Below are 72,089 nucleotides of genomic sequence, written 5' to 3'. Positions count from 1 at the left end.
ATAACATTGTTTTGCTAATTTGGAGCAATTAGGAGAAAATAGTAAAGTAATCCATGCACATAGAATGTAAGTATTTAACAATAATTTTTTAGAATTTTTTTTTTTGATAATTTACTGTAACAAAATGTAATCATAAAATGTAATCATATAAATGGTGTGGAAATTACATTAAAAGATAGAGAATTTGAATATGGCATTAAATGATAGGTATTAGATATGTGAAGAATAAATAGATGATTTAATGAGAATTTATTTTGTATTAGAAAATATATTTAGATGGGATAAGAATATAAAATATTTAATATTTTTTTTGTTTTTAAAGTAATTTTTATATGTAAAATATATTTTATTAAAAAAAAATTATTTTTCATATATTTAAAATTTAAATTCAAATTTAAATTTATTTTTCTTTTCAAAAATATCAATAAACATATATCATTTATCATTTATAATATTTATTATGTTTTAATAAATGGGGTTCAAGAGGCCTAATAATATCCACAAGTAAGGATGGGGCGTTGTCTTTCATTCACTCGAATTTGCTGCAGTTTTATTTATATATATATATATATATATATATATATATATATATATAGATATAGATATAGATATAGTGTAGAAACGTTATGAAAGTAACCATTTAGATAGATGAAAATACTAATTTTAATTTAATGATGGATTAAGAACCTTTGGAAAGTAAGATTTAATCCACAATAATTCAGCACCTATAACAGGAGAAAAATTAAATCCAATGCTTGGATAAACGGAAAAGAAACACTTTGCTCCTGGATATGAATAATTCATTTACTCATCCCTTGGATATCGATAGGCACAAGCCATCTTATTAGAGCTAAGAATGAGATTCTTCGCAAGTTTATAGCAGTGCGGAGGCATCTTTTAAATAACTTTTTTAGCCATGTGATTCTCTTATAGATTTTTGTGGCCAATTTCGATCTTTTGTGACCAATTTTGTTTCAGCCATAATTGTATGGAAAATCGTATGCGCGTTCATATATATATATATATATAAATTAGTTTCATATTCATATATATATATATATATGAAACTAGTTAGTGTAAAACATTCATTTATATTATTTTTAAATAATATTATTTTTTATTTATTTTATATGTTTTTCTAAAAAATCAATATATTTTTTTATTAAAATTATAGAAATATAAAAATTAATGGATAAGTGAATCGATTTATATTAAAATTATAGAAATATTGAAAGTTTTATGTATAAAAAATGGTGGAAAACTATTTATATGGCATGGCATTCTTTTATGTAAAGCTAAGACACTTTCCCAATTTTTTTTTTAAATATAATTTTTATATCTCATAATTCAATACAAAACCACATGAAAAAGATATGAGCAATTAGAAAACAAATAAAAATTATATTTTAAAGAATTCAAACTTCTGTTTCTCAAAAACCACACGACAAAAACAATATGATCCATCTTAGTGCGTAATAGGTTTGTGATTAATATTGGTCTAATATAAGAGAGACCTTGCCATTTTAATAAATGAAAATTGACTCATTTCATACAAAATTGACTTTAAAAAATGAAAATTTAGAATTATGGAAACTATTTGTAATGCTTCAATCATAGTAATATATATTTTTAAATGATTTATATAATATATACATGATTGATATTAAAATATTTTACTTGACATGAGTATTGAAATATCTTATTTCTGGACTAATTTATTTACATTAATTTTTTTTACTCATATGTTTTTAAATGCATGACAATATGACTTAATTCTGTATATTAAAATATTTTATTTATACTCCACCTTAACTATTTATATTATTATTAATATTGGTCTAAATGTCACATATTGATTTAATATTGATAAGGAAATTAATTATATATTTCTCTTTTATTAACAATTAAAATTTTAAATTTTAGTTTACTCTAATTAACTTTAAAAAATTTGATTTTTGTTTTCAAGTTTATATTATATATATATATATATATATATATATATATATATATATATATGAAGTTAATATTGAAATAAATTAATTAACATGGATATTCAAATAATTTATTTAAGTCTTAGGTTGAAATACTTTTAAAAAGTATAAGAATATACATCTTCTCTATATTGAAAATGAAAATATAAGTTATTTTATTTTATTTTCCTTTTAATTATATTATTTCTCTAAAGCTTATATAAAATTATTTTACTTTACATTGGCATTATCATATTTTATTTTTGGTTAAAAATGAAAATGAAATATTTTTACATTATCGCTTTCATAATGAGCTATAATATGAATAACTAACCAAGTGAGCATACTAAGAGTGAGATTGTCGATATTTATAATGATTTTAATCAAAACTAACCAAAATTGTTTATTTTTAGATTCTCATCATAACTAGCATTGTTATTTTATTTAGACAATATTTTATTATTATTTTAGAAAGGACACATGTCATCTCGGAAGTCAAGAAGAAATTACACCTCCCTCATATTGGATTTAGCCTCTGAAGGCAATCATAGGAGATTAAAGAATAAGGTTAATATGATATATAAATGATAATGTGAATCTATGATATTATTGATAAATAAAGAATGTTAACCTATGTGGGAGAGGGAAGGCATGCAAAAGTGGTATATTGATATTAGGTATTCATTAAATCATTGGTTGAAAAATAAGGTTACTATACTATTTTCTTTAGCATAATAATAATAATAATAATAATAATAATAATAATAATTATTATTATTATTATTATTATTATTATTATATCTAAGTTTTTCGAGAAATTAGAGTCTGATAATGTTAGAGGGTGAATGAAAATTTAGATAAATGAAAATGGTCAACCAAAAAGTCCACCAAAATAATGAAAATAATCAATATTAATATTATAAAAATATTAAAAAGTCATAGTTCCAGAAAAATTCCTGGTATCTATAAATGCTAATACAATTAAAGATAGAAAAAATGAAATTCACTTTCCTTTAAATTGATTAGATACACATTAAATCATAATTTTAAAATAATTTTTACACAGCTGAACTTATCAAACCTTTTACTCATCGGTAATCACATAATGTCGTTCTCAAAAACTTTTAGAATATAAAAACAAAGCAAACCAATAAATCTCATTTTTTGAAATATCAAATTAATAAATTTAATTTCAATAAATGTTAATCATAAATTTCAAATAACTCTATAAACTTAAAAACTCATATTATATTATTTTTATCTTTTTAAAATTCCATAAAATTATACGCTTCAACTTATTAAAAGACAAAATCAAGGACGAAAGCTCATAGATAGATACATCATATTATAGAAAAATAAAAGAAAAACATCGAAACTCCGATATCAACAATTTCATATATATATATATATATGCCAAGTTGCATCGTAAAGGTGCAAACCGTGTTTCAAGGCGGTTTAACTTACAAAACAATCTGGTTTTCGCTCGAAAATCATGGAATTTTCAAGCAACTTTTGGCCCCTTGAAAAGGGTCGATTATCATGGTCTTCACAATGATGATCGGAGTTATGGTCATAATTAATTTGTAAGACGCAAATCTTTTGGTTTTTGGAAAATACAATTTCAAGCCAATGTTGATATGGGTCAAACCTTTTGATCCTGTTGGCTTTTGGCAGCGTAGTTTCATGGAAAATCGCTGTTATAAGGGTGTTTCAAGAAAAGTTAAATTTAGAAAATATTCGTTATAAGCGCGTTACGGAGATGTACTAAAGGCAGCTGTAAGCCGGATTGTTATGCTGGGTGAGTGGTATTGACTCCCCTCATGGTGGAATTAGGCGGTAATTACGAAGAAACAGATCAGCCAGGGGTGGAATTAAGGGAATGCCAACCATAATCTTGGTGGTCTTGTCCAAACGGAGATACGTTGGCGTAGTTGTAGTGGTGTTTATTTTGAGGGCATATGCTAGATTTGAACCTTTATATACACCCACTATTTCTTTGTCTACATGTAGTTTCTGTCGTCAAAAATAGCGGAGACAACTTTATGTCCTCCTCTAACATTGACGGCTACAATCAGGATTCGAATTACCCCTTCTCCTGCGATTTTCCTTCAACGAAGAATGGCGATCGCTGATACGATTCGGTTGGTAGTTGGAATCATAGGTTCGTTTTCGCTCAACAGTAGCAATATGTTATTTTCTTCGTCCGCTTTTGAGTTTACCTGAACTGATCTCTCACAAACTTTAAATAATTATTTCTCTGCAGGAAACATTATTTCGGTCTTTATGTTCCTTTGGCCCCTGTAAGATTTCATAGTATTGAGTTTTACATTTGTTGATATTGCTGTTCAAGCTGTCTGCTTAGATTAGGGTTAAGAGTTAAGTAAAATATAAATGGGTTATTTGGTTGGTGATGATGCAGGCCAACATTTTTCAAGTTGTGGAAATGGAAATCGACTCGAGGGTTTTCTGGATTTCCTTACTCCGTCACTCTACTCAACTGCGTCTTGATGTTGTACGGGATGCCTTTTGTTCATCCCAACAGCATTCTTGTAGTTACAGTTAATGGAGCTGGTGTGATCTTTGAAACAGTGTACACTATTGTGTTCCTAGTTTTCTCTAAGAATAAAAAAGAGAAGGTAAGTTTCATGTATCAGTTTACAATTTTACTAGCACCCAAATTGTCATGGCCCTACACTAGCCGTAATCTTCCAACCACTTATAGCGAGGTGCAGCACCACCGAACACTTTCTTTTCATCAATACTTATGTTCATGCACTACACCTTAACATTCAATACTTAGTTTATTTTTTGTTACCAAGTATGATCATTAGCATTTATACAAATGAACAGCCATACATATTCATGATCCACAACAATTAACACATATACACAATTGCAATAGTATAAAGGGAGGGGAAACTCCCTGATATGAGTATGCCCGATATCAATATATAATTTCCACTTTCATAAAAATACAAGCTAAACCTTGGAAACCCCAAGTTTACACTTAGCCAAACCCTGTCGTTTGCCCAACTCACGCGCTCCTCGTCGTAACCGTGTCGCCACACTCGGGTGCCCTCCACACGAGTCACACCGTCGTTTTGTCAAACCGGCATACCATCATCTCGTCGTGCACGGTGTGCCCTCACCCGAATCGCCTCACCACACAAGTCATCGTTTCACCGTTCGGGCGTGCACGTCGTGCCCACCCGGTGGCCTGTTCACCCACCTTCGTTCAGGCGTGAACAACATGCCCACCCAGTCGCTCGTTCACCGGGCTTCGTGCACGACTCCCACCGCACAGCCATTCACCATTCACCCTTCATTTGTTGGTCGGGCACACCCACCGTGCCGCCTCACCCAACTCACCAAGCGCCAACCAACTCCCGTTCAAACTCCTGATCGTCACACCTTTCACCCGTCTGCACGACGGTCATGCATGGCGCGCCCACCCCGGGTCACCCATTCAACCGCACGAACCTCCACCGTGTAGGCCTACACGATGCACCCACAACGTGCCCGAACTCTATTCACTGGTGTGAAATCCGCTCGAAGTGTAGACACATAGACCTGTGCCCACGCCTCCCTTAGACCTACGCCTAACTCGCACCTCTTCGTAGCTCGTATGATGATTGGACTCGTTGTGACTTGAATGCCTTAGCTCATCCAGCCATCCGCCTTGTATATGGGCGGTGCCAAGGTCAGCGTGCCTGGCGGACCTACATTCAGCTCACCTAGCTGACTCACCTAACTCGTCTAGCTCACCCAAAGGTAGGGTCGGCCCGCCCAACTCGTGGGACCGCCCACCTTAGCTTGTGCAACATCGCAAGTTCTTCGTGTCGGCCCATGGGCAGCTCGCCCATGCACATAAACATGCGACCGCACTTCCTCCACGTGCATTTACACATCACACTTCGCTCTTTTGGCCGCAGCTCGTCTCGTGGAGTTCACCTCGCCTGTCGCACAGACCATAGGTCCTTACATCCTCCTCCACTTGAAGTCATTGTCGTCATCGACAATATACCATCTCGATAACCATCCGCCACCAAGATCATCATCTCATCCTTGGTCCATGATATCAACCAGCCCATACACTGCAACATCCCTGCAACATATGTAAAACAACTGCCTCCACCATGTGTCGTCCGATCCTATGAACTGTCGTCAAGATACTCCAACATAATGCCAACATCTCTCTGCACACTTCCGGACCTCATGATTCAAACTAGTCGGGTGATCAATCCAACTGTCATGCTCAAACCATAAGAATGCATATCCTTATGCCTACACCAGTCTTTTCTCAGACTTTGCCACATCCTAGACTCACCAAGAATCTATCCCATGCCCAGGTCCATGGAAACACCATCCCATATGCAACATGTCATGATGCTAATGCCAAACCATTCTTGCATCACCTGTCATACCTGCTGAACCTGTTTTAAGGACTCACTGTCATGAACAGCTAACAATGAGCCCCATCCTCTCTATCATCTAAGAAGATGTGGAAGGAGTACAACCTGAAGGCTCAACCTCACTAATAAGGTCAATCCATCTGTCAAGATCCTCTATCTCCATTCTCTGGAGATATGCAATCTGATCCTCCCCCTGGACATTCGACCTCACGTAAACATCGTCATCATCATCCTCAACCTCCTCTAGCCTTCTTGACAAATCCAAGATACTATCAAACAATGTCCTAATAACCAATGACTATTCAGTAAGCTTTTCTTCAGCAATAGACAACCGCTTACACACACATCCATGCGCGTCTCATCCTCCATCTACATCATTGCTAGTTTACAATCAGGCCTTGTCATACCAATGGTTGGAACACCAATGGGTACATCTTCCCTTCCATCATAAATGTACAGCTTCTTCAAATGTGGAACAATCATCACATCATATTGTTTCAAGAATTCCATTCCCAGCACAGCTTCATAGTCATCAATCTACACTATAGTGAAGTCGACTTTCCTAGTCCACTCACCTAGTGTTGTGTCCACTCTTTCAACTACACCAAGCACAGAATCAAGAGGAGAATTCATTGTCTTCATTTGTGCCTTCATTGGTACAAACTTCAGCCTAATCCTTCTCACAACATCCTCACTCATGAAGTTGTGACTAGCCCCACTATCCACCATAGTGAGCACATCAGCACCCCCAATCTTCATTCGAACATACTCCAAGTTGTTCCTTTCCGAATTTCTTCAAGAGACCACTTCCATAGCAGCTGCAGCTCCAAGTATCTACATCATCCCCACAGAAGCTTCTTTTTTCTTCATATTAAACTGTGCAATAGCAGCCACTTTTGGTCTTGAAGGACAGTTCTTCACCCTATGTGGTTCAACACATATCCAACACTTCAATGATTTCTTTGCCTTCATCTTCTCATCCGATTTCGAAGCATCATCTTTCTTCTTCTCTTTTGGCTTATTGAACTTCTTCTTTTTCTCATTAGAAGCTTCGTCATAATGCTCCACCAGTCAATCCACAGCAGTAAAAGCTTCCTCAAGTGTCTTATCTTTTGCCTCTTCACTTCATTACGTGCCCAAGGTTTCAGCCTAATGATAAAGTTGAACACCTTGTCCCTCTCCACCATGTCGGAAAGTTCTAGAACTGCACTTGCAAACTCTCGCTGATATGTCTGTAGCTTCCCTGTCTGCTTAATAAACTTAATCTTCATCCCTGCTTTCCATGTTTCATCCTGAGGACTGAAGTGGGTCTGCAAAGCCTTCTTCATGTCATCCCACAAAGTTATGTCATTAGCACTACCATTAGCAATTTGATCCATCCTCCTTCGCCACCACATCTTAGCATCCTTCGTCAAGAATTGAGCAACTACTTTCACTTTTGTCTCATCATCCAATAGACCCAAGCATTCCAAGTATTTCTCCATATCCCATAGAAAGTTACCAAGAGTCTTCACACTTCTTGTACCATCATAAGATTCTGGTTCCTTGATCTTCACATGAGACACTCCTCCACCTGAGTTATGCCTCACGGCCTTCTTCAACACCGCTATCTCATCTTTTGCTTCATCAAGAGATTTCTACAAGTTCAAGATTTCTGCCAAACCTCGGTCTCTTGCCTCCCCAATCTCCTTGACTTCATCTTCAAGTTGTGTACACTTAAGATCAGTGTACTCATATTGAGTCTGAATTTCATCGAGTTCTTCTCTCATCTTCGCATTGGCTTTTTGATCTTGAAGGATCCCAACCACCCTCGAAGTCCAGAAAGAATCCAATTCCTCCATTCTTTCCAATATCATGTTTATGAAAGCCTTGGTTGCATCGTGGCTAGATTCACCCGTTACAACATGATTTTCACCTGCCATCTGTACCATCAGCTTCCTTCTTTGTGATCTAGTATAGACCATCCACCAGCTTCACCAACCATGAACCTGCTCTTCGGAAAATTCCCTTTTGTACTTCACCAAGTCCCCTGCAAAACCGAACCAGTCCTTGATTCCACTTATATGTGAAACCAACTTCCTTCACCTACAAGTCACTTTCACCAGCTCAACCGTGAGCTCTCTGATACCACTGCATGATACCAGCTTCAAGACTTCAACATGAGCACCATATTTCCACTGTCAACCCAGTCAGCTTCCTAATCAGCTCTGATACCACTTGTTACACCCCTACACTAGCGAGGTGCGGCACCACCGAACACTTTCTTTTCACCAATACTTATGTTCATGGACTACGCCTTAACATTCCATACAGTTTATTTTTCGTTACCAAGTATTTTGATTAGCCTTTATACAAATGAACACCCATACACATTCATTATCCACAGCGATTAACACATATACACAATTGCAACACTATAAAGGGAGGGGAAACTCCCTGATATGAGTCTGCCCGATATCAATATATAATTTCCACTTTCATAAAAATACAAGTTAAACCTTGGAGACCCCAAGTTTACACTTAGCCAAATTTCAACTGTGTCGTTTGCCCAACTCGGACGCTCCTCGTCGTAACCATGTCGCCACACCTGAGCGCCCTCCGCACGAGTCACACCTTCGTTTTGTTAAACCGCCATACCACTGTCTCATAGTGTATGGCGTGCCCTCACCTGAGTCGCCTCACTGCATGAGTCACCGTTTCACCGTTCGAGCGTGCACAGCGTGCCCACCCGGTCGCCCGTTCACCCACCTTCGTTCAGGTCTGCACGATGCACCCACCCGGTCCCCCATTCACCCGCCTTTCTGTGTGGCCACCCACCACACACCCGTTCACCATTCACCCTTCATTCATTGGTACTTCACAGCCGATGCAAATTCTATCTGGCAGCGGACATGCCGATAATGTCGACAAGAGTGGAATTCTTGAGATCTAGCTGTCCATTACATTGCATGTGCCACGTGTGTATTGTAGTTATGACAGAAAAACAGACACAATGCTTGATTTTTCTCGTCACTCTATTCTCTTTCTTTGCCAAGTTGCTGTCGGGATGCACTCTCGTTATAACACTGCTATTCACATCTAATTTTGGGGTTGTTGGTGGATATCTATTCTTGGTCCTGGAAATTGAAATGTAGCTTAATTTTTTTTCCTATTTCAAAAAATAGATGGAAAGTCTAGTTTATTGTGGAAAATCAGATGAAAATTAGTTTATTTTTAAAAGGATTTGAAATTATGCCTCTAAAACGGATAGTCTTTTAAGTTGCCTTTCACGCCCAGTCTGCTATTTGTGGAATTATTACTTACGAGTTTATATCTATCTAGAGTAGATATGATAACATATGTCTTAACCTTTAATGAAAATTTAATTTAAATCACCAGATTTAGGAGTACAGATAAGTTTTGGCTTAAGTTATAGTTTTGATAATTCAAAATTTATATGGTATTTATATAGAACCAAACCTCAACTCTAAACAATTGTTATATGGTAATAATTTTGATATGATAATAGAATCAAATCTCAATTCTAAACCCTAGTAATATGTAAAATTGTTGCTTAGTATTTATCCAAAAAATAATTGATAATTAAATTAATAATTAATAGCTAAATAAAAATAAAAATAATAAGATGGAATTTTTTTATTTAAATCATTATTTAAATATGATAATTCCAATAATTGAAATTATGAGAGATTATTAAACTTAAAGATTTGAATCATGATAAGTTTTAAGCTCTCTATTTTTGGATGGAGTAATACAATGATTAATTTATATAATTTTAAGTGTTCAACTTTTATTATTTAAATTATTGTTCTTAATTTATTGTATTTAAATTATGGTAGAGTGAAATAGTTTTATTTATGATTTAAAAAATATTGATTAAAATAGTAATTTTTTTAATATATTTAGTTTCATAAAATCAATATTAATATTAGAATTTGTAATATTAATCATATGGTTTATCCCCATTGCGAGTGATAATTCATGCCACTTGGGTCAATCATGTGCAATACCCTTGGATTTGGTAGCTATGTGGGTCTCACAAATCCCACTAGTTGACATACATAGCTTCAATACATAGCAATCGAGGCTCTCTTGGTACAATCTCTCCCTCTTAACTTACAAAGTAATCATGGTGGTTCATTTTTATTTGGATAAGCATTCAAGGAGGTGGTGTATAGGTAGATTTTTGACTAGCCCTCTCACTTGTTTCATTCTATTTGCAAGCCAAGAGTGTGATTAGGAAGATTAAACTCTCCACTCTATAATATCCACGTATTCCTTCTACCATGCCTACATTCATGTTCATTTACCTTCATATGATGGATATTCCTTTCTTTTGTTTACACTGGTCATCACAATAGTGGATTATCAACATTGCATTTATCCTCTATGTTGAAGAGAGTGTAAATAGGTTCATTTTTCATAAATTTACTTTTGATGTTTGTATTTATAAAAGAAAACAAATATTATTTTTGTTATATTTATCAATGACTTTCTTGCTCATTGAAATACATCTAGCACATGTCAAAGTGCTATAGGTAAGTCAAAAAGTCAAAAGAAATGTTGAAGACCCTTAAGGGCATGTTACACTATGTATATCTTTGAATAAGAGTCAAATATATCTCTCCAACCAAAGTCACAAGTCCTCTCCAAGCAACGAAATCACTAGAGAAGAAAATATGAAGAAGAAAGTTGAAGTCCACCTACAGTCCTCAAGTTGGATTAAAGAAGGGACATACCACTCTATATATAGGTTGTCCACTCCTCCAACGACAAACAATCTACCTCTAAAATTAGTGAATAAGATAGCTAAGAAAAGGGTGAAGGAAGTTGAGTTTAAGGAGCCTCTAGTGCTACGAAGAAGGAGAGACCTAAACAGAAGTTTAGAAGGTTGTTCTAAGGAAGAAATACAGTCACACATGCAAGAAAATGAGGACAGCTTGTGGTCACCATAACATCAATATTCGTAGTCACATATATCTCATTGTTTGGGCTAGTAACTTAGGCCTATAATGCCTCCTATTTAAGCGAAGAAGAGGGTCTCTCAAGCGAAGGAGAAAGGAGCCAAGAGCATAAGGAAAACCTCCCACACATGCGAGAAACTAGGGCTCTAGTGTTGCCATATCAAGTCTGCAACTACACATCAAGAGGAATCTCGGTTGGGTCAAGAGAAGGAAGGTATCCTCATTGGTGAAGGATCTCACTAAGGATCAAGGGGTGGAGTCTCTTCTAGAGCTATTATACCAAGCACTATCAATAGTTTAATGAAGAACAAAGTGCTGGAAGGAGGAGGATGAAGTGTCGGGAAATGAAGTGCAAGAAGGAGGAAGGACATGGCTTGTGCTTGGAGGATATTATTTTCAAGGGTTTAGGGTTTGGAATAGATCAATAGAAACTTCAATAAGAAAGGGTTTTCCTCTCCAAGAAAAAGAGGTTTTTCCCCTGGCAGAGAGCTAATATCTTGTGTTCTTGTTTCTTGTGTTTTGGTAGCAGTTTGATGAAGTAAATATACTAATAATAATAATAACATAAGAAGATCAAGCTAACAAAGTAAATTGTAAAAGTGCTTCACAAATTGTTATCAAGTCTAGAATAATCCTACTATACATAATTTCCCTATATTCTTCAACATGTTATCAGAGCTAAAGTGACACATCAAGGAAAGGGGATCTCAAAAACACTCAAAAGGTGACTCATCAAGAAAGGACATCTCAACAACATCTAAAAGGTTGAAGCATCGAGCCAAGAAGTCTCAATCACATCAAGGATAAGAAAGTCTACCATCTACTACCGATCAAAGATAACTACAAAGCAAGAAGAAAATCCTTGTATAAAGGCACTTGCAAGAAGAGAAAATCAAAGAGGGACCTACAACGAGCTACACCATCTTCAAAGGTAAAAGCACTATAACTCAAGTCATCAATAAAATCTCATCATCAAGCAAGTCCATTTGGAGAAAGCAACTTGAAGAGCATCAAGAAGACAAGACATCAAGTCTTCAAGAAGCATGCCCACTACATCTCAAACTCTATCAAGTAAATGTATATGTCCCCTCATGAACATACATCAATTTCTTTTTGCAAGGGAAGCAACAAATTGGTTGGGACCACTAACATCCTTGCATGGAAGAAGAGGACCGATTTACTTCTCAACGAGAATGAACTTCTAGACCTCATCAAAGGGAATACCACTATCCCTGCTAAGGAATAAACTCAAGCCTAGCCAAGTACAATAAGGATGAGACAATATCTCAAAGGATTCTAATAGAATCTATTAAAGACTCTCTCATTCCTTATGTCTCCAAATTTAAAACATAAAAAAAAAATCTATGATAAACTAATAAAGCTATTCTCAGTAAACACATCTCGATAAGTGATATCTCCACAAAATGGTTTGAATGATGTACACTTTGAAACGGGAATTATAAACTCAAAACGGGAACTCTGGCCAAAAAACCCTGAAAAAATATCAAAAACAGTGCTAAAAACGAAAGGTGTGTATACTGGAACGACGATTTTATTTTTTAGGGGTCAATTTTGAACATTTTTTACAAATGGCAATGACTACGAAATTTACTACAAAATTTTCGTGCAAAATATAGCTTCAAAACGAAAAAGTGATGATACTGGAACAATTTTTCTTTTTTTTAGAGTCAATTTTCAAACTTTTAAAAAAAATGCTAGTAAAACCAAATTTTTATATGCCAAACAAAGTTGTTTATGAAGAAAAAAACACATTAATGTTTTTGGTAGAATATCATTTTTCTTTCCTAAGTATAAATTCAACATGTTCTCAACCATAACATCAACATCAATAGTGCTATGTTTTTTTTTGTTTCAATCCCACCATCTACTTCATGAGTAACATATTTCAATCTCTTCATGTCAAACACCATCCATTGAATTAATGGTCGGATCAATAATCCAAATCTATTGCACGTGATAAGCTCCTACAATCTCTTATATAGAATCTACTTTATTATCAATGTTGTGTCATGAGCTTTCAATTTGGCTATTCATTTCATGTTTACTGGTCTCTAAGTGAATTTACCAATTATTAACAAGTGATATAGAGGTAATTACATACTATAATTGGCTCAATTAAACTAGTCAACAGTTAATACTAATATGTACAATAGTTTAAAATCAATTTAACAATTAAAAATTCTTACAATGATAAAACTAGTTTTCTATGTCTGCAAAAATTCAATTCAACAAATATACTATTTGTAGAAAATAAATCTATTACTAGGGCTACAATGTTGCTATATAAATTTACTACAACTACTTTTTATGAAATAATTGCAAGGGCTATTGAAAGAAACAAGGCATAATGACCGGGAAGAAAATAAGGTACATCTAATAAAATACAGTATGAATATGTTTTATAAAATACAATATAGTGGATAAAATAGAGTATAGCTATTTTACAAAAAAAATTAAATAATTTACAAATATAAAAAAATGAAATATTTCCTAAGTTAGAAAATAACAATTTGAATTCAGTGAAATATATATGGATAGAAAGAAAACATATTTATATATTTACACAAAAAAATAACTTAAAATTAGCATTACCACTTCTTTAGAGTCACCCTTGCTCTAGAGTAGAATTGGTAATCACAAGCATACACACACTAACCAGCAAGATTGGAAGCAATTACTCCTTGAATTTCAAGAAAAAATTATTAAAAACCAAAACAATAAAATCCCTTAAAGTTAGTTCTCTTAATTTTTATACAAAAACTACTTAACTATAATAACTTCCTACTAAATTCTAGTGTTTTCTCCCTTAGTGTCCAGGAATACGACCATTTTTGAGTGTTTATACTTAGTACCAAGTAAACAAAACTAATTAAAACTTATTTCCTAGTATGAAGGAAGGCAACCACTTCTTAGTGAAAAAACATATAAGTATTTATATTTAGTATGAAGTACAACAAACTAGTTAACTAACTATTGCATCATGTGCTTATTTTAGCCTATAATTAAGCCAAAAGGCATGAGTGGAATGACATTAAATTAACTAACTATTGCATCATGTGCTTATTTTAGCCTATAATGAAGTCAAATGGCATGAATGGAATGGCATTAGTGGTCTAAAATAGTGGAATGAAAAATCTTACGCTAACTTACGATTACAAAATTTTGAAATTACTATCAAACAAATTCAGATCTAAAAATATATAGTAATGGTTTAATCTTTTATAAATTCTTCAACTACAGAAAAACTATGTTTTATATGGATGTTAAATTTTTAAATGGCTTATGGCTTATGCTACAAAACAATTCTTCAATGTAAACCTTCTCTAGCTCATGATTCCTCACTGAAAATTTTGCACTTATTCTTCTAATAAAAAACATAATAATCCAATCATGGATAATGAGGATAAAATGGAAACAAAATGGAGAAAAATGGATAAGTAGATTTAGGTTGTAGGTGGAGCTTAAAAATCTAGAAAATTGCCGACATTTTGAAAACTAATTAGGGGTTTTTGAATGTGTAACAGGCAGTGTAACATCCATGGAAGATTTCCTCGAGAAGTTTTTTCCACATGTCTAACGACGAAAGTAGCATCACCTGCGTGAAATAGAATCACCCCGCCACCACCATTATTTACATGAAAAATAATTTTATACTCTATAAAGAACTAGAAAAAATCTCTTGAAAAGTAATGATGAAAAAAGGCTCTTGAAAAGCAATGATGAATTCAAATATGAACCTGATTGTGAAAAGTTCAGAAAGTGCATCTACATTACCACACAAGTTAAAAATAATCTAAACTAATTATTCTTCACTTGAAAAATCCCAAACAATTCTCATTCTAAATATAACAAATAATTTTTTATTTCAATTTTCATTTACATGAAAAATAATTTTATGCTCTTCTATAGAGAGCCAATGAAGATCTTGAATAGCAATGATGAATTCAAATTTGAACCTAAGAAGATATTGAAGAGAAATGATGAATTCAAGATCTTGAAGAGCAATGATGAATTCAAATTTGAACCTGATTGTCACCAGTCCAGAAAGTGCGTCTACATTATAACAGATGAAATTATTTTGTCAACGTGAAAATCATGTGAATAAATGAAAAGACAACATAGCAGGCCCTCACCTCAAAACAAAATCCCTGCAATATTACCACACTTCGTCCATTACCCACAATAAAAAGTTCTTGGATCATACAGTCTCGATATGTGGTGCACAAAATAAACTGATATTTCCCTTCAAGTTGAATGATAAGGAGAAAGAGGCCAGCCACAGAGACAGTCATTGTGAGTGTATGTAGAAGCACGGAATGCATTGAACGGCTTGAACTGTGGAATCGTGCCACACAGATGGTTGAAGCTCACATTCAACTGCGCCAGATTCCTCATTTGGGCCATCTTCTACGGAATGCATCCCTCGAGTTCATTATGTGACAGATCAAGGAATTCCAGAATTAGCATATCACCCAACGAGTCAGGTATTTTACCACTAAGTTTATTGTTTGAAATGAAAACATAATTAAGGTTTGAAGTCCCATCGAAAAAACTGGGTAATTGGCCTGTGAAATTGTTGAATGATAACTGCAACGAGCAGAGTTTTGGCAGGTTGCCTAACCAGTCAGGGATCTCACCAGACAGGTTGTTTTGTACTAGATCTAGGGTTTCAAGTTGGGAGGAATTGGGAATAAGTGGGATATTCCCAGTGAGTTGGTTTTGGGCTAGATTAATGGTCAAAGGAAATGGTAACTTCATTAAGGACTCTGGGATAGATCCTATCAATAAATTCTGGTCCAAATACAATTCATAAAAATTAGCGCTCAACAAACCTAGTGAATCTGGAATGCTTCCGCTCAAACAATTGTTACTTGCCAACATCTCTGCAAGCAATGACATATCTCCTAGCGAGGAAGGAATCTTACCAGACAGCAAATTATTTGAAATATGCAGCGTCGTTAGCTGCTTTAGATCTCCCATGGAGTCCGGAATGGGACCCGAGAGCTTGTTGTCGTTCAGTGTCAAGATTGACCACTGAGTCAGATTTCCAATTCTTGAAGGAATGGACTTAGAGAGCTGATTTGAATCCAAGTTCAAAGAAGTTAAATTCTGCAAATTTCCAATGGATTCTAGAATAGGACTGGTGAGCAGGTTTGTGGAGAGAGACAGAGTGTGTAGCCTGAGCAGTCGCCCGATGTCAGAAGGAATGGAACCACTAATTTTGTTGCTGTTCATGGAAACAACTTTCAGGGATGAAAGATTAGAAATAGAAGATGGAGTTGCACCACTTATATTTTTCCACCAATTAAGAAGAAGGGTTTCCAAATATGAAAGATTCCCTATGGATCCTGATATGATTCAATTCAAGTAGGCAGTACTGTTGCCTAAGTCCAATGGATCCCCATCAAGAATAAGGTTGACTACTCGACCGCTGTCGCTATCACACGTCACACCATTCCACTTGCAGCAATCATTTCTCGTCCATGAATTGAAAGCTCCGCTCAGATCCTTCACGTAGTGGGTTTTGAAATCTATTAACGCAACACGGTCTTATCCTCCACATTCTGCTGCCGTATCTTCTCCATGACATGAGTTTAATAACATCAGCAATAATGCAGCAATGAATGCTAAGATTTCTGCCCTGTGTTTCTCCATTGCACAGGCAAAGAAATTATAGAGAGTAATAAGAAACTTAACTTTTGTAAAATGGGCTTGAAGTTTATGAAACCCACATTGTAGGAGAATCGAGTAGGTATTTAAAGTCATAAATGGTCTTTCTATTTTTGGGGTTTCATCTTATCTATTAAGCATTTTTTTTGGTGATTCTCAGAATCGCCAGGTGGTGGCGGGGCGGTGGCAGGGTGATTCTGAGAATTGCACCACCACCCAGCGATTCAGAGAATCGCCCCATCTGCTACAAATCGCCCCAAGAAGCATATTGAGATCAAGAACTATTATTGTCTCTGTCTTGCAAGATTTATGAACTATTTTCTCTTGTGAAATATCTTTATGATGCTCATATTTTCACTCCTATGAATCTCTATGATGCTTATTTTTTTTCTCTTGTGAATCTATCTATAATGATCAAATTTTCACTCTCCTACGGATTACAATCTTTAGACTTCTCGCTCTGGTCACAAGTCTTTCACATAGTCTTGTTATAGACATTTTTCTGCCTTACAACATTGAGCATGAAATGTCCATAATCCTAGGGATCCAAAGTCCCTAAACATGTTGTTCCTACCCCTAGAGGAACAAGGCTAAAAAACCACAGCAATTCACAGAAGTTCTCCACCAGAAACTGCTCAAAAACAAGTCAATTCACGATCAATTCAGAGGCTCCACTAGCTGTCTGCACTGAAATGCAAAGTCTACACTGGCTACCTGCACTGCAACGCAGGTAGAAGCACTACCAAGGTGCGCTGAGCGGGAATTGACAAATGGCAAGTTCATTCAACAAGGTGTCAAGACCCTGGAAGCTTCCAGAATCTTCCTCAATGACACTTGCCTCAGTGAATTCGACTAGTGATGAGTAAGAGGTTCTCAATCTCCAAGTGGAAGCAAGAACCTCCAAGTGGAAGCAAGAACTGACAGAGGGATAGGACACTAGTCAGATCTCAAGCTGACTCATCCTCTCTCCAAACATCTATATATGGATCTCTCCTCCATGAGATCTAGAGGCTGGAATTTTGTTATTGCAAAGAATTGTTGTTGGTTTGAGGTTGGAATCATTGGGTGCTTAATGCTTTGAAGGAAGGTGAAGATAGGAATTTCATTTGCTGGGAAGGAGATGCTGGATTGGAGCCCTCTGGGTTGTATCTCTTCCTAAACCTTGTTATTCATCAATAAAGCTATCTTGGTTTCTCCTATATGCTGATGTGTATTTGATGTATGATTGCATTAGTATGTTTAGTTTATTTCTAATCCTGAACTAGTTATGAATATGAATCTATGTCTTTGTGTAGTGTTCTCTTCTTGTGATCTTGCAGGAACCTGTTGAAGTTGGGTGAGCGAGAAGGCAAGTAGCTGGGAACTCTCAAATTGAAGAGAAACCGGATCGAGGGACAAATGGAAGACACCGCTTAGTCCATCCATCTCTCTTCATTCTTAATTCATAAAGGAAGAATACTAGAATAGCTGTCTATGTTTGTTGCTAAGGCACTGTCACACCTTAGGTGGATAGGATCATCCTGCATAGGCATTTTTCCCCACAACAAATTGGTCACTCCACTGGGGAGATCTGTTTAGTCATTTTATTTGTGTCTCTATCATTGTTTGTTTCATAGACTCAACAACAACAATCGAACTGCATCTGCTATTCTCAGATGCAAAGTAGACAGCTGCTGCTTTGATACAATCACTGGATTTGTCTATGATTTGAACAATGGACTCACAAATGATTTGATGATCCTTTGTGATAGATCTTAGCCCTCCCTCAAAGCATCCCTTTGATTGTACCTTGCTTGTTGCTTTTATTTGGCCTGAAACTGTAGATTAAATAGCAAACTGTGACCCAGAACCCAGTGAGGAACTCTCGTTTCTCCTTCAGCGCAGACCCTGTGAAGAGGTTCTGCATTTCAACGTAGGTCCCGTGAAGGCTACCTGCCCTGAATGTCAAAACCTCTGTGTTGAGGGTGCGTTGATCCAGTTAGGCCTTGTGTAGCTGGGGTTCTCTGCTCTGTTTTGCCCTGTTTTGATCTCTGATTTTTGCAGCCTGTAACCAGCATAGGTACCTGTCTGATAACTCCTTCTCTCTGCTTAAATTCCGCCTCCTTTTGTACAAAAAGACTGTGAGTGTTTTTATGTGTTTGTGGCGTCATTTACAGTTTTCCTTTGCAAGAGTGAAATAGTCATCCTGTAGCCCTTGATTCAGATCTGTTGATTGTGATCTTAGGAGAGAGTTCATTGGCTGTTTACAATTGATTATACATTTACTTTTGCTTTTGGTTTGAGTTTGTCTCTTTTGAGTGTCAAAACAAGTATTCATTTCGAAAATCATTAAGTGTTGTAATCTCTTCTACCCTTTCTGATTTCGAAAAAGTAAACTTGTTTGTTTTTGTCATTTAAAAGCAAATTCAATGTTGTACAAAAAACTTTCTTTTTAGGCATCAATATTAAGAAAACGGAAAACAAACACCTGCATTGTGCATTTGCATCTTGATAGTTTGCATGCTTGATTTAGGAAAAGTGCATTAGAGTGTGCTGATTGCTCTTTGAGAAAAGATGGTGTCTTTCTTTTCCCTTTGTAGCTAGGATTTTCACGGTTGAAAAGATATAAAAGCTTGCTTATCATCTTTAGACTGCATTCAGGAATTGTATCATACATCTCGTGGTGAACCTCAAAAGGCAAACTTCTAAAAAGATCAACCTAAAATAAATTGAATGAACTTAACAACGCTTTGTAACTTAACGCACAACATAGAGGTCTAGGCTAGAGACGTGTTCCGGCATCGTAAAGCCTGGTGACTGTCGATCTCGCTGATGGTGGGTGATTCTTCAGAGGCTCTATCTTCCAATGATACCATCACAGAAGAGAATAAAGACGACACCGTCCAAATTCTCTTCATCAACACACACTCCGACGAACAAGGGGGCAATTCGCCCATTCCTTTATCGCAGGAAGGAACTTCATCAGAGTCATACCCGACCATCTATTCGGTCCCACCACCAAGCAACCTAGTTGTCTAGTTCGACTGGAACCAACTAGGCAGACCCCGTTTGCCAGCAAGCATACCATTCAGGATTATCGTTCAAATATACAGAATGGTAATGGCTGGCACCATCATTGATGAGGGGGCATCTGTGAGTATCCTTTCCTCTATTGCTTGGAAAGCGCTTGGTTCGCCAGCGCTTTTGCCTGAAATGAGAAATCTGACAGGCTTTGATAAAGGAACCAGTCGACCTTTAGGGGTCGTCCCCAATGTGCCTATTACATTGAAAGGGAAGACCGTTCAAATGAACGTGATGGTCGTTCCAGGACCCTTGGATTATAACCTACTCCTTGGACGAGACTATATATATTGCATGGGAGCCATCGTCTCCTCACTCTTTAGAGTAATGTGTTTTCCGCACGAAGGAAGAGTGGTCAAGCTCGTAGACCAGCTTTCATTTCCTGGATCACGCATTGCAAATAGTCATATACCATCCCTAAATGGTCTCTTCACGCAAGAAATGTCTCAACCCACGGTCCATCCTCCCGATGAGTGCGAGTAATTCGGAAGGATATGACTGGAACCCAGGGGGCATGCGTCCTGGTCTGCTTCGGCAGGAAAACTTTGGGTATAGGGTAGGTTTCTGCGGGAGAATATGACTAGTCTGTACCCCGCCCATGCTGGAAGAGGGTTATTCTAGAATAAGATTCTTTTGTTAAAGTTATGTGAGTTGACAGATGGAGTCTCTCACCTTTGTCTATTTGGTAGATATCGCCGAAGAAGTGTTTTGTTTGAAAGATTAACGAGACAATCTTTGGGTAACCTGAAAGAGGTAGGCCTCTCCCGGTAAAACAAATGTTTTATTGGACTAAGAAGGGGTAACCTTGAAATCGTACTTTATGCCTGGGGGCATGCAAACCTTTTGGAGTGCAAGCAAGGGGCGGCTATTTATTTTTTAAATTTTTAGGTCCTCCCTTTAAACCTGTAGGTCTAACCCTTTAAACTCGTAGGATTAGTCGTTTCCAAACTTGCATAACGAAAGGATCCGGAGCAAAGCTTTGTAAGATGAAGCTCCATAAAAAATAGCATCTTCAATGAGACATTCTTATCATATGACTGGGTAATCGAGCAGTTTTAGCACACAGTTCATGCTCGTTAAAAAATAAACGCAAGATCTGAGCAGTTTTATCATATAGTTCATGCTCGTTAAAAAATAAACATAAGATCGAGCAAGTGTTTCAATCCACGTTTAAGCTCGTTAAAAAATGAACTACCCGGTAAATAACCACTGCGAACGTAAATTATCAGCCATTAAAGCCTTGGTCGTGTTTGCACCATCACCTCCACTTTTCCATTGGCCAATCGTTCACCTCCATATGATTGTTTACCCTTTTTGAGGAACAGCTGCGAAGAGTGATTTCACTAGCCATCCTTGTGACACTGCCGTGATTGGAAAATTCCAACCCGTACCTGGAATCAGCTGCTAACCCGTTTTATCACTCGTTCCTCAAAAGACGAGTCTTCTTTAAGCTCTTTTCATCTGACTCGTAAAATATGAAAAGATTGCCGAGTTTCGGCCTTCCAGCTCGTTAAAGTGACCGGAAGTGCTATCCCTCCTCTAGATTTTAATCTTTTTGGACCTGAGGGATTATTGCACAAAAAGATCGAGCGCTTGTTTTGTTCAACTCGTTAAAACTATCGAAAACTCATCCCTTTTGTATTGTTTTATACTTTTTCGGACTTAAGGGATTAGATGACGAAAAAGGACTTTCGGAGTTGACTTTACGTACCTTTTCAGACTCTCTAAAAATGAAAAGGACCGAGTTATCTTTGTCGTTAGACTCGTTAAAAGCATTAAATAGCGACAAACTTGTCTTTAGACGAGAACGAGTTTCACTATCGCTAGGCTTGTTAAAACATAGCGATGGGCTTGCCCGAAGGGAAAGTTATAGAACAAGCATATGTTATCCTCCTCAAGCTTGACAAAAATAAAGAGGTACTGGTCAGCAATGACTGGGGAAAATTGGGAGAAACTCAAGAAAACTTTGATGGTAGCAAGTCGCTCTTGAACATGACACTTTTACTCCGTACCACAATCGGGTTGGGTTGTTTCATTCACCGGTCACATCACCATGGTCTCGCCATACCATCCATATTTGGGGTAATGCTACCGATCCATTGCATAAGTGTCGCCATATGTTCAAGAGAAGTCGTTCAGAGAAGTCAACCGTGTCCCATCCACTGCCGTACATTATCCTTCATCCATTCATGACCGCCACCCTGAATCATATGTCATCAGATCATTTTCACCTCCATCAAAATCATTAGCTCCGTTCCGTGTCATTGATGTGGGATTCATTAAGGCCCTCCTTTGACGGATCGCTTCTTGTCGACATCAGCTCATGATCCAAGAAGTGGATCTAGGAACAACCCCTTCAGTACTTTGAAGCTTGCATGCCTCAATGGCAAGTTTCTCACTTCCGGCGACAGGTATACATCAATGACCTTCGACCGAAAGATTTTTCGTGGTGTTCAACGCCAAGTCCTTTATTCACACCACGTGAATTGTACTGCAGTACCTTGAGGGTCATTATCATTATCGGTGATTCCTCTCGCGCTTGTTAACGATTTACCTCATTGACCGGTAATCAAGCGATGTCTTTCCATGTTCGACTTCAGAACATTTCTCACATGGATCGACTTGTACTTAGAGTGAAGATCGAATGAGTTTGAAGACCCCGGATCTAGTTTCATCCATCCGGGCTGCGATATATATTCAGGAAAGATAAAGACATTGACATGTACATCATTGCAGCAGATAATCATCCTACCCAAAGGATGATAATTTCATCAAAATTATCAGTCTACCATCAGACGATTGTTTGTTCTATGTACAGAAAAATGAATTTATAAAGCTGAGCATGGGAATGCCCGCCTCAGCTAGATCATGAAAGCAGTATGAAAAATAATGTATTGTATTGTATTGTATTACAGGTCTCCTCCTAGCAATGAATGAACTTCGGATCCTCCTGATAAAGCATTTCACCCGATAAACGACCTCATACTTTAAGGGGTAACTGTTATAGACATTTTTGTGCCTTACATCATTGAGCATGAAATGTCCATAATCCAAGGGATCCAAAGTCCCTAAACATGTTGTTCCTACCCCTAGAGGAACAAGGCTAACAAACCACAACAATTCACAGAAGTTCTCCACCAGAAACTTCTCAAAAACAAGTCAATTCAGGATCAATTCAGAGGCTCCACTAGCTGTCTGCATTGAAATGCAAAGTCTGCACTGGCTACCTACACTGCAACGCAGGTAGAAGCACTACCAAGGTGCGCTGAGTGGGAATTGACAAATGGCAAGTTCATTCAACAAGGTGTCAAGACCCTGGAAGCTTCCAGAATCTTCCTCAATGACACTTGCGTCAGTGAATTCGACTAGTGATGAGTAAGAGGTTCTCAATCACCAAGTGGAAGCAAGAACCTCCAAGTGGAAGCAAGAACTGACAGAGGGAGAGGACACTAGTCAGATCTCAAGCTGACTCATCCTCTCTCCAAACATCTATATATGGATCTCTCCTCCATGAGATCTAGAGGCTGGAATTTTGTTATTGCAAAGAATTGTTGTTGGTTTGAGGTTGGAATCATTGGGTACTTAATGCTTTGAAGGAAGGTGAAGATAGGAATTTCATTTGCTGGGAAGGAGATGCTGGATTGGAGCCCTCTGGGTTGTATCTCTTCCTGAACCTTGTTATTCATCAATAAAGCTATCTTGGTTTCTCCTATATGCTGATGTGTCTTTGATGTATGATTGCATTAGTATGTTTAGTTTATTTCTAATCTTGAACTAGTTATGAATATGAATATATGTCTTTGTGTAGTGTTCTCTTCTTGTGATCTTACAGGAACCTGTTGAAGCTGGGCAAGCGAGAAGGAAAGTAGCTGGGAACTCTCAAAGAGAAGAGAAACCCGATTGAGGGACAAACGGAAGACACCGGTTAGTCCATCCATCTCTCTTCATTCTTAATTCATAAAGGAAGAATACTAGAATAGCTGTCTCTGTTTGTTGCTAAGGCACTGTCACACCTTAGGTGGATAGGATCGTCCTGCATAGGCATTTTTCCCCACAACAAGTCTCTCACTTTATCTCAAGATTTTCATATGACTACAATGGGATAGTCTCTTGTATAGATTTAATTCTCGCTCTTATGAATACGCTCACACATATTATTATGACACAATTTTTTTGACACAATCCTCGTGTATCATATGGCACAATTCTCTTGTCATAATCTTCACTCTTGTGTTGGTAACAGTTTATCACTCTGGGACAAGCCTCACTCATATGCTCGTCATTCAATCTACATGACTTCACATTCTTGTGCTCTCACTCATGTGACATGACTATTACTCAAGCTAAAAAGATGATGGGACAAATGAATGATGGAACTTGTAAGATACTTGAGTGGATTTCCATGTATTCATTGCATCGGTGACTCTGAGTAGTGGGTAACATAACCAATCGGCTACTCTGAGCATGGTCCCTACATCTTTAATCAACGGAGTATGCAGGAGCAGAATCATGACTAGACTCCCCCCATGAACGCAATCTTCAAATGCTTGGTCATTTTAAAAGTTGTCAATTGAGACCGTTGATATTAGTATAGTGTCTGAGGCGCGTAAGGTCCACTAATAAGAGACCGAGAAGACCTGGACTTGTTAACTGGACATTCTATTTTTCAAAATTTTGGAAAAATGGTTCAAATGGTAAATCTTAAAATTATAAATATAAGTGGTTGAGATTATCTCATGGTATTTTCAAAAGTGTGCAAATTTAAGAAAAAAAAGAGAAACAACTATTTTTTAAAATTTTGAAAAATTGGGTCAAATGGTAAATCTTAAAATTCAGAAATTCTCCACATTCTGTTGCCTTCTCATTTCCATGGCATGAGTTTAATGACATCAGCAGTAATGCAGCAATGAATGCTAAGATTTCTGCCCTGCGTTTCTCCATTGCACAGGTGAAGGAATTATAGAGAGTAATCAAAAGCCTAACTTCTGTACAATGAGCTTGAAGTTTATGAAACCAACATTGCAAGAGAATCGAGTAGGTATTTAAAGTCATAAATGGTCTTTCTATTTTTAGGGTTTCATCTTATCTATCAAGCATTGTTTGGGGTGATTCCTAGAATCCCCGGGTGGTGGGGCGCTTCTCAGAATCGCCCCGCCACCATGAGAATCGCCCCACCACCCGGCGATTCTGAGAATCGCCCCATCTACTACAAATCGCCCCAAGAAGCATATTGAGATCAAGAAATATTATTGTCTCTATCTTGCAAGATTTACGGACTATTTTCTCTTGTGAAATATCTTTATGATGCTCATATTTTCACTCCTATGATGCTTATTTTTTTTCTCTTGTGAATCTATCTATAATGATATAACTTTCACTCTCCTGTGGATTACAATCTTTAGACTTCTCGCTCTGGTCACAGGTCTTTCACATAGTCTCTCACTTTATCTCAAGATTTTAAGAGGACTACAATGGGATAGTCTCTTGTATAGATTTAAGTCTCACTCTTATGAATACGCTCACACATATTATTATGACACAAATATTTTGATACAATCCTCATGTATCATATGGCACAAGTCCCTTGTCATAATCTTCACTCTTGCTTTGGTCACAGTCTATCACTCTGGCACAAGCCTCACTTATATGCTCGTCATTCAATCTACATGACTTCACATTCTTGCTCTCTCACTCATGTGACATGACTATTACTCAAGCTAAAAAAATGATGGGACAAATGAATGATGGAACTTGTAAGATACTTGAGTGGATTTTGCTGTATTCATTGCATCGGCGACTCTGAGTATCGGGTAACATAATCAATCAGCTACTCTGAGCATGGTCCCTACGTCTTTAATCAACGGAGTATGCAGGAGCAGAATCATGACTGGACTCCCCCCATGAATGCAATCTTCAAACGCTTGGTCGTTTTAAAAGTTGTCAATTGAGACCGCCGATATTAGTACAGTGTCTGAGGCGCGTAAGGTCCACTAATAAGAGACCAAGAAGAACTGGACTTGTTAACTGGACATTCTATTTTTCAAAATTTTGGAAAAATGGTTCAAATGGTAAATCTTAAAATTATAAATATAAGTGGTTGATATTATCTCATGGTATTTTCAAAAGTGTGCAAAAAAAAAAAAAAAACAACTATTTTTTAAAATTTTAAAAAAATGGGTCAAATGGTAAATCTTAAAATTCGGAAATTCTCCACATTCTATTGCCTTCTCTTTTCCATGGCATGAGTTTAACGACATCAACAGTAATGCAGCAACGAATGCTAAGATTTCTGCCCTACGTTTCTCCATTGCACAGGCAAAGAAATTACAGAGAGTAATCAGAAACTTAACTTTTGTACAATGGGCTTGAAGTTTATGAAACCCACATTGCAGGAGAATCAAGTAGGTATTTAAAGTCATAAATGGTCTTTCTATTTTTAGGGTTTCATCTTATCTATCAAGCATTGTTTGGGGCGATTCTCAGAATCGCCCCTCCATCGCCCAAGTGGTGGCGGGTTGGTGGCGAGGCAATTTTGAGAATCGCCCCACCACTCGATGATTCTGAGAATCGCTCCATCTGCTACGAATTGCCCCAAGAAGAATATTGAGATCAAGAACTATTATTGTCTCTATCTTGCAAGATTTATGGACTATTTTCTCTTGTGAAATACCTTTATGATGCTCATATTTTCACTCCTATGAATCTCTATGATGCTTATTTTTTTTTTCTTGTGAATCTATCTATAATGATCAAAATTTCACTCTCCTGTGGATTACGATCTTTAGACTTCTTGCTCTGGTCACAGGTCTTTCACATAGTCTCTCACTTTATCTCAAGATTTTCAGATGACTACAATGGGATAGTCTCTTGTATAGATTTAAGTCTCGCTCTTATGAATACGCTCACACACAGTATTATGACACAAATTTTTTGACACAATCCTCGTGTATCATATGGCACAAGTCTCTTGTCATAATCTTCACTCTTGCGTTGGTTATAGTCTATCACTCTGGCACAAGCCTCACTTATATGCTCGTCATTCAATCTACATGACTTCACATTCGTGCACTCTCACTCATGTGACATGACTATTACTCAAGCTAAAAAAATGATGGGACAAATGAATGATGGAACTTGTAAGATACTTGAGTGGATTTTGTTGTATTCATTGCATCAGCGAGTCTGAGTATCGGGTAATATAATCAATCGGTTATTCTAAGCATGGTCCCTACGTCTTTAATCAACGGAGTATGCAGGAGCAGAATCATGACTGGACTCCCCCCATGAATGCAATCTTCAAACGCTTTATCGTTTTAAAAGTTGTCAATTGAGACCACCGATATTAGTACAGTGTATGAGGCGAGTAAGGTCCACTAGTAAGAGACCGAGAAGACCTGGACTTGTTAAGTAGACATTCTATTTTTCAAAATTTTGGAAAAATGGTTCAAATGGTAAATCTTAAAATTATAAATATAAGTGGTTGAGATTATCTCATGGTATTTTCAAAAGTGTGAAAATTTAAAAAGAAAAACAACTATTTTTAAAATTTTGAAAAAATGGGTCAAATGGTAAATCTTAAAATTCAGAAATTCTCCACATTCTGCTACCTTCTCTTTTCCATGGCATGAGTTTAACAACATCAGCAGTAATGCAGCAATGAATGCTAAGATTTCTGCCCTGCGTTTCTCCATTGCACATGCAAAGAAATTACAAAGAGTAATCAGAAACTTAACTTCTGTACAATGGGCTTGAAGTTTGTGAAACCCACATTGCAGGAGAATCGAGTAGGTATTTAAATTCATAAATGGTCTTTCTATTTTTAGGGTTTCATATTATCTATCAAGCATTGTTTGGGGGGATTCTCAGAATCACCGGGTGGTGGGGCGATTCTCAGAATCGCCCCGCCACCACCCAGGTGGTGGCAGGGCAGTGGTGGGGCGATTCTTAGAATTGCCCCACCACCCAGTGATTCTAAGAATCGCCCCATCTGTTATGAATCACCCTAAGAAGCATATTGAGATCAAGAACTATTATTGTCTCTGTCTTGCAAACTTTATGAACTATTTTCTCTTGTGAAATATCTTTATGATGCTCATATTTTCACTCCTATGAATCTCTATGATGCTTATTTTTTTCTCTTGTGAATCTATCGTCATCATATTTGTACTTTGTACCTCTTTCTTGAACTTTCAAGGAAAATCTAATAGATGAAAAAAAAATTGGATGGGTTTTCCCCTTGTGGGATTTCTCCCTGGTCTTTGAAAAAATCATGGTGTTTTCTTTATGCATGCTTTTCTTCTCATGATTCGTTATGTTTTGCAGTTATGATAATGTCATTATTCTTTCTATATAATTTCTAATGATGGTTAAATGTTGTGGGGTGAATGTAATATGAAAATGATCAAATGCAATTATCTAAGTAGCCCTAAGAAAAAAAATTAACACAAGTCAAATCTTACCTATAAATGGATATCAGACTATGTTAATACCGGGACAGTAGGAGGAGTAGGGGTTCCATTATATGTGATTGTATTTTGTTCCATTGTTGGGTAGAGCAATGGTGAGTGGGAAGTTAGAGAGGAAAATAGAGGGGTTTGATACTTTTATAGCAAAAATATAGTCCACACCTCTCAGGTAGTTCTACAAAGAGTACAATATTCCATATCCTAAATACCAACACCTTTATAATATCACAATAATCACCTCATTCAAATCTCGTATGAGAAAGTTATGCCTCTCACAAGTTTACCTATGCAGTTGACCACCATAGTACAAGTGGATGCCACATCAACTCCCTTATGCATATGTGTCAAGCTAGCCACATGTGGGATTTCAAGAAGTCTCTGGAAGGTCTAAGAAACTTATCACTATTTTAATGTTGAGGAAGTCAAATATTTCCCATAAATGGATATCAGACTATGTTAAATATGTTTATTTTCTAGAGAAATTAAGGTTAGCACAATATTTATGAAATTCAGATAAGTAATTTTGATGTAGATATTATTTTAAGTTGTTCTAATATATTGTTCATCAATTATACTTCATAAATTCAACAATAAAGAACAACAGAATAATAGAGATCACAATGCACAAAAGAGAGACAAGATTTACCTTGGGAAAACCCTCTACGGGGAAAAACCTAACAACCTTTTCAATAGAGAAATTCTTCTTGTTCAATGAGAGACACATCTAGACTTATGGTCAAACCTGGTATTCTCCTTCAAGTCAAGTCACCTAAATCTAATCCTACATTTTTCTCTTGATCATGCGCTACCATAATTTCAGCCCTCCTGCAATACCAATTTCCCCAGAATTAAGGCCTTGCAGCAATTGCCCCAGTAAACCAGAAAATTTTGCCCCACCTGCAACAGTTTCCTTAGAAACTGTGAATGACAGAGAGAGATTCCTTCACACGTCTGAGTTTCTAGAGAGACATAAGATAAAGAAATTTTGGCCTTCTTTTTCTTCCTTCTTCATCCTTCTTTTCCTTTTCTCACTTGCCCAGAAATTGTCTTAAGAGAGGCATGTGAATTGCACAAATGAGGAGCTTAAGCTACCTTTATATAGTTTGTTTTCTAGGGTAAATGTATGCATCTCTTGGCTAGGCCCAACTTGACTTGGAGGGAATCCAACTTGTCACTTTTGAAGCCAAAAATTTCATTTAAAATATTCAAATTTACATCTTTTAAAAGACGCAATGGGACTTTGACTCAAAATAAATTTTCCTTTGACTCAAGAATTTATAAACATGATTTACAATGATAAATACAATTATATCAGACCACAAGTACATTATGAAAACCAACCATAGTTACAAATTCAACACTCCCTCTTAACTAGGGAGGTATTCATAATCATTTTCATAGGTGTTCTCAGATTGAACAAAGTTCTCTAAAGAAAAGGATTATCCATTATTACTAGCATGATCATCTATCATCAACATCCACTAGCAGCCATATATGGGGTGGTACCAAAGCCATGGAAACATCATCAACATATCAGGACTCGCTACACCAAAGTGATCATTCCTTAAATCCCATGGACACCACCTAGGAAAAAAATGTTGAGGCCCTCAACTAGCAAGCCCTCACCCACCCTTCCTAGTGAGCACTATCGGCTAAGACCTCACTCAACCCATTCTTTGTTGGTGATTGGGTCTAGATGTTGAACTAGACCTCAATCCCAATGTGTGATCAGGGTCCAGGACCTCACTCCACCCTTCCGATGTGTGATCATGGTACAAATGTTGAAGGACCTCACTCCACCATGCCTAGTGTGTGATCAAGGTCCATGACCTCACTCAACCATTTCTAGAGTGTGATAAGGGTCCTCCTCCAAGATACACTCACTCAACCATACCTATTGAGCTCTATGGATCTCTTGGACCCATTCTCCCCTTCAAGAGAATGTTCGTCCGTGCTACAGACAAATCAACACCCCCTCTCAATGAGAGGGGTGATCTCGACGAGCCCCAACTTGTCTCTAAAATACATGAACTTCTCCCTTGGCAACAACTTCATCAGAATATCAGTTGCTAGTTCATTGGTGGAGATGTACTTGATCCTTATTTCTCTCCTTTGCACCATGTCATGAATGTAGTAGTTCTTGATCTCAATAAATGGAATTACATATTAAATTGTATTGTTTGAACGACTGGTGCTCTAAATCCCTATATAAGGGATATGTGTAGGTATTATGACCATTTATGTCTCTTTCTGAAACATATTTTGTCTAGCCTTTAGCTACATATGATATGATTTCACTCCAAGAGATGGCACTTTTGGGTGGAAAAAATGATTGCTCAATTGAGCCCTTTTTAAGCACTCGATCAAGTCGTTTGAGCACTTAAACAATGTAACCCAATGTTATTTAGGAGCTCGATTTAGCCATGTCTTTGCGACAGTCAAATGTAGAAGATTGGGTTTTGGATTTATTTTCTGGCTCAGGTAAGTTATATTATATGGAATTAAATTTCAATACGTTATTTATTAATTTATATGTCATTGTACTAATTCACTTCATTATTTCTTTTGTGCTTGATAATTTGGTACAACACTAGCATGTTGCTTTCAAAAAGGAAGAAATTGCATTGCAATTGAAAAAAGTCCAATACAGTGCAATTTCATTCAGCAAAGAATTAATTCTCTTCAATTTCTTCTAGATGCAATGCAAGAAATTGGGTTGAAGAAAGGGGACTTTAGTGAATCACGTGTGGCAAAAAAGGCAAAGGAACCCCAACCACCATTACATGGAATGTTTGGAAAGACATGCATTGCGAGATTCCCAGACATCAAAGATCCATGAGAAGAGGAAAATGAGCAAAAGGAAGCAGAAAATATTGTGGAAGAAGACAATGATGAAACTCTACATGACATTGGATTATGTGATATTGGATTACGTGACATTGTTGATTAAATTTAAGTTATGCTTGGAAATCAAGCTTTGCAATGTTTTGACTTTGACATTTGATGAGAAGAATAAACACTCAATTAAGGTTGTTATACGTTCAATATTTGTAATATGTGATTTTCACATTATTTTTTAATTTAATCATTATTTTTTGAAAAAAAAGTGATTATTATTATTTTTTTGACATGAAATTCATAAAAAAACTATTATTTAACCATTTTTAGTTAAAATTTTGGTATAAAAATTGTGATTTTGACATGTCAATTCAAGCAAAAAATGATCAAAACGTGTAGTTTTTTAGTTATATTTATGTTAAAAATGGTTATTTTTATATCTATTGTTAAAAAAATATTGTTTTTTAGAAACAATTATTTCATGTGGATTGAAAAATTAATTAAGGATATATAAATATGTAGAATATCGAAAATTCAAAATATCGACCTTCTAATTTAAAAATGCAAAACAATAAAAACCTCACTACAAAAAAATTAAAATTAAAATAAAAAACAAGAAAATATGAAGAAAATGACCACTTCAAATATTAATAAATTTACAAAATAATTATTTACATTTCATACATTAGAAAATTTAAAGTCAAAAAATAGGTCTTTTAAAAAAAGGGTATGATGTAGAATACCCACTTTTTTAAAATAGCATGAAAATCACTACCATTCTAAAACGTAATGTACATAAAAAAAATTAAAGTGCCAAAAACTATGCTCTAAAAAAAACATGTGTGTTCTGCAACACCCATTTTCAAAATCAGGTCACGTTTTTGCTATCTCTATGAAACGGGTTACAGTATCAGTTCCCATTTCAAAGTTTACATTGTTTTTGTACAAGATGAAGATATCAAAAGAAGGAATAGCTCCCTACTTCATGAATATCTTTGAGATGAGGAATCAACCTCAAGAACTAGGAGAATTCATGTCTGATACAGAAATGGAAACTGTAGTACTCAATGCTCTACCTGAGGATTGGGGCAACTTCACATCAAAAATATATGCCAAGAAGGAAGCTACCCCACTAAGTGAACTATGGTCTCTATGCAAGATAGAGGAAACTAAACTCAAACCAAAGGATAATGTGAGATCAAACGAGCAATCATTTGCTACCATGGGCAAGAGAAAGGGAAAATTTGGCAAATTTGGTCCACAAATAACAGGCAATAGAGATATGTCCAATGTCAAATGCTTTGGATGGCAAGAATATTGACACTACAAAAGGGATTGTCCTAAACTTAAGAAGGAAAACAACAAGAAAATAAAAAGGGAAGAAGATCATGTAACTCAAGAAGTGAAAGAAGAAGACAAGAAGCAGAAGAAGGGAGATCCTCCAGGTCTCTACTATTATTAAGTCAACCTCTTTACTTAAAGACTTCTTTCAAAGTTTGGAGTAGTATACGAGCATGTAGAAATAGAATAGAATGCATGGTTAAAGATATATTCTAGAATGTAGGCGCATGGTGTAGATATAGCTCAAGATATTCATGTAGAAGGAGCATATCGATTATAGGACCTCATTCATGATGAAAAAATAATTGATCATGATTAAAATCTTAGAAGGCCTCCATCATCAAAAGGAAGAAACATTTGCAGGATAAGGGTTTTCAAGATCCTCTAATAAAATCATTTAAAGGAGGTTCAAAAATAAGAGAAGATGTCTCATTGGGAGTCCTATTCATGGGATTAAAGAAAGGATGGCATGCATGGAAGAAAAGATGAAGCGAGAAAGGCTACACAAATCAAGAAGATCCATCAAATGAAGCTAAGATAATCAAAGAAGAATCAAGATGAGGTATGTATACATCAATATTTAAGTCATGTCATCATATATATTATTGGATCATGGGAATAGTTCTAGAGCATGATCAAGTATAAAAGGATGTCTTTCACCAATGACATGCTCGAAGGCATGTACTATAATGCAATGAAGGTCAACATGAAGAATTTCTCCCATAAGGAGTATAAGGTGGTTGACTAATCAATCCAAGAAGAAGAAAATGAAGAAAGAGATCAAGCATGTGAAGAACACCATGGTCATAAAGAATCACTATCTAACAAGAACCATTAAATACATCTCCCAAAGGAAGGCATGACAACTCTGACAAAGGAAGAAAGGGATCAAGGACCCTTGACACTTATGAAGGCCCTGGAGTTATCAAGATGCAGATAATGGATTCAAGTCTACAAAGATGTCACGATGAAGCAGCGATCCAACAAAAACACTATTTGATGTTGAAGAAAATATGACGATGAAGTCATCAAGAGCTACTAAATTGAAGTAGGGGAACAAGAAATTACAACTGAGCATCTATGTGATAAATATTCTAAAGCATAGTTAGATAACAAAGGAGTAGCTAGATGAAAAAACAACTTGACATATATCAAGAAGGCCACTTTCCACGAAGGGAGAAATGACATGACAAGGCAGGAAGTAAAGTGATTGATGGTTAGTGCCCTACCAAGAAGAAGTTCAAACAAAGACTTCATGACATCAAAAGAAAGAAGGGGATTAAGCAAATGGAGGACACATAAAGAAGAAGTTGCTCATGTATGGACAAGTCCCCAACTAGGAGAGAGTTATAACAAGTTCCTAATTACAAAGGAACTTGGGCAAGTTCCTTGTCAGAGGAAACTTGGGCATGTCTTCCTCAATTAGGAGGAAGAGATAGACACAACATTCTTTTATTGACTTGGGAAGAAAGAATAGAAGGATTGGGTAATCATCTGGCATCTAATACTCTTTGAGGATGTGTAGGGCATCCAAGACAAGAGTAGGCAAGAGGACTAATATTCTTTAAGGGTTGGGAACCCAAAACAAGGATACTCCTAGACAGTCATACTCGGTGAACAAAAAGGTGGGTATGTACCTTGAGAGATAATGACTAAGGTGTCTATAATTAATTGGTCTCGCCAACATTGTGCTCTGATCTTTTGAGAGATAGAGTTGTTAGTCAAGGCCTTGTTATGTACAATGTTAGTTACTATGAAGCTATAATAGATGGATTTCCAATCAAGTTTCTCTTAAGTGAATTCTTCAAGATTGAAAAATAGCCAAACACCTTCTAATGATCTATGAATACCTCCCTGGTTAAGAGAGAGTGTTGAAGAAAGTGTAACGAGGTTCATCCTTCATAAATGTGTTTTTGATATTTGTATTTATAAAAGAAAAGAAATATTATTTTTGTTATATTTATCAATGAGTTTCTTGCTAATTGAAGTAGGTCTAACACATGTCAAAGTTTTATAGGTAAGTCAAAGAGTCAAAATAAATGTTGAATACCCTTAAGGGCATGTTACACTATGCATATATTTGTATAAGATTCAAAGATATCCCTCCAAGAAAAGCCATAAGTCATCTCCAAGAAATGACATCACTAAAGAAACAAAAACGAAGAAGAAAAGTCAAGTCAACCTACAGTGCTCAAGTCAGCCTCAAGTTGTCCTAAAGGAGGGAGAAACCTCTATATACAGAGATTGTCAGCTCCTCCAATGACAAGCAATCTATCTCTGAAATCAATGAACAAGATAGCAGAGAAAAGGGTGAAGGAATTCGAGTTTAAGGAGCCTCTAGTTCCATGAAGAAGGAGAGACCTAAACTGAAGTTTAGAGGATTGTTCTAATGAAGATTTTAGAGTATTGAATTTTACATTTGTTGATATTACTATTGAAGTTTTTTACTTAGATTAGGGTTAAGATCTAAGTAAAATATAAATTATGTATTTGGTTGGTGAGGATGCAGGCCAACATTTTTCAAGGTGTGGAAATGGAAATCGACTCGAGGGTTTTCTAGATTTCCTTACCCCATGACTCTGCTCAACAACATGCCTTTTGTTCATCCCAACAACATTCTTGTAGTTACTAAATTTAGTTGAATAAATATCATATTTACATAATTATATACTAATTTATTTATAATAGATGACATTTGCTAATTTAAAGAACTCAAGGTTCGGTTTGTAGATGTCAATGGCTTTTATTGTGCAAATATTTGAGGCATAACTTCCACCTTGTTTGGACAGATGAGAGTTGTGGGATTGCTGGCAGTAATAAGCATATTCTTCATAGCTGTGGCAGGTTTGACATTATAAGAGATGGACCTTACTTATTGGGACAATCTGCATTGTATATAATGTCTTTATGTATGCAACACTTTTGTTGTAACACCCCAAAATTGTATTAAAATTGTTTAGATTACTAAGTTAATCCTTATTAGATGTTAATTTAAGTTTTATTACATTTTAATGTTTAATATTAATTGACTGAGGTTGGAAGGCCAAGAAACATATATTGTGGCTATCTTGTGGTTACCTAAATGATTGGTAATACTACTTTAACAAGAATAAAATTGTTTTGTTTTAGTTAAAAGAGATGGTTACAAAAAATAGTTACGCTCTGCCTGAAAAGGGAAATATAGGGAGGGGAAAAGGAGAAAATATCTATCCGAGAGCTAGGTGGAATAAATTAGTTGGAAGGTTTCTCAATACCATCGAAAAGATGACGAGAGTCCCAGTTGGAAGGTTGCTCCATATAGTCGAAAAGATGACCGGAGTCTAGAGGCCCATTGTACTGGCTGTAACTAAATATAATCCAGTGTGAAAAATAGAAAGTGCTCGGGGGAGAGTCTTGACGTGATTGCAAGACTCATGGCTGGGAGGAGAGGCTTTCCAAAAAATATTACTATTGTCTTGCAGGATAACAGGTAATTAAGACAAAGAGCTTTAAAGATCTATTGGTGGCTTGTATATTTTACTATGGACATACAGGATAATAAATAAGTAATATAGAAAGATTTTAAGGATTTATTAATGGACTACAAGTATTATTATCATCTTCCAAAATAATCGTTAAGTAGGATAGAATGCTTTTAAAGATTCAATACTAGACTCCCGATGCTATCATTAACTTGCAGGTTAAACAATTTAACAAGACAGGAGTCTCACTTCTAAGTTAATAACCCTGGAACATAGAATGGACAAATTGAGTGGTTATAGTGGAATTATTGTTTTATAGATTAGAAATAAGAGATAATTCCTAGACAGTATTACAACAAATATAATCTAACAATAAAATAAGAGGAATTGCAAATATCCTTTCTAGCAAATTTCAGATCAAACATAACTATTATTAGCACAAAAGATTGAAGAGTCAATCAAATATTAAACAATTTTACTACCCTAAGTTAAGCAAAAAAACATTTCAGCATGTCATGGCAGTGAAACCCTTGGTATGATTTCAACTCATGAGATCCTATGTAATGAATAAATGAAAGTTATACATAGTAGATAATACTACAAGCAATGTGACTGGAATTTTCATAAATGAATGAGTATTGTATACATGTAAACAATGTGATAGGACATCGGTCCACACAAAACTGAAAAAAAAAAATATTTACATCATATTAACATTGTAATAAGTCGAGAGTATGAATTTCTTAAAGCTCAGAGCAAACAATGAAGCAATAGATGCTATCAGAGAAGCCAACTAGAGACATTGTCGACTTCCACATATAATTAAGAAGAAAATCATTACAGGCCATTATTCAAAAATCAAACACAAAATATGGAATCATTTTCAAAGGCTTCCCTAAACAAACAGTTGAAATAGGTATAAATATCCAATACACTTAGTTTTACATTACAAATAGAATAACATTTGACAGCCAGAGCTTGTAGTATGACCAAAATTAAGCGAAAATGAACCGTTTACATATCCATAACATAATCTAGTTCATAAGGAGAAAAACCCTCCGTGAAGCATCTGTAACGAACAAGCCGGAACATAATACCAAAGGTCTTAGCGCCAACATGTAAATCCAATGGGAAGTTGTAAGCTCTTATGAGTTTAATGGCCACGATCTCAAACATCGAGTTTCCTATAAGGTAGCTTACTTGTAACAAGTGTCAAAAGATAGTAATTTCAGTGTGGGGTAAAACCTTTCCTATCTAATAATGAATTTACTGATACCAAAGGGAATTCTTACCTGGAATTGAGGCATCCCCTTTTTGAAACACTTATTTGCAGAACGACAAATGGTATTAACTACAAATCCTCAAGCCAATAGTAAGAACACAAAAATAATAGTAAAACCGTCACGAAAATTGAAACTACAATGAGAACTATTGCCATGGCAATCCACTATGGGAAAATTACCTATTTCATAGTACTGGTTTCTTTCCACCACCTCTGAAACCTCTGAGACTGCTTCTGTATTAGGATAATGGAACTTTAGGACATGTATGTGGTAGAAACCCCAAACCAGCGTTAAATGCTCAAAGAGGCCACTCCTGTATTACAATAATGGACCTTTATGACATATATGTGGTAGAAATGATGAGAGGAGATTTTGGGGGTAAGGAAAAATCCCTTTCATATCAATTTTTCGATCCTGAGGCCTGTGGGTTATGGCCCATAAACCTATCGAAATCATTCTTATAGTATTTAAGTCTCAAACACCTGGGAAACACATAAAATCGGGACCACTCACTCTATCAGAATACACGGGAGACACACTCTCGAACACATAAGTCGGACTTCAAACAAATTACACCCGCAACTATAATTATTGGTGGGTCTACTTGGGTCCACCTCCTTCCCACTGCGCTCTCCATTCTCCGATCTCCAATCACCTTCACCTCCGCAGTTAGCAATTAAATTGTGACCGTTGATCTGGCGCTTGATTCGATGGTTGTCGCTGGCCTGATCAATCAAACTTGCACGACAATCTTCCACCATCGATCACCTTGCGTAAGATCCAACAGTTCACAAGGATTTCGAGTAGACAACAAGCATGAGGATTAACCCCCCGAAAATCAGTTTCCTCTCTCCTCCTTGCTGCTACATGTCACTTGATGAGTGGAATCAGCTGCTCAGCCTTTAATACCACTTACCACTTTTCGCTCACCCGAAATATCACTTCCATTTTTGTGAAACCACTTTCCTTGCAAATTAACTTCCGTGCTCTTCCACCATGCAATGACTGTTGATTTCTTCCATCGGATGGTTCTGATGGTTCCTTCAGGTTCTTCTGTATTTTAATCTAGACCATTGATCTCTAAGATCCAACAGATCCTATGCATTCTCATTCGTCTGCCATTTGATGGATTCTTCGCTTAAATCCAGTTCCTTTGCCATATACCATTTCACACACGACATAAAAATTAATTCGTTTATCTTTAGATCACCATCGATCCTCGTAGTGATCGATGGTCGATCAATACTACAACACGTATACTCAGACTGTTCAAGAAATACAACACATAGGAATAGAATATCAACACTGAACACACTTTTCTATTATATACAGATGATTACAAGCTAACGCATTTCAGCCTTACAACAAACTCCCTCTTGACTATATTGTATCTATCTCTGTTACACAATTTCTATTAGTTACACTCTGTCTCTCCCTCTATCCCTCTCACGATATATATATAGAACACATAGGTTCATCATTAGAGGAATATTGGATCGGATCACTGAAAGGATCCGATCAATCCTCTCTTCAAATCTCTCAACTAATCTCTTTATATGCATACATATGGCAGATTACATTTAATTAAGTCTTCTAGAGACTTTATTCATTCCATCAAATTAGGTCTATTTTAACAGATTTCTCCAGTTTAGTTCTGATGGTCCACGTCCTCCTCGATTCCTCCCTTTTGGATTCCTCCTTTAATGAAGAGTGTCATATGCTCCTGCATCAGACTCCCGAGGCACAAAAATTTATGACCTCTTGGTCATATGCTTCTCCTTGTCCTTAGCAATTATATCCACTTCTCAGTGGAACTGCCATCATGATCTTCTATGAGCTACAACAAAACTCTACAGTAACAGTGTTCCTCTGCTATATGATACCTCACCAAGCTTCCTCCTCTGAGCTTTATTTTTTTGGCATGCTTTCGGTTCTCTCCTCTGGAACCAATTGAGCACTCCTCGCTCTAGGTTGCTGCAAGTCTTCTCACCTTCAGCTGCGGTTCTCTGCACAACAGTAAGATCGTAACTCTCTAGCTTCAATAACTATACCTCCTCTCCTTCTGCTTGCACTCCTTCTTCCTTCTTGCAGGAAAAATTTCCCTACTCTGATACCAAATGATGAAAGGAGATTTTGCAGGTAAGGCAAAATCCCTTTCATATCAATTTTTTGATCCTGAGGCCTATGGGTTATGGCCCACAAACCTATCGGAAGCATTCTTATAGTGTTTAAGCCTCAAACACCCAGGAAACTCATAAAATCAGGACCACTCACTCTATCGGAATACACGGGAAACACACTCTCAAACACATAAGCCAGACTTCAAAAACATTACACCCGCAACTATAATTATCATTGGGTCCACTCTCAGTCCATCTCCTTCCCACTACGCTCTCCATTCTCTGATCTCTGATCGAACTTCACCTCTGCGGTTAGAAATTAAATCGTGACTGTTAATTTGGTGCTCAATCCAAAGGTTGTAACTAACCTGATCAATCAAACTTGCATGACAATAGTCCGCCATCGATCACCTCGTGCAAGATCCAACGGTTCACAAGGATTTTGGGTAGACGACAAGCATGAGGATTAACCATCCAAAAAGTGGTTTCCTCTCTCCTCCTCACTACTACGTGTCACTTGATGAGTGGAATTGGGTGCTCACCCTTCAATACCATTTACCACTTTTCGCTCACCCGAAATACCACTTCCACTGTTGCGAAACCACTTTCCTCCTGAATTAACTTCTGCGCTCTTCCACCATGCGATGACTGTTGATTTCTTCCATTGTATGGTTCTGATGGTTGCTTCAGGTTCCTCTGTATTTTGATCTGGACCTTTGATCTCTGAGATCCAACGGATCCTATGCATTCTCCCATTTGTCCACCATTTGATGGATTTTGCGCTTACATCCAGTTCCTCTACCATATACCATTTCACACATGACATAACAATTAATTCGTTTATCTTTAGATCGCCATCGATCCTTGTAGTGATTGATGGTCGATCAGTACTACAACACGCATACTCAGACTGTTCAAGAAATAAAACACACAGGCATACAATATCAACCCTGAACACACTTTTTTATTACATACAGATGATTACAAGCTAAGGCATTTCAACCTTAGAACAAATTCCCTCTTGATTACATTGTATCTATCTCAGTTACACAATTTCTATTTGTTACTCTTTGTCTCTCCATCTATCTGTCTCAATATCTATATATATATATATATATATATATATATATATATGTGTTCATCGTTACAGGAATATTGGATCGGATCACTAAAAGGATCCAATCAATCCTTTCCTCAAATCTCTCAACTAATCTCTTTATATGCATACATATGGTAGATTACATTTAATTAAGTATTCTAGACACTTTATTCATTCCATCAAATTAGGTCTATTTTAACAGATCTCTCTGGTTTAGTTCTGATGCTCCACGTCCTCCTTGCTTCCTCTGTTTTGGATTCCTCCTTTAATGAAGAGTGTTGGATGCTCCTACATTAAGAAACCCCAAACTCGCGTTAAAACCTCAAAGTTGAGTAGATAAAACACTCTATATATCAAGACGAATGACATACCTGTGCCGGGAGGTTCCACCTTCACCATTGTTTCAAACCATAGAGAACATTGCATAATGTTGAGTGATGTTGAAAAGCCTGGCCATAGTGATGAGCCTCATCATTAAGTAATTATATGGGCCTTAGTTTTCCTCAATTCACCTCCTAACTTAGTCAAACCAACTATTCTCACAACTTTTGCATAATTTTGATTATATTTTCTTTCTGAGATGAGTTAGAGTTGGATATTTTGCTTTGTGGTTGAATGTGCATATAATGCAGGAATAAAGGATAAAAGAAACGAAAATGTAGGCATAAAGGATAAAATCAAGGAACTATGGGAAAGACCTTGGTCAAAACTCGAATGGGACAAGGGAGAGTAATTATAGGAGGTAAATGCTCCTCATTTACTACCTCTCCATTCAAAAATCCCTCCATCAGCTCGGAGTGCAAACAACCATCACTTTGAAGACTAGAAGACAGCCGAGCAAGTGAAAGTGACAGAAATGAATTTATCAAATGTAAAGTAGAGAGGATGAGTACCTCATTAGGATTTAGACTTCTATTGTAAAAACTCTATTTTATTTCTGAGCTGTAAGACTTGTGACAGTTTGTTCTGTAATCCATGGTTTTGAAAATAAGAATGAGTTATGTTTAAGCCAGCTTTGAGTTAACTCCGAGGGCTGAAGCTCTTGGGATAGGGCCCAACCCAAGCAACCAAAGCTCCTCTTTACTATACATGTATGGTAGCATAGAGTTCTGTTATGTTTATTTTCTTAAGTAGTTTCATGGTTTTCTATTCATTTGCTTAAGTGGCCTTATGATTTTCACTATTTATTTATTGAAGTAGTTGCACTTTCATTACAACAATATAGCGTAGATTATTCATGGCTTTCCTCTTCATTTGACTCAATAGGTGTATTTGATTTAAGTTTACTTCCATTTTTGTTTTTTTAATCAGCAAGTTAGCTAGAGGAAAAATATCACTATCAAGTTGTGTGCAGGTGTCTCAGCCTCATCTCCTCCCTCTGGGACCATGACTTGAGGAAGGGACACTTCAACAACCAAAAAAGCACAGGTTTCTAGTTCTCGCATAAGCTATGGAGTTCGCTGTTTGATGTAGTTATTTTATCACCCTCACTGGTTTTCTCTATCGTTTTCATTTGAAACCACCTTCAACACGTTCTCCATGCATCGTCTCCTCACCATTTGATCCACAAAAAACCTTCATAATCACCATCCAATTCATTATTTTCTCCAATTACTACCTAGAATGGAATCCACCACTTACTTTATAACAATGTAAACTTTGAAACGGGAACTATAAACTCAAAACGGGAACTCTGGCCAAAAAACCCTGAAAAACCATCAAAAACAGTGCTAAAAATGAAAAGTGTGTACACTGGAACGATGTTTTATTTTTTAGGCGTTAATTTTGAACATGTTTTAAAAATGGTAGTGACTACGAAATTTACTATGAAATTTTCATGCAAAATATAGCTTCAAAATGAAAGTGATGATACTGGAACAATGATTTATTTTTTCGGGCCAATTTTCAAAATTTCTTAAAAATGCTAGCAAAACCAAATTTTTATGTGCCAAACAAAGTTGTTTATGAGGAAAAAATACATTAATGCTTTTGGTAGAATATCATTTTTCTTTCTTAAGTATAAATTCAACATGTTTTCAACTATAAAATGCTAGATACAAAAGAAATTGAAATTTTTTCAACTATAAAATTAAAAAACCATGACATTATGAACAAATTACATCACTAAATGAATTCAAAAGTCATTATTTGTATATTGAATAAAACATGCATTATATCTCTAATTTAATATTGCATTGTAGATATTTTAAACAATAAAATTTATCATAACTAAGACATATAATCCAACAACATAAAAATGCCTCATAACTTCTCATTTAACACCATATGGAAATCATTAATTTTATTTGAAGATACGATGCATACATCAGTTATATAAACTGTCTTAAACAATTATTCAAAATCACTCATATTTTCTTGCACACCATCAGAATTCACATCTTCAGATGAGTGATTAGATGCTGACGAAGATGTTACATATTCTTCTCTTTCATCAACTAGTGCCCCATCTGAGTCCACATGCATGCCCAACATTTCAGGTTTCAAAATTCTTCTAGATATACAACTGGTTTTAGTAGACTCCTATCTCAACACTATTCCTTCTGGTAACAACCTTTTCAGAATCTCTATCGTCTTGAAGTGAATAGTTCCTCTCTTTGTTAAATTGAAGTCATAAACAAGTATGTCAACATCCTCCAATTTTAATATGTCTGTGTGGTGGCGATTTATATTTGTACCCTTTCTTTTTCTCTTTCCACCATTTTTTTTGTCAACTACCATCTCTGGCTTATACACACCATTGAATGGGTGTGTATTTGTGGCATACCAATGTACTTCAACACTTGTAACATCCTCATTTTCTGTAAAGACCTTTATAACTTTAGCAACCCAGAATGGATAGCCATTGGGATCTCCATCTACTAGCACTGCAATCATGCAACCCTCCTTAATATCCTGTACTGAACCCCTGTAAAGGTCTTCCATGTCTTCACGTTGTGCACGAGATCTTCTAGAACCAATATACATCTCCCTTTTCACTTCCTATGAAGAATTAATAATACCTTGAGATTGTTGCTGTTCAACAATGTTTATTTCCTCATGTTCATTCGACACATTTTGTGGCCAAATAAATGGATTTTTCAAAGGTATATCTTCACTTGTTGTTGTTGAAATGATATCACTTTGATTATTGAAAAATGACTCCCACCAAACTGAATCAACAATGTCAAAGTACTAATATGTATATATAGTACATTTTTTAATTTCTTCCAGGCAATCAGAATAATTTCTAACTCTATTTTGTCTGCGTGCATTCTAAAATTCACCAACTGATTGTAATAACAATATTTCTGATGTAAATATTGGTTGATCTGGAATGAACTTCAAAAATTTCAAACCTGATGATGGTGCCCATTTTGCAGTAATTGAATACTTCTTGCCCCATATTAGTGTTTTCCCATCAATTTTTTTGATACGAAATTGATGTCGGAAGCTAATGTCATTAAGTTGTTCAATGCATTTCCCCTCACCATATGATCCCAGAATAAACCTTCACATGTCAACAGTTTCTTCCAACACATCAAAAGTAGGCTCTGGCATGTATGATTTCTTAATACATTCAATTAGTGATGGCAAGCTCCCAACTTCCTTCCTCCTCAATGTGACCGAAAAACGATTGAACATCTGATCAATATGGTCATGAGTGTGCCCAACAAGAAGGAAACCAACCTTTACCTTTTGAAAAATTCTCAATTCAACAAGCATGTTTAGATATCCAAAAACAACCTGATTTTTGTTTTCACGGCAAGTGTTGTCCAATTGTAGATATAAAACTTCAGGAAGATTACCAGACCAATGAGAAATCACATCATGAATTATGGTTATGGTCAGATTTGCATCATTATGAATATTTGTAGCTGTGAAGTACACCCTTGGCAACATTTTCCCATTGAAGACCATACAACCGACCAAGTGAAACTGAATAAAATTTTCCTCCTGTAAATTTTTGGGTGTGCGAACAAAATGTGGTAAAAGTGTTTTCTTCTGGTCCATACCATCAATTATCAAGCCCAAATATTTATTCGGATTATCATAACACTTCTTTCGATGGTTCTACAACTTATTCCTTTCATTTGTTTGTTGTTCGCGATACTCTTGAAGTTCTTTGACAATTAAATCTACACAACATAAAAGAAATTCATTAAGAAATATGTTTTTATAGTTGATGACTATACAATTTTAAAAGTTAAAGTTATGAATGCTTACCTCTTTCTGAGCCTTCAAATTTGTCCCTTTTTTTATTTAAGAGAAGCACATGTACTGCAAATCCCCATCCTTGTCTTCTTAGGAATACGGACATTGTTGAATTATTTCTTCCATACCTTCACAAAATAATTGATATGTAATAAATCGGCCATGTCCCTCAGCACCTTCTACATATTCTTTTTATAAGTTGTGGATTTCTCGTCTTGAAAAATTATCTGGAATATGTATTGTCTCTCTATTTGGCATACACTCTCCATGCTTTGAAAAGAAATCTTTCATCCATGACATTACAGTATTTGATAATGGCCCAAACTGTCTTTTATGACGTACTTCTGAATAAAATGTGGGATCCTTTTCCAAATTTTCTTGAATTCTTGAGAGACAAAAATTCCCAATCGAATGAAACATTTTGAAAGCTTTTATACACATAAATAAAGTCCTAATATTATAATCATAACCTAACAATGTAGATTACATGCACCCAACTAAATATGAATTTTGCATGTTTTTATTCATTGACAAATATCTCTTCCTGCTTTCTAATGCAAATGTGAAATCGATATGTTTCAAGAAATGTTTTTGGCAACATTCACTTGAAATGAGAGCACTGATAGAACTTCTCGTCAGATATTCTTCTCTACCCCTTGTATAACTAGAACAACTTGCATTGATATGAAAAGGTCTGCTCCTACTCCTCGATACAATATTTCTTGGCAACATCTCCATCATTGGATCATCATTTGTAGAAGGATTTTCATCATCATTAAGAGGAATGTTATCTACACTATGATCAGCTCTGCTTTTCAAATATTGACTTGGAGGATATTCTTCATCTTCCCCTTCTTCAGTGCTACTGTCATAGTCCTTAGAATTCGGACTGAATGGAAAATTTGACTCGATGTTTAATGGATATTCTTCCTCATGTGCATTGTCAGTGCTAATCTCATAGTCCATAGAATTAGGACTACGTCGAAAATGTGACTATTTACTTATTGAAGATGCTATATCCTATCCTTTGTCACTGCTACCTTTATACTCATTAGAATTAGGAGTAAGCACATCATCCTATCCTTCATCACTGTTGTTCTCATAGTCCTTAGAATCAGGACTAAGAAGACATTGTGACACTCCATTCTTTTGAAATTCATCATCATGCTCTTCATGACTGTTGCTCTCATAGTCCTTAGAATTAGGACTAAGTGGACATTGTGACACTCCAATATTTTGGAATTCATCATCCCACTCTTCATCATTGCTGCTCTCATAGTCCTTAAAATTAGGACTAACTGGACACTGTGACACTCCATACTTTTGAAATTCATCATCATGCTCTTCATCACTACTACTCTCATAGTCCTTAGAATTAGGACTAAGTGGACACTTTGAAACTCCATTCTTTTGAAATTCGTTATCATGCTCTTCATCACTATTGCTCTCATAGTCCTTAGAATTAGTACTAAGTGGACACCATGACACTCCACTCTTTTGAAATTCACCATCATGCTCTTCAACACTGCTGCTCTCATAGTCCTTAGAATTAGGACTAAGTGGACATCGTGACACTCCATTCTTTTGAACTTCACCATCGTGCTCTTCATCACTGCTGCTTCCATAGTCCTTAGAATTAGGACTAAGTGGAATCTGTGACTCTTTATTTATTTGAAATTCTCCATCCCCTCTTTTGTCAGTGCTGCTCTCATAGTCCTCAGAATCAGGACTAAGTGGAAGAACTGACTTTCTATTCATAGTGGAAGAATTCCCGCTATATTCATCAATATGAATAGAGTTGTTACGCAATGAAGATGTTGATGGTGTATAAATTGAAACTTCACTATCAAAACAATCCATCCTTTTTAAATAGAAGATGTTGAATGATACAAATGGAGAGTCTCCTAAAGATATTATATAGCTTAAAGAATGAAATTTTCCCTCCAAAAATATTCCCTCCAAAAAGTTTCGCAAAAATATTTCCCTCGAAAAATTTTCGCAAAAATATTTCCCTCCAAAACGTTTGTTAGATTTATTTACCTTCATTATTTCATTCTACAATTTATTGAAAAATGTAAACTAATTTTTTTTTTGAAATAAATCACTAAAATTAAAATTGTAAACTACAACTTCTACATTAATTATTTTAATAGTTAAAGTATATAATATTTACTAAACAATTGAATTTTTTTTTATTATTTTTATAATATATTCTAAAACAAATTGATCCCACATTCAACCCGTTGTAAAACAGTTCTACAATATTCACTTTATAATATTTTAAAACAAATTATCCCACATCAACCGTACAGTAAAACATCTCCGTAATTTCACTTATATATTAAATTTCATTATCACTATTATTCATGTCATATCCAGGTTTTCTGAAGTTCATTAAAAGATTTGTGAATTTGTGGAGCAGCTATATTGTTATCAACAACATATTCAATGAAGAATTCTCCCAATTGAAAGGTAAGTTAATTTTTTTTTCCTAGAAAATTTTCATATTAAATTAATTTAATGAAGAAGAATTTTTTTTTTTTTTTAAATTAATAATTTTTCTGAGCCAAAATAACAATTATCTCCATCGTGAACATGGTGGGCCTGATCAAACTCAATCGCCCAATAGCCATGGGTGGGCCACCGTGGTGTCACGCGGTGGGCGGGGAGGTCGAGCGGGGTGTGAGGGCACCGGGGGGGGCACGGTAGGGGGTGTGGGGGTAGCCCAGCGGCTCGCCCACCTGTCGCGGGGATTGGGCGATTCTCAGAATCACCCAACCCCCACGGTGAACGGGCAAGCTGTCGAGGTGTGCACCGCAGCCCGACTCGCCCCCAACCACCGACCCCCCCCTCTCAACACTCTGACCCCCTTCACCCACACCGCGCGCCCCTGCCCCCTTACCCCCCACCCCCCCTCCACATTCCGCCCCCTCAACACCACCCTCATCCCCTACCATCAACCCCCCATACCCCTCACCCTTACATCCCCACATGACTCGCCAACCCTCCCATCCCTATCTGCACCTGCCCCCTCACCCTCATCCCCCCTCACGTGCACACCCTCCCACTCATCCACCCCCTCACCCATGCTCTCCCCACGTGCCCTCGCACCCTCACCCATCCTCCCCACTCGCCCACCCCCTCACGCGCCCTCCCCCTTGGCCACCCTCCCCACCCCCTCATGTTCACCCTCGCCCTATCCCTCTCCACCCACGCCCTCCCCCTCACCTCACGCACTCTTCCCACCCCCTCACATGCCCTCTCCCTCCCACTCTCCACCCACACCCTGCCCCTCACCTCACGCACTCTTCCCACCCCCTCACATGCCCTCCCCCTCCCCTTCTCCCTCCACGCCCTCCCCCTCACCCAGCGGCCTCCGCACCCCCTCTGTCACGCCCCCAGGCCTACGGTAGTCTTCCAACCGTGTCCGGCGAGGTGCGGCACCACCGTGTACTTTCTTTTTAACAATACTTGCACACATGGACTACGCCTTTCCACATTAACATACTTAGTTTGTGTTTCGCAACCAAGTAAAATGCATTAACCTTTATACTTAATGAAGCCCATACACATTCATTATCCAATATGCAATTAACCAGAACAATAACAATTGCACACAAGTATAAAGGGAGGGGCAACTCCCGAACAAGTCTGCCCGATAACAATATATTATGATAATCTTCAATAATACATCATACAAGTGTGCCTGGCAAATTCCAAGGCCAACACTTAGAAATATTTACAATCAAGGCAAGACAGCCTTTACAACCATATGCCAAACTCACTCGGTAGAAGGGTGCTCACCCAAGACACCAGAACTCCTCCAACTCGGTTCTGCACAAAACTGCCTTAAGTTCACCCTTCGTTTCGCCCACGTCAAGCTCCGGTAAAATCTGCACACTTATCACTTCTGCGCATGAGATGTGCGCACTTTAACTATGCCCTGTTTTACCCCTGCTCCAATCATAGAAGAGAGAATGCGTTGATCGAATGATTTCCCAAATGAAGCTCTGCGCCATCCATATATACGCTTGCTTGCCATTTGGTGAAGGGGTGTCAAGCCATTAGGCCGACCCCTTAAAATCGTTTTACAAGCCCCCGCCATAATATTTTGCAGGTCGGCCTTCGCCCATGGGCAAAGCCTCCCCTACGCCACGTATAAGGCTTCGGCCTTCTTTCATTTCGCATTATCTTTCCAAGTGTTCCATCGCGCTTTTTTGCTGTTCGTCGCATTGTTTGTCGCAGGCCCGGAACCGCCGTTCACCATCGCCCGCTCGTCGCACGGGTCGCCCGCCCATCGTGCACAGGTCACCCACGGGTCGCCCGCCCGTCGTGCACAGGTCGCCCGCTCGCCGGGTGACCGCACCCGCATGCCAGCTCGCCGGGTGACTCGTCTGTTTGTCGCACATCAGCTCGTCGGGTGACTCGCGCCCGCACGCCAGCTCGCCGAGTGACTCGCCCGCTCGTCGCACATCAGCTCATCGGGTGACTCGCTCCCGCACGCCAGCTCGCCGGGTGACTCGCCCGCTCGTCGCACTGTCCACCGAGTCACCGTGCACGGGGCGCCCGCCCATCGTGCAACCGCGCCGGCACCAGCTCGTCGCATTTTCCGCCAGGTCGTCGTGCACGGGGCGCCCGTCCATCGTGTGAAGGGGCGCTCGCTCGTCACGCACCTGCCCGAGTCGTGAGGGCCTTACACCCTCCCCCTCACCCTCCCCCTCCTCACCCATGCCCCGGCTCCCCCTGCGTCCTCCCCCTCCCCCTCCCCCTCTCCACCCATGCCCTCCCCACCCCCTCACGCTTGCCCTCCCCCTCCCCCTCTCCACCCACGCCTGCCCACCCTCCCTCCCCGCCCACGATCTCCCCGCCCTCCCCGGCGGCCCACCCCCGCGCCCGACTGGCGGCCAGGCGATTCCAGGAATCACCTGGCTACTAGTTGGGTGAGGTGGCGGGCCATCGGGGTGGTGCGGCTGAGGCCTACGCCACCTTGGCGGCCCATCCCCCCCCCCCCCCCCGCCCGACTCGCGGCCAGGAAATTCCCAGAATCGCCTGGCCACGAGTCGAGTGAGAATCGCCCGGCTCCCTGTCAAGCGGGGGGGTGAGCTGCCGGGGTGGTGCGGCTGAGGCCTACGCCACCTCGGCGGTCTGCCCCCCCACCCGACTAGCGGCCGAGCGATTCTAGGAATCGCCCGGCTGGTAGTCGGGCGGGGGGGCGGGCCGCTGGGGCTGTGCCACCCCGGCGGCCCGCCCACCCGGCCGACTTGTAGTCAGGGGATTCCCAGAATCGCCCTGCCGCCAGGCGAGCGGGGGGGCAGGCCTAGGCATGAGCGGGGAGGGAGCGTGAGTGGGGGAGGCCGTGGGCGGGCGTGGGCGGCGGGTGTTGAGGTGGGCAGGGTCGGAGAGGGGGTGAGGGGGAGGGCGAGGGGTGAGGGGGTGGGTGAGGGGTGGGGAGGGCATGGGTGGGTGAGGGGGAAGGAGAGGGCGTGGGTGGGTGATGGTGAGGGGGTGGATGAGGGCTAGAGAGGGCGTGGGTGGGTGAGGGGGAGGGTGAGGGGTGGAGAGGGGCAAGGCGCGAGGGGGTGGGTGAGGGGAGGCATGAAGGGTAGGGAGGGGCAGGGCACGAGGGGGTGGGTGAGGGGAGAGGTGTGCGAGGGGTGAGGGTGTGGGTGAGGGGAGTGGTGGGCGCGAGGGGGTGGGTGAGGGGGTGAGCGAGGGGAGCGGTTAGTAGAGCGTGCGTTTAGGGGGAGGTGGGGGCACGTGGGTGGAGAGGGTGGTGGGAAGGGCGTGCGGGTGAGAGGGGCTCGCAGAGAAAGGGAGGGCGAGGGACGGCGGGTGGAAAGGTGGGCAGGCAGGTAGGGGCCGTGGGCGGGGCTGTGTGGATATGGAAGGTGTGCGGGAGTGCTTAGTCTTATCACTCAAGTTGTCCTTAAGCTCTGGAAAAGGATACGGCCGAGGTAACCACAAACCAACTTTGGACTGCAGGTTCTAGCCCACCTGCAGTCAGAGAGGGCTCTCTCTTTCAGATTTAGCCTTGTTGAAAAGGATCTTAGGCTAGTTATTGAGTTCAGGGGTTTTTGTTTTGTTTTGGTGGGAAAATTGATATTCTCAGGTAGAGAGGCTGAGGATAGTCTGAAAATTTCAAACCATTGGGCGTGGAGTCGAAAGGAGAACTGCTGGTGCGTTTTCTTGGTCAGAAGAGAGAAAATGGAGCAAGGTACCTGCAAATGAAACAATGTTTCAGGTTTAAAGGATGGGGTGAATGCTAAGTAATGAGGGGCAGTTAAGAATCCCTCAATTAGCTTAACAGGGGAAGATAACAGAGCTCTACCTAGGGGCAGTAAAGAATCCCTAGATAATAGGCCCACACAGGTGAATCGGGGTAAATATGAGCCATAAGGAATTCATATTCATTACCAGTTCATTCGGAGGAAAACATAAAGAAAAAACAGAAATTGAGCATAGAGTGTATTTAAACAAATTCTAAGCTAATCTTTCTTTCTGCTATTGAGATAATGGTAAACAGTAAACAGAGGTAAGAAGCACTTATTGTATCAGGTTGCAACATAAGAATTCCATCTTCAGTCTCCAGAAAAACATTAAAAACACATCAAACAGTCTCTTCTCAGAACTTTCGGCAATCTTTGATTACAGAAACAACTTCAGGTATACAGTGCGAGTTTCTAGTGAAAAATGCCAATTTACCAACCCTTGAAACAATGCTGAGGGTGGTATATATAGGGAAAACTCTCTACAACTTGTTTACTACATATTGACCTAATCAGGTCCTAAAGGATAATTAATTTGACCTAATCCTATCTGAAATAAATGCATGAAAATATCTTTGGCTGCGCTAAGGGCTGCCGTATCAAAATGAAGTGAATGTGCTTGTCCTCGGTGGCTTGGTGCAGTTGCCTCTGCAATAACTGTGCATGGGTTTCTGTTACATTGCTGTCTGACTGCCTTAAATGTTTTAGCTATGATTTGAAGGCAGGGATGTGCTCACACTTATCGATTTGACTTTGCTGAGGGGCTCATCAATGTTTAACTGCTTCGAGCCCCTAAAAAAAAATCTTGGCTGATACTCTTCGGCTCTTCTTCTTCCTCTGATACTCTTTGACAATAAACTGGGCTGCTGCTATGATGTGCTGTGCGTTAAATCAACATTTAATGGCCGCTGTTCGGCCCTCGGTTTCCTTCAAAACTGTCTTCTGCTCCTTTTTGCATGCTTTGCGAAGAAAAACGGGTCATTCGGCGCCTTTCGGGCTTGCTGGGGGCTGCGCAATGAAAAGATTCCCTATTCTGCCCTAATTTATCTAGCGTCGCGCATCAAAAACTGCCTCAGAAACTGATTCCGGGGCTCCAAAGTGCGATTTTCGCCCTTCACGCCAAAATTGCTGATGACGTCAGCATGGTGGGACCTTGTATGGCAGATGACATGGCAGGATGATGTCAGCATGATGATGTCATCACGTACGGAGGTGACGTGGCAGTACGGTAGGGGACATGGTGGTAGGACACGTGGTAGGGTGACTCGGCGGTACAGTGGCAGGAGGCCATGTAGGCGAACGACGTGTCATGGTGACTGGTAGGGGGGTGACGCAAGCGGGTGACGTCACTGGGCAGGAGGTGGTTTCCGGTTTTGGGGCGCACCGCCTTTGGACAGAGGTGGTTTTGGGGGAGGGGGCTCCGCCACAACCCAGAAGGCGACGCGTGGCGGGAGTACGACGGGAATACCACCCATCTCCCGAACGCTAACCTTCGAGCGGCTTGGAGATGGGAAGGCCCGCCCACCGTAGATCTGTGGGGCGGGCGATCTAACGATTGGCGGTGAATGTGAAACGACGGAGGTATAAGGGCGGGGATCCGGGGAATATTCCCGTTTTAATATGCGTGGTGGTGGGGGTTTAGACTTAGGAAAATGGGTTTATGGGTTTAATGAGCGCGGGTTAATATATCTATACTTGGGACTTAGGGATAGGGGCGAAATATGGGTTTTTTGAGGGTTTTAGGGCTAGGGGAGAGGTTGTTAGCATGACGAGGTGTCATCTAACTCATGCTATGACACAGATGGGTTAAAAACAGCCCCAGATGGACCATTTTTTCCCTGACTTAGAAGAAATATGGCTAAAATGCCAGGGAGGGGATATTTACATAGAGGAGTTTTATATACATAGTTTTAGTAGGGCAAAGGGGAAAACTGATAGGGGAGTTTTATATACATAGTTTTAGTAGGGCAAAGGGGAAAACTGATAGGGAGTTATATACTAGAGTTAGTAGTTAATATGGAGATGATAAGCAGGCGCTAAGGTGGGGGACCTTAGGCTAATTTTCGGGGGAAGAGTGACTCATACATGAGAAATAAAGGATCCTTGAGTGAAGCAGATCTTCACCAAGACAAATGACATGGAAAATGATGAAACTAAGAGGAATCAGGTAGATCTTGACCTCTTCGGGGAAATTAGTAAGTGACTTGGGGAACAAGAGGAAGGGGGAGTTAGTGATGTCTAGCTTGAGCTCCTCCAGATGAAAATTGCCTGATAACTGTGATCTGGAAACATATACACTTAGAAACACAAAGTTTGATCATGAATCATTTTGCCGCCTCAAAAAACTACCTACCCAGCCTACTTTTCTAACATTTTTTCTTCTTTTTGGTTTGGGTGCACTTAGACTTGCAGACCCAGCTTTACAATTTTTCTTTTGAATGATTTCCTATCTAAATCTACACATATTTCTGCCAGGGCCCAGATTAAGCAGTTGGGTCCCTTTGATTCTCTACCTATCTACAAATCTGCCGAGATTAAGCTATTTGGACAGATACATTCTCTATATTCTAAAACAGGAAATTGAAACCTGGGGAGACCAAGATTAGACTGTTTGGACCTCCCTTAAATGAAAATTCTTCAAAACTGGAACAACTCATCAAATTGGGATACAACAGTGCCATTTGGACTAGCACATTTCATGGCATCTTGTGGAAATATGGAACACTATAGCTTACAAAGTATGACATATTTGGCATGTAAAAATGTCAATCATGAAAAATGAAACCCTGTTGCAACAGGAGGCTAACAGTGGCTCCACTTGGGGATGGCTTTTCCTTGTGAAAAGCCAAGAACAGCAGGTCAGACTGCCTTGATTTTCTATTTTTTTCTGTAGACTGGAGACATTTGTTCTGGCTGCTAAAAAATGTGAAACTTTAAAATCTGACCCATTCTCTCCTCAATTGAGTCACTGTGAACTGTACAGCATCGCCTGCTTTCTTCTGCGTGCTTGATAATTATGTACAATGCTGCTGGAACATGCCTTTGACTGCAAATAGTTCTTTTCTACCATGAATTGCTTGTAATGTGACAATTTTCCTCTTGTTGTTTTGCTGAAATTGGTGTAGAGACAGAGCTTTTAAAACTGGACTACTTGCATTGGTTGTGTCTTCTAAATTTACTGTTGCTCCTTAAATAATCAGCCTGCTTATACAAAAATAAAACACAGAGTGCTGATATGTACAAATAATACTGTACAAAGATATATACAAAGCTGCATTGTGTCCCTTAAAAGGGATCATGGTAATGTTTCAACATATGGCCATTAACAGGGCCTTCTTCAATAGTGTTGTCCTCTATAGACCTGAGAAAATAAGTGTTATTTCCCTGCACAGCAGAGACAACAAATGGCCCTTTCCATAAAAAATCAAACTTGGCATGTTTGCCCTTGTCTTCCCTTCTTGAGTCCCATCTTAAAACTTTGTCACCAATATTGAAATCCTCAGCCTTGGCTCTCTTATCAAACATTTTTTTAAGCTTTTCTTGCAAAATTTGAGCTCTGTCATAAACTTGTTCTCTGGTTTGCTGAAGATGAATGGTCTAATTGATTCTTCTTTGAATGTCATTTGGTTCAGCAAGAATCTCCTGTAACAGCTTGATAGTAGGAATGCCCAGGGATGAAGGGAATCTGGCCTCCATGCCGTATACCAGCTCATAAGGGCTCATCCCAATTGATCTTTTGCTTGAAAGTCTGTCTGCCCATAGGGCATTTATCAGTTTTTTGTGCCGGTTCTTCTTGTTTTCTTCTAGCACCTTCTTTATGATGTTGATGAGACTTTTGTTTGAAGATTCTTCCAGGCCATTACCTTGAGGGTAATAGGCTGTAGAGTGGCCCAGGGTGATATGAAACTTATGGCAGAAACTGATCATCTTTTTGGACTTAAAGGCAGTGGCATTATCAGTGATGATTTTCTCAGGGCAGCCAAATCTAGAAAGGATATTGCACTCAAGGAATTGGATAATGATGGTGTCATTGGCTTGCCTACAGGGAATGGCTTCAACCCACTTAGTGAAATAGTCAGTGGCTGTTAGGATCCATTTGTGTTGGCCTGAGGAAGAGGGATGGATTTCTCCAATAAAGTCAAGACCCCATTGTTGAAAAGGTTTTTCTGTTGAGATAGGTTTAAGGGGTAGGGGTAACAACTTTCTCTTGCCCCCAAAGATTTGGCATTTGTGACATGACATGGCAAACTTCTTTACATCTGCAAAAAGAAAGGGCCAATAGAAACCTGCCCTTAAAATTTTATCAACGATGGACTTCCAGTATAGATGTCCTCCACAGTCACCTGCATGGAATTCTTTCATGACATTGTTATTTTCATTCATGGTCAAACAACTAAGCAATAAACCTTCATGATTTCTCCAAAATAATGCACCATTTATAACACAAAACTTTAAAGCCTTCATTTTCAAAAATCTTTTCTTGGTCCTGGACAACCCTGGGGGAGCACACAGGTTTAACAATACAAAGCAAATATCAGTGTACCATGGAGATTGTAAGAACATTTCACTGATCTGTGGAGTCGCCAGCTCTGGTTCATTGTCGAGCTGGTTAATGTCTAGGGCTTGAAAGTTTGTTTCGGACATCAGCTTGGCTAAACCTTGTCCCTTTATCAGCTTGGTTGGTTTTATTTCAATGTCATATTCAAGAATGTTTGCAATCCACTTGCCTCTCTTGCCCTCTAATCCTTCTTGTGTCAATATGTCTTTTACAGTAGCGTGTGGGACGTAGGCAATCACGTGTGAATATAAGATGTACACTCTGAAATCCTTGATGGCCTTAACCAGTGCATAGGCCTGCTTTTCCATGATTGGGTATTTCAAAGGGGCGTCTCTTAATGCTTGGCTGAAAAAAGCAATTGGCTTTTCAGCTCCTTGTTCATCCTTTTGCAAAAGGACAGTGGCTATTGTGTGATCAGATGCAAATGAAAATATGATAAAGTCTTTGTCAAATTGTGGGCTGGTGAGGACAGGGGTTTGGGTTAATGTAGTTTTGATACTTTCAAATGCTTGCTTGGTTTCCAGGGACCATCTTACCTTGGCATCCTTTTTTTACATGTTGCTTAGCAATCGTATTAGTTCAGCTAGATTTGGAATAAATCTTCTTAGGAAGTTGATTTTCCCAAGGAATGCTTGTAGCTCTTTGATGTTTCTTGGAAATGGAATCTGGAGGATGGCTTGGATTCTTTCAGGATCGATTCTAATCCCATCTTTTGATATAATGTGGCCAAGTAACTTGCCTTCTTCTAGGCCAAATAGGGACTTCTTGGGATTCAAGGAAATGCCATATTTCCTACATGTCATGAAAATTTGCCTAAGATGCTTGAGGTGTTCTTCATCAGATTTGGAAAATGGGGTTAAGTCATCAAGGTAGACAACTAGGAAATCATGTATTTCCTTGGAAAAAGCAATATCCATTGCTCTTTGAAATGTGGCACCAACGTTTTTAAGACCGAATGGCATCTTTACATACTTAAATGTTCCCCATGGTGTGGTAAAGGAAGTTTTGTCTTGGTCGTCCGGATGAACAAGTATTTGGTTAAAACCCGAAAAGCCATCTAGCAAAGAGATTCTAGATGACCCCACTACTCTTTGTAGGATGTGATCCATTTTGGGCAAAGGATAGTGGTCTTTTAAGGAGACTTGATTTAAATTTCTGAGATCTACACAAAGTATGATTTCACCTGTCTTTTTTCTTGTAGGAACAAGATTGGATACCCATTCAGAAAATCTGATGGGTGCTATGATGCCTGCTTCAAATATCCTCTTTACTTCCTTCTCAATCGGGGGAAGAAGCATAGGGTTAATTCTTCTAAGTTTCTGTTTGAAGGGTTTTTGGTTTGGTTTTAAGGGAATTGTGTTTTGGATCACCGAGGTGTCATATGATTTCAAATCCTCATAGCTCCAAGCAAATACATCTTGGAATTCTTTGAATAAATCAATGTACTTGGGCTTTTGATCAAGAGCCAAATTTTTGGATAGTTTGATCATTTTTGGATTTTCTGTTGTCCCAATGTTGTGTTCTTATATATCAGTGTTTATGGGCTGCAGTTTTGGCTTTCTAGGCACATCATTAGCGCCAAACATGTCTTCTAATGGGGTTAGGCCAGTAGGCAGAAAATTATCCTTTAGCTCAATGATTTCTGCCTCTGTTTTGTCTATTTCTTCCAAGTGCATTTGTTTCAGCTGTTCTATGTTTGTTTTGTCAAAAACAGTCGGGTTAAGGATTTGTTTCGCTGTTGCAGCTGTTACATCTTGCTGATTTTCAGTTGTTTGTTGTTGGGAGTCGTTCATAGCATCCATGTCAATGTTAATACTTGAAAACTCATGCTCAAGGGTAAGAAAATTATTAATCTGGGCATCATTTTTGAATACTTGCCAATCTTTAACGTTATTTGGGACAGCAGGCCTATGTTTTATTTCAGCTGTGAAGTGATGGTTTGGCTCAAAAGGAAGCTTGCATGTACTAGCAAAGGTGGCTAGGTTGTGTGCATGAATGTTATGCTCTCTTGAAATCTTGGCCAGCTTGAATTCAGTGAATGCATTGAGTATATTAGTGGCAGCTGTCCTGTAGGCTCTCATTCTATTGTCATTGGTAACAAAGTTACCTTTCATCTGTTGTATGATTAAATCATAGTCACCTAAAATAGACACCTTTGCAGCTCCTAGAGCTTTGAGGAGTTTAAGGCCTAACAGCAGAGACTCATACTCTGCCATGTTATTTGTGCATTTGAAATTCAGTCTATAGGCATGGCCTTGTGCATGATTATTATGCGTATTGTGAATCTAGACACCTGCCCCTGCTCCTAACTTGTTGACAGAGCCATCAAACTCTAAATACCATGTGATTTCTAGCTTGTGGTTAGTGCTAAGAGTTTCAGCTGTTTTAGGGTTGGGCAGATTTGCAATTTCTGTTTGGGGACGTTCTTCTAACATGTTGGTTGCGTTAACTGTTGTGACAGTGTCATGGGTATGTGCAACCGACTCTTCGTTGATGTGTGCTTGTTGCTCTAGAGCGAAGGGCTCATTATCAATTGGAGAATTTGTATCATCATTAAACAAAATAAAGGAATCTAGGTCAGAATGTATTGAGTAAATGGGAAAATTTTCAGGCTTGCTCTCACTACTCACCACATATTTCATCAGCGTTTCTCTGTACAGTCTCTTTGGTTGCCCAAAGACTGAAATGGTGGCATAGGAAAGGTCTAATTTAAGGGATCCTTGGAGCTTTGCTCCCCATGACCTTGACAGGAACATACCATATTTTGGTGGAATGTCAGCAACCACTACATCCAGGAGGATGGTCTTATTTGGATATTGAACTAAGGAGACACACAAGTCTTTGATGAGGCCTAAACATTTCACTCGACTTGAGTCAAATGAGTATAAATCTTTGTACGGTCTTGTAACATCCAGGTTCAATTTTTCCATAACTGCTTTGGGCATAAGATTGTGCGATGCCCCTGAATCAAACATAGCGTTGTGAAAAACTTTGTCATGTATATGAAAACTGATATAAAAGGGAGGGACAGGTCCATGTGTTGATTTCCCATTAACCTCTGGGCCAAAAAGCAGTTCTGGGGTATCATCTAAAACATTTACATCGTCCTTAACCTCTGGCATTTGAAGTGATCTCTGAATCTGTTGCCTATATACATCGTGTTTGGCAAGTTCTGAGAGGGGGATGGATATCTTCAACTTAGCTATTTCTGCCTCTAAATTAAATGGCTTTTCCAATGGAGTTTTGGTGTTGATAATGGCAGTTTTTTCTGTTTCATTTGAATTATGTGCAATTTGCTCTTGTTTATCAGCATTGTGGGGATTGACTACTTGCGGTTTTACAGTTTCAGGAGGACCTTTTGGAATGTTGTTTGAATTTTCTTTTGAGGAAGGAGGTGATAGAGGTTGCTCAACAGAAGGCTGCGTGTCTGTTATGTCTTCTACAGTCACTTTTTGCGGGTTTGGGACAATTGTATCAGCTGGTTCTGTTACAACAGCTTTTTTTTTAATCTCGTTGGGCTGTTTGCCTTCCTTTGTTTTACCACGTTCAGAGATGTCAATGGTCCTAGTTCTCAGCTTATATTGTTTGTGTACTTCATATACAGCAGTATCATAACCTTGTTTGAAATCAAAAGACTCACCAGACTTAGTCTGAAACTGATTGTAATCGAGTTCATTTTGGTCTTCTTGGCTCAGGAAAGTCTGATGCTCACCCTTTAAATCAATCAAATTCATGTGAGTGTCTTTTGTGGATTGACTAGAAGTGGATCCTTCAACATAGTTATCTTGAAAAGGAGGTCTTATGTCATGGTCTTGGCTAGACCTACCAGCATTTGTGTTCTGCTTTTTCCTGAAATTTGGGTTCCTCATGGTATTGGACTGTTGTCCTTCCCATGATGCTTTTCTTTCAACGTTTTCTACTCTTTCTCCCAATCTTTGCAGGCCATTGATAATAGCATCAAGCTTCTGGTCAAAGGCCGAGGGTTCATCCTTAAAGGTGGTTCTTCTTTCCATCCTAGCTCTGTTTCTTTTGGCAATTAAGTTGGCTTCTACGCTGACAGCAACATTTTGCATGTCTGCAAGGGTCTGAGGAGCTCTTTCTTTTAGCTAGTATGCCATATCTGGGTCGAATCCATCAAGAAATTTATACAAGGCCAGATCAGGGGGAGGCCTTAGGTTCTGTGTTATTGCGTTATATACATTATTGAATCTTGCACAGTACTCCAAAACAGTCTCTTGAGGACCTCTTTTAATTGTATCATATTCGGCTAGTATGTGCAAGGGGTCTTTCTTTTTCTCCCATCTGTTGGTAAAGGATTGGTAAAGCTCATCTGGGGTGGTTATGGAATTTGCAGCAAGTGATTTGAACCAAGTTCTTACATCACCTGTTAAACTTTGAACAAAAATTCTCATTCTCACGCTATCATCGTCTATCTCATAGTTTTCAAAATAGTCTTGCATCTTTTTAGTGTGTTGAAGGGTAGTAAAAGGACCAGTACTATCAAAATATGTGATTTTAGATTGGTACTCTTGAGGTAAGCCCCAGCATTAGCAGCTAATTGCAGGGGTTCATATCTATTAGCCATATTGGCCGGGATAAGTGGAACAACTAAGGTAACGGGGATCACAGGAGTAACTGGAACGCTGGAAACAACAGTAGTGGTACTGGGAATATGTGCAGCGGATGGAGGTGTTGAAGGAGTGCTTTGAGATGTGGATGATGAACACGGGGAAACAGGGGTAGACCGGAATAAAACCTTGACAGGAGTTGGAACAGAGCTAGGGTAAGCTGTTTCAGGACTCAAACCAGCAAAATTTTCCTGTCTTTCTTGCTTCCTAAGGATTTTTGGGATTAAGTTCGGGTTTTCAAAGACAACTGGGGAATTAGGGTCTGGGTTTGACCTTGTATATCGTGGATTTTTCTTGGGAGCCAGCTTCTGAATTTGCTTTTGGTATTTTTCTGGGAATGTTTTTAGAAATAGCAAAAAACTAATCAAAATTTGGGACAACTTATTTGTAACTTAAAACTAGCATGAAGATTGACTGAAGCAGCATTTATTTACTCCTATTAATGCAAAGCAAAGAACAGTTTCAAAGGCTTCCTGGCTGACATTCAGGCTTCATCTGTAGTTTTAAGAGGTAAACAGCAATTGAAAAGATTGATTTATGGTCTCAACGGAGCTTTCTTACCTTCTTCGTGAAACTATCTGAGGAAACTCCCCAGTGGAGTCACCATTATGTTATCACTTAGGTTGTCCTCCGGAAAAGGATACGGCCGAGGTAACCACAGACCAACTTTGGACTGCAGGTTCTAGCCCACCTGCAGTCAGAGAGGGCTCTCTCTTTCAGATTTAGCTTTGTTGAAAAGGATCTTAGGCTAGTTATTGAGTTCAGGGGTTTTTGTTTTGTTTTGGTGGGAAAATTGATGTTCTCAGGTAGAGAGGCTGAGCATAGTCTGAAAATTTCAAACCATTGGGCGTGGAGTCGAAAGGAGGACTGCTGGTGCGTTTTCTTGGTCACAAGAGAGAAAATGGAGCAAGGTAGCTGCAAATGAAACAATGTTTCAGGTTTAAAGGATGGGGTGAATGCTAAGTAATGAGGGGCAGTTAAGAATCCCTCAATCAGCTTAACAGGGGAAGATAACAGAGCTCTACCTAGGGGCAGTAAAGAATCCCTAGATAATAGGCCCACACAGGTGAATCAGGGTAAATATGAGCCAGAAGGAATTCATATTCATTACCAGTTCATTCGGAGGAAAACATAAAGAAACAACAGAAATTGAGCATAGAGTGTATTTAAACAAATTCTAAGCTAATCTTTCTTTCTGCTATTTAGATAATGGTAAATAGTAAACAGAGGTAAGAAGCACTTATTGTATCAGGTTGCAGCACAAGAATTCCATTTTCAGTCTCCAGAAAAACATTAAAAACACATCAAACAGTCTCTTCTCAGAACTTTCGGCAATCTTTGATTACAGAAACAACTTCAGGTATACAGTGCGAGTCTCTAGTGAAAAATACCAATTTACCAACCCTTGAAACAATGCTGAGGGCGGTATATAGGGAAAACTCTCTACAACTTGTTTACTACATCTTGACCTAAAAAGGTCCTAAAGGATAACTAATTTGACCTAATCCTATCTGAAATAAATGCATGAAAATATCTTTGGCTACGCTGAGGGCTGCCGTATCAAAATGAAGTGAATGTGCTTGTCCTCGGTGGCTTGGTGCAGTTGCCTCTGCAATAACTATGCATGGGTTTCTGTTACATTGCTGTCCGACTGCCTTAAATGTTTTAGCTGTGATTTGAAGGCAGGGATGGGCTCACACTTATCGATTTGACTTTGATGAGGGGCTCATTAATGTTTAGCTGCTTCGAGCCCCTAAAAAAAAATCTTCGCTGATACTCTTTGGCTCTTCTTCTTCCTCTGATACTCTTTGACAATAAACTGGGCTGCTGCTCTGATGTGCTATGCATTAAATCAACATTTAATGGCCGCTGTTCGGCCCTTGGTTTCCTATAAAATTGTCTTCTGCTCCTTTCTGCATGCTTCGCGAAGAAAAACGGGTCATTCGGCGCCTTTCGGGCTTGCTGGGGGCTGCGCAATGAAAAGATTCCCCATTCTGGCCTAATTTATCCAGCGATTTGCACTAGCCACATATCGCGCATCAAAAACTGCCTCAGAAACTGATTCTGGGGCTCCAGAGTGCGATTTTTGCCCTTCGTGCCAAAATTGTTGATGACGTCAGCATGGTGGGACCTTGTACGGCGGATGACGTGGCAGGATGACGTCAGCATGATGACGTCATCACGTACGGAGGTGACGTGGCAGTACGACAGGGGACACGGTGGCAGGACACATGGCAGGGTGACTCGGCGGTACAGTGGCAGGAGGCCACGCAGGTAGATGACGTGTCATAGTGACTGGTAGGGGGGTGACGCAAGCGGGTGACATCACTGGGCAGGAGGCGGTTTCCAGTTTTGTGGTGCACGGCCTTTGGACAGAGGTGGTTTCGGGGGAGGGGGCTCCACCACAGCCCAGAAGGCGACGCGTGGCGGGAATACGGCGGGAATACCGCCCATCTCCAGGACGCTAACCTTCGGGCGGCTTGGAGATGGGAAGGCCCGCCCACCGTAGATCTATGGGGCGAGCGATCTAACGGTTGGCGGCGAATGTGAAACGACGGAGGTATAAGGGCAGGGATCCGGGGAATATTCCTGTTTTAATATGCGTGCTGGTGGGGGTTTAGACTTAGGAAAATGGGTTTATGGGTTTAATGAGCGCGGGTTAATATATCTATACTTGGGACTTAGGGATAGGGGCGAAATATGGGTTTTTTGAGGGTTTTAGGGCTAGGGGAGAGGTTGTTAGCATGACCAGGTGTCATCTAACTCTTGCTATGACACAAATGGGTTACAAACAGCCCCAGATGGACCATTTTTTCCCTGACTTAGAAGAAATATGGCTAAAATGCCAGAGAGGGGATATTTACATAGGGGAGTTTTATATACATAGTTTTAGTAGGGAAAAGGGGAAAACTGATAGGGAGTTATATACTAGAGTTAGTAGTTAATATGGAGATGATAAGCAGGCACTAAGGTGGGGGACCTTAGGCTAATTTTCGGGGGAAGAGTGACTCATAGATGAGAAATAACGGATCCTTGAGTGAATCAGATCTTCACCAAGACAAATGACATGGAAAATGATGAAACTAAGAGGAATCAAGCAAATCTTCACCTCTTCGGGGAAATTAGTAAGTGACTTGGGGAACAAGAGGAAGGGGGAGTTAGTGATGTCCAGCTTGAGCTCCTCCAGATGAAAATTGCCTGATAACTGTCATCTAGAAATATATACACTTAGAAACACAAAGTTTGATCATGAATCATTCTGCCATCTCAAAAAACTACCTACCCAGCCTACTTTTCTAACATTTTTTCTTCTTTTTGGTTTGGGTGCACTTAGACTTGCAGACCCAGCTTTACAATTTTTCTTTTTAATGATTTCCTATCTAAATCTACACTTATTTCTGCCAGGGCCCAGATTAAGCAGTTGGGTCCCTTTGATTCTCTACCTATCTACAAATCTGCCGAGATTAAGCTGTTTGGACAGATACATTCTCTATATTCTAAAACAGGAAATTGAAACTTAGGGAGACCAAGATTAGACTGTTTGGACCTCCCTTAAATGAAAATTCTTCAAAACAGGAACAACTCATCAAATTGGGATAGAACAGTGCCATTTGGACTAGCACATTTCATGGCATCTTGTGGAAATATGGAACACTGCAGCTTGCAAAGTATGACATATTTGGCATGTAAAAATGTCGATCATGAAAAATGAAACCATGTTGCAACAGGAGGTTAACACCTAGCGTGTGAGGGGGTGTGGGAGGGGTCGCATAGGTGGGGGCATGTGAGGGGGAGGCGAGAGGGGTGAGGGAAAGCTGGGTGGGTGTGAGGGGGTGAGGAAGTGTGTGTGTGGGGGGTAGGGGGGGCGGTCGAGAGGGATGGGGGAGAGGTGATTGGGTGTGAGCGAAGAGGGTCGGCGTGGGCGCGTGCAGGTAGAAGGGGGCCGGGTGTGGCGCCCCCACACGCTCACCCCCACCCACCGTCCGCTTGCCCACACCTGCACACCCCTCTGGCCCACACCCACCCGGCCCGCCCACCCAACCCCGGCCCGCCGTCCCTCACCTGACCTCCCGCCCGCCCATCAACCCGCTCGATGCCAACCCACCTGCCTGCCCGTTAGGGGTGGCTGGGCGATTTTGATTATGCAAATAAAAAAATTATGATATATTTTCGTTGTTAATTTAATTTAGTATGTTTTTGTTATTTACTGATTTATGTGTTTCTATTTTTCAGGAAAATGGCATCAAAGAAAATTTTTGTGAATCTTTCGGGACCAAAGACTCTTAAAGGTGCATCTTCAAGAAATATTGGTGAATGAACTCCATCTAATCTCATGGCTACAAATCCTTCAAGTGCCTCAAGTAATAAGAAGATAATTTCAGACTGGAAGAATTCAAAAGAGGTGAAATTTCCATCAAGAATCTGGTATGTGAAAGAAAAAGAAAGCACAAATATGAATATATATCTATATATTGATATACCAAATGATAATGGAATTTTTGAGGTGATGGGAAGAGTCATAGATATGTGTTCAGTACCAGACACTGAAGTTGTTTACGTACTTACAAAAGCTCCCAAGTCACATGAAAGGATTAAATATCAAATATCATATTCATTGTATGACACGAGAGAGGTATCTACAAAGTTGTGTAAACAAATCATAAATGAGATGACACAAAACATTGTAAGTATTGTTATTTATATTTGTACTTTTCATTCTTGAAAGTGTCTTTCTATATTTTTTTTAACTTTGTTTTTATTGACATATGATATTTTGTTTGGCAGAATTTTGTTGAAAGTTGTTCAATCAGGTTGGGAGGCATTCATTTCCTGGAGCATGATATCATAAAAGTTGTCAGCAGTTTTTACTCAGTGTCAAAAGAAGATATGGAAAACAAGCAAAATGTAGTAATTGATGACGCTACAAAGCTACATCCAAACAATCAGAAAAAATGGCCTCTGGTGGATAATTCTAGCAAGGGTAAACAAGTTACTTTTGGGGATGATGAAGTTAAAACTAACAGTGAAGCATATGTTTCCATTACTGAAGATGACATTGGAACTAAGAAGAGCCGTAAAAGACCAAAAGTAACAATGCCCAAGAATAAATTTGTTGAGAATGTTCTGACGAAGAAAAGTAAAGTTGAAGATTTCGAAGTAGTCATTACCAGCAGTCAAGAACCTAGTGAAACTTTAAAATAAAGTAGAGAAATCATTACACCAGGAGTTGATTTAGATGATGGCATTATCAAAACAAAACAAAATACTGTTCGATAGAATTTTACAAAGAGAAACTTAATTGATGGTGGTCGTACATTTCAGCTTAATGTCAGACAAACCTATAAGGCAAGTGAAGGACAATGTAAATATCAAGTCAGAAAGCCACATCATTTGCATGTTCACAACTTGAAGACATTGATGAGGTGCAATCGATAGGCTCATGTGGTTAGGAATGTGCTTCCTGTTGATCAACTTCAAATTCCCAACAAAGAAGCATTTGATAAGTCAAAATGTTTTGAATACAATTATTATGTGTTTGGGGGGAACCATTCTGTAGAAGCTCAAAGACAAATGATAGAGGAATATTCTAATAACCCATGTTTTGAAACAATGAAATGTATCATTTATGTTGGTTTAAATGAAATAGAAGCAAAGTTAGTGGCATGGGATCATAATTCAGATAATGAATAGAGTATGTCTATGACTTTCATCCAAAGGGTTAGATTTATTCATAGTGAATTTCAAGAAAAATGTGGTGGGGATAGGATAAATGTTACTGCAGATTTCCGAAAGGAATGTTGTATGGAAATAGGTTATCAAATTGAAGATAAAACCAATTCAAAAGGTGGAAAAGGCAACAAAAATAGTGATTTATTCAGAGGTATTGATAAGATTTTCCAATTGGCATTTAGAACTGGAGATGTTTGGAAGTTGATTGATGAGATTTTTAGCATGTGGGAAGACATTGGCATTAAAAACTAAAGGGTCAAAAAGTCTAGGCCATTGATATGTAGCAACAGTAAATTAGCTCCTGAACTGAAGCAACTTCCAGACGATATGACTATCACACCTTGGAGGGTGATGCAAGGAGTGAAAGATGAAAAAATTGTCAAAACAATATTATCTCGTGTGAGGTCAGGGGAATTATCATTGGAAGAAATGTCTGAAGAATTTCAAAAGTAAGTTTGCTAAATTATTTTTATTTATTTCTAGATTATAGTTATCTTTTAAGTAAAACATGTTGTTCTTGGTAGTATTTGTTATACATATCATTATATTAACCTTTTGTTACTTTATCTATGCAGTCACAAAGTTTACATGAAAATTCAAGAACAAATGGTTAGATTGTTGAATGAAGATAGTTGGGATGATGTTGTACGCAACTATCCAGATTCAAGTTCTACATCAACATTAAAAGCTTTTTATCTTGCATTTAAAAAGGTATCTTGATTTATACATTCATTTTTATTCATCTGTGTACTATTTTTTATTTATAACTTACACATATATTTGTTTATTTTATAAAAGATGAGGAAGGAAGATAATGGAGCACCAGATAGTTTCAAAACCTTTATTGAAAAAATAAAGATCGAAAGACTGAGGAAGAAATGTATTAAGAATGTTGAACTTGATCCAACTCTTAATCATTTCATTTGGAATGGGCTAGACACTATTCAATATCAAGTAATACAAGGCGACTGTGAAGACATTGCTAAACTCATATCGAAAAGGGATTATGCCCTAGTTATTGCAGATATTCCCAATGGTTTCAATATTTCAAACATTTACTATGATAGTGACCCTTATATTTATCAAGCTCTTAATAAAGTGGTTGCGGGATTTGTAGAAGTGACGTCATCACCATTATGGAAATTTGTGACATTTCATTCAGACACGCAATTGGCAATGATATTGTCAAGCTTCAAGGGGAAAACAAATTCAAGGATGCAGCTTACATGGTAAGACGTTTAAAATGTATATTTGATTAATGTTGAAAAATTCATTTATGTACAAGTTAATTGAGCTTTTACTATTTCATGTTACAAGAAAATGTCAAATCTTCTTAACAATGAAGATCAACAATGTATAAATGATTGTGAGTTCATTCATATTGATAGTTGGGCAAAAGATGATAGCCATATGCCTATGATTTTTAATCGGGTAGATGGAAAGAGTCATTTCCAAACTCTGACTTATGATGTTGTTGTGAGAAAACTATCGTATGAAGACAAAGAAACAAAAGGAGAGATAGTTAACATTTATTAAAAACCGCAATTATTGATTAACTATCTTATAGACATATGTTCAAATGAAGGAGATTGGGTTCTGGATTTATTTTCTGGCTCAGGTAAGTTTTATTATATGGAATTGAATTTCAATATGTTATTTTTTTAATTAATATCTCATTGTACTAATTTATTTCATTATTTCTTTTGTGCTTGATAATTAGGTACAACACTAGCATTCTATCTTCTAAAAGGAAGAAATTGCATTGCAATTGAGCAAGATCCATTACAGTGCAATTTCATTCAGCAAAGAATTAATGCTCTTCAATTTCTTCCAGATGCAATGTAAGAAATTGGGTTGAAGAAAGCGGACTTTAGTGAATCACGTGTGGAAAAAAAGGCAAAGGAACCCCAACCACCATTACATGGAATGTTTGGAAAGACATACCTCGGGAGATTCACAGACATCAAAGATCCATTAGAAGAGGAAAATGAGAAAAATGAAGCAGAAAATATTGTGGAAGAAGACGATGACGAAACTCTAGAGGACGAAGAGTTTGGATTATGTGACATTGTTGATTAAATTTAAGTTATGCTTGGAAATCAAGTTTTGCAATGTTTTGACTTTAATATTTCATGAGAAGAATAATCAATCAATTAAGGTTGTTATGTGTTCAATATTTGTAATATGTGATTTTCGCATTGATTTTTAAGTTAATCATTATTTTTTGACAAAAATGACTATTATTTTTTTTGACATGAAATTCATAAAAAAACTATTATTTAACCATTTTTAATTAAAATTTTTGTATAAAAATTGTGATTTTGACATGTCAATTCTAGCAAAAAATTATCAAAACATGTAGTTTTTTTTGTTATATTTATGTTAAAAATGGTTATTTTTATGTCCATTGTTAAAAAATATTGTTTTTTAGAAACAATTATTTCCTGTGGATTGAAAAATTAATTATGTATAAATATGTAGAATATCAAAAATTCAAAATATCGACTTTCTAATTTAAAAATGCAAAACAATAAAAACCTCACTACAAAAAAATAAAATTAAAATAAAAAACAAGAAAATATGAAGAAAACGACCACTTCAAAAACTATGAAATTTAGAAAATAATTATTTACATTTCATACATTAGAAAATTTAAATTAAAAAAATAAGTCTTTTAAAAAAAGGGTGTGATGCAGAATACCCACTTTTTTAAATCAACATGAAAATCACTACCATTCTAAAATGTAATGTACATAAAAAAAAAAATTAAAGTGCCAAAAACTATGCTCTAAAAAAAACATGTGTGTTCTGCATCACCCCTTTTCAAAATCAGGTCACATTTTTGCTATCTCTACAAAACGGGTAATAGTATCAGTTCTTGTTTCAAAGTTTACACTGTTTTATGCACTTTAAGTCCCCATCGTTGATCGGTCTCACCCGATTTGATGGCTGTCGCGTCACCCGATCACTTTAGGTGCTTTAAACTCCCACTATTGATCTGCCTCGCCAGATCTGACGGCTATCACTTCACCCGATCACAAACTAGCTTGGCCGATCTCTACCATTGATCAGCCCCACCTGATCCAATGGCTATCACACAATCTCACGTGCATTATTACACTACCATTATCTATCCAAGAGCACACGAGAAAAGTTGTTTTGCTAGTGCTACGTGTCGTGCAGTAAGGCTAATCGCGTGAAATTTCAAAATATAGCTTACAGCATGAAGGGCGCGCGAGAAACTACTTACCGCGTTAGAAACCTGCTCCACAATTTCTGCACGTTTCTTTTTCCTGCGATACAATCTCCACCGTCCATCTCTTGACTTCATCCACGCGATAAGATCTCAGCTATTCATCGCTCTATTAACCTCGTTCATCCATCCACTCACTTAACCCCTCGCGATACGATATCCACCGTTCGTTTGCTTTGTTACCTCGTTTGTCCATCCATTCACTTAATTCCTCATGATACGATCTTCATCGTTCATCCTGTTCATTAACCCCATTCATCTAATTATTTACCTAAGCCCTGTGATAATATCTCCACCATGCATCTTCTATACGTTGATCGATCCAACGGTCTGTATGCACTATTGCGTCCTTACATCCACTTTCCTTTCATTTCGACCTCTGATTGCTCTTCCACTTGTAAACCGATTTAGCTTAAGTTTCTTTGCTTACACCTTAGTATAGTTTAATGCTTTTTACTTCTTCAACTTAGATAGCAACCTTAGGTTAGTGATTGTTTTAGCAAATCTGCTTAGCATAGCTGTTTAATTGGTTAGTTAGGTTATGGTGTGATTTAGCATTACATGCTATTTTCTTCATTAATGTAGTATAGTAGCTCTCTCATAGAATAAGTTTTCTCTTCTTCCATCAAGGAATTAAGCTTTTTATAACCCTATAAAATTCTGGCTTGGAACCCTTAGGATCTCTTGCCAGATAAACAGTGACACCTAGTGCGACCTTCACTTCTACATGTGCATATAGCACTATCACCTCCAAGTTTTTACTCCAAGTTTCTACGAAACCTGGGTTGATAAGTAAAGCTTGTAGCCCTGGGAGTTTCAGCATTATTGTTGCAATACCTAGGCTCATTAATTTTTGGCGCCATTGCCGGGGAGGTGTCTAAGTAGAAGTAATTACTGCTTCCTTCTATTTCTAGTCTCCAACTTTCTTTTATTCTACTTCTAGTCTTCAATTTTCTTCCATTATTTTATTCCTGCAAAAGTAATCTAGTAGCTTCCTTTCTTTCATTTGTCATTAGCTTCTTTCCTTTCCATTATGCAAGTACTTTCTAGCTTTAAAGAAAATCTTACAAAAACCAACCCAAAAACATTTCCTTTCTTGCCTCATAGGAATATGGACAATTTAGGGAAATTCTTGACAAATACCCCCACTGAATCCAACAGTCAGCCATCTCTCTTCTTCGGTGACTGTAAAGTGGAAGAACCTTTAGGTGAGCAACCTTACATATTTGAAAAAACTACAAGGGAAGAAGAAGGGGAAGAACCCATTCCTACTGAGCCAATGGCTGGAAACCAAAATGATAGGGGACATAGAGAGAGAATGGGAGTGCCTTCCCCATTAGGTAAACCAATGGGGACACTAAGATGAAGAATATAAACCCCTCTACTCTACCTCATTTCCATGGTCTGACTACAGAGGACCCTCACACTTTCCTATTTGAGTTTGTTGTTATATGCCAAACCTGTGACTATACAAATGATGAGAAAAAGTTAAAATTGTTTCCATCTACCCTCAAGGATGTAGCATTGTGCTAGTTCATAGGTTTACCTAGAGATAGCATCACAAGTTGGGCTCAGATGAAACAAACTTTTAACAACATATATAGGGACTACTGTAGGTCAAAGGATACTAAAGAGGACATTTTCAGGATGACCATAGTCCATGATGAATCCTTATAATACTATTAATAAAGATTCCGGCTCAATTACCAAAGGGCGAGGTGCACACTTGACCCTGAGTCACTAATGTTGGTCCTGCTTAGAGGAGTAAGGGAGGATCTTTTGGATACCTTACATATGATAGTAGGAGGAGATTTCTACTAGTTACCCTATAAGGATATCAAGACTGTCTTTAGAAACCATTCTAGGTCAGTCAGGAAAAAGGGTAGGGGTGGTTAATCTATGGCCAGTACATCATCCTCCAACTTATCCATCAAGGGTGAAATCGGAAATATGCTGGAATATTTCAAAAGTGATATGCTACAAACCCTTGCCTTGCAATTAGACACCATGAACATCAAAAGGAAGCAAGAGGAAGTAGAGAGAGCCTTCGCCATCTTTTTTCCTAGATGCATTAGGAGGCATCCTAGGAACGAATGTCCATTGAACTGTATTAAGATTTGCTCAGACTGTGAAGAGAACCATTCCAAAGACAAGTGTCCTTCTTTACCTGGACTCAAAGCTATATATCAAGGAGCTAAAGGGGTCACTGAGCAACATTGCTACATGAACCAAAGGAGACCTCCTGGGCCTAGACCATACTAGCAAGGTATGAAAGGGTCATCCCATCCATATTACAACCCCAACCAAAGGACAACTATACCTTCTTCGGGATCCCCTACTCATCCTTCCTAGTCTACACCCCCTCCTTGGTCCTATGTATCTCAGTATCATTCCAAGCCATCCAACTAGTCATTTCAACCTTATGTTCAGCCACAACATCAGTGGAATACCCCACACTAGGGTTGGAGACCCCAATTCAACAATGTTCCAGCCCTATTTCCTCCACCACCTACCCAACCACAACTCTTGCATTCTACTCCACCCAAGCAAACCCGGATGCCTACCAAGCCAAATCTGAACAAAAAAAAATAGGCAAGCTCAACAAGCATACAATGGAGAGACATCATACCCAACTTATGTTGTAGAAATCTAGGAGATCAACCTAAGATCTAGGAGAATTCTCCTAGACAACCAACCTCCCTCTCCACATAGGGAGGTTGAGGAAGAAAGAGAGGAAA

The sequence above is a fragment of the Pinus tabuliformis genome, chromosome 1_2 (genome assembly GCF_031772625.1).
Source record: "Pinus tabuliformis cultivar Carrire ecotype Pingquan chromosome 1_2, CPIR1, whole genome shotgun sequence".
Classification (NCBI taxonomy): Eukaryota; Viridiplantae; Streptophyta; class Pinopsida; order Pinales; family Pinaceae; genus Pinus; species Pinus tabuliformis.
The sequence above is the reverse complement of the archived record's forward strand: the minus strand, read 5'-3'. Positions refer to the sequence as shown.